The 71,940-nt window shown below is 31.2% G+C and overlaps 6 protein-coding genes across 13 annotated transcripts; 1 reads left to right on the forward strand and 5 right to left on the reverse strand.

Annotated features, from left to right (window-relative positions):
- Positions 1-9,571: 9,571 nt before the first annotated feature.
- On the reverse strand, positions 9,572-16,039 carry LOC129296078 (uncharacterized). 6 transcript variants are annotated; one of them, XM_054934699.1, is made up of 7 exons: positions 15,659-16,039; positions 14,673-14,843; positions 13,365-13,599; positions 12,885-13,107; positions 12,538-12,609; positions 10,629-10,790; positions 9,572-10,131 (listed from the first exon to the last, which is right to left on the reverse strand). In XM_054934699.1, the coding sequence occupies exons 1-6, from the start codon at positions 16,034-16,036 to the stop codon at positions 10,787-10,789; spliced, it is 1,083 nt and encodes a 360-aa protein (XP_054790674.1). In that variant the 5' UTR covers positions 16,037-16,039; the 3' UTR covers positions 9,572-10,131; positions 10,629-10,786. The 6 variants fall into 6 exon arrangements, with proteins under 6 accessions (XP_054790674.1, XP_054790662.1, XP_054790667.1 ...); XM_054934687.1 differs by having other exon boundaries at positions 10,675-10,790; positions 12,538-12,693; XM_054934692.1 differs by having other exon boundaries at positions 9,572-10,152; positions 10,675-10,790; positions 12,538-12,693.
- A 3,903-nt stretch (positions 16,040-19,942) lies between these two features.
- Positions 19,943-21,001, forward strand: LOC129293456 (uncharacterized). Its single transcript, XM_054931447.1, has one exon. The coding sequence runs from the start codon at positions 20,342-20,344 to the stop codon at positions 20,813-20,815; it is 474 nt and encodes a 157-aa protein (XP_054787422.1). The 5' UTR covers positions 19,943-20,341; the 3' UTR covers positions 20,816-21,001.
- Positions 21,002-23,939: 2,938 nt separating this feature from the next.
- LOC129306087 (sucrose transport protein-like) lies at positions 23,940-27,629 on the reverse strand. 2 transcript variants are annotated; one of them, XM_054946436.1, is made up of 4 exons: positions 26,287-27,629; positions 24,688-24,751; positions 24,381-24,424; positions 23,940-24,287 (listed from the first exon to the last, which is right to left on the reverse strand). In XM_054946436.1, the coding sequence occupies exons 1-4, from the start codon at positions 27,526-27,528 to the stop codon at positions 24,084-24,086; spliced, it is 1,554 nt and encodes a 517-aa protein (XP_054802411.1). In that variant the 5' UTR covers positions 27,529-27,629; the 3' UTR covers positions 23,940-24,083. The 2 variants fall into 2 exon arrangements, with proteins under 2 accessions (XP_054802411.1, XP_054802420.1); XM_054946445.1 differs by having other exon boundaries at positions 24,136-24,274.
- A 5,977-nt stretch (positions 27,630-33,606) lies between these two features.
- Positions 33,607-37,415, reverse strand: LOC129289514 (sucrose transport protein-like). Of its 2 annotated transcripts, XM_054926292.1 has the most exons (4): positions 36,147-37,415; positions 34,391-34,454; positions 34,116-34,159; positions 33,607-34,016 (listed from the first exon to the last, which is right to left on the reverse strand). In XM_054926292.1, the coding sequence occupies exons 1-4, from the start codon at positions 37,386-37,388 to the stop codon at positions 33,840-33,842; spliced, it is 1,527 nt and encodes a 508-aa protein (XP_054782267.1). In that variant the 5' UTR covers positions 37,389-37,415; the 3' UTR covers positions 33,607-33,839. The 2 variants fall into 2 exon arrangements, with proteins under 2 accessions (XP_054782267.1, XP_054782275.1); XM_054926300.1 differs by lacking the exon at positions 34,116-34,159.
- A 14,455-nt stretch (positions 37,416-51,870) lies between these two features.
- Positions 51,871-56,428, reverse strand: LOC129322964 (sucrose transport protein-like). Its single transcript, XM_054969440.1, has 4 exons — positions 55,111-56,428; positions 52,801-52,864; positions 52,624-52,667; positions 51,871-52,500 (listed from the first exon to the last, which is right to left on the reverse strand). Exons 1-4 carry the CDS (start codon positions 56,368-56,370, stop codon positions 52,330-52,332), a joined length of 1,539 nt encoding a protein of 512 aa, XP_054825415.1. The 5' UTR covers positions 56,371-56,428; the 3' UTR covers positions 51,871-52,329.
- A 4,514-nt stretch (positions 56,429-60,942) lies between these two features.
- LOC129322956 (sucrose transport protein-like) lies at positions 60,943-64,480 on the reverse strand. Its single transcript, XM_054969427.1, has 4 exons — positions 63,153-64,480; positions 61,908-61,971; positions 61,753-61,796; positions 60,943-61,657 (listed from the first exon to the last, which is right to left on the reverse strand). The coding sequence occupies exons 1-4, from the start codon at positions 64,419-64,421 to the stop codon at positions 61,481-61,483; spliced, it is 1,554 nt and encodes a 517-aa protein (XP_054825402.1). The 5' UTR covers positions 64,422-64,480; the 3' UTR covers positions 60,943-61,480.
- Positions 64,481-71,940: the final 7,460 nt, after the last annotated feature.

Genomic DNA, 71,940 nt, shown 5'->3' on the forward strand with positions numbered 1-71,940 from the left:
TATAAGTAGTCTAATCATTATTTTTAAAAATATATATTTAACATATTAATATATTTTTTATGTAAATATGTTATTGATATCTTATTTATCATTAAAATATTACATATTTAATAAGTTTTTAAGTTTAAATATTTTCTATTTAATTTTAAGGGTGTAAAATATTAAGAATAGAGGGTGTAAAGTTATTAAATTTATATACCTTACTCGTAATTTTTCTCAAAGTAATGCATTTGCCCATTCTCATACAATCGTTGCTCGTGGCCAAAAAAAAAATGTGACTCTTCGCTATCTAGTTTAACTAATAAGGCAGTCTGAGCGATTAAAGGCTTAGCTAGCTTAATTTGAAATCATGTATTCAAGCCTCAAGGTACACAACTGTAACACACCAAAATTTTTTTTTTAATAATTTAACTCAATCATAGTTGGGTTACAGCCACCCAATACATTTTTATATCAATAATTTTAATATAAAATATTTTATAATTGGCTTCAACTCACACACTATAACATTTCAGATAAATTTTTACCTCCCACATGTTATTAGGCTAAATTACATTTGTCCATCCTTATACTCCCAACAAATAAACTAAATCACATTTGTCCATCCTTATACTCCCAACAATTAAAATAAATAATTTAGTCAATTTTCAACACAAGCCAGTTATTTGGCCTCATAATCATGCCATTTTAACCAATCCAAAGTAAACCAAATATTAAAATTACAGTCATCCAAAGTATACCAAAAATAAAAATAGTTTGAAAGGCATGATTACATTTATATATTCATATAATTATCAATAAATAAAAAGCTCTAATATTGGCAATATAACACATTATAAATCATAAATCAAATACCCAAAAGAGACAGTGGATCTATGCCACTAAGCCTCTGGGACTCCTCCACGTGTCACTCGTGACTCTTCTCCTAAAAATTGTTAACCACATAATGAAACTCAAAAATCCCAGTAACCAAAGCCAATTTATGATAGTGTGTACAAACAGTTAAGTGTGTGCTTACTAAGTGAGAACAAAAAATAATATAATTCTAACAAAATATAAGAAATATTACAATACACACAAACAACCATCCTTATATCCCTCCATTAATCTCGAGCCGTAGCCCTCACTCAGTGCTAAATTACCCGGCCAAAGGTAGATTAGCCCGAGCCCTTACAAGCCACCTATTGAGCTCCAATAGGGATGTACCACGTGGCACATAAATACAACAACACTAGCAAGTCTCCCAACACCTCCCACAATAATCAAACAAATTCATAATAATATTGCACAATTATACAATATTACAAAATTTATAATTTTCTCAATAATCACCCAATTAACATGAAGTAACACTAATCACAAATTAAAAGCATGGTTACCTTGTGGCTTTTTCAATAAATTATTCCTTAAAATTTCTCTCTCACCACAATCTTCACCAATAATACAATCTACAAATAACATATTATTTATAAATATTAGTTTCAATTTTTGAAACTAATAAAATAATTATAATAATAAAATTAAAAATATAACATAATTCCTAATCTCAATCTTAATACAAATCTAGAGTTAATACTATTAAGTAAAATTTTTTTAACTCCTCTTTTAATTATCAATAAACATTAATAATCTAAAAATCAAATTTTAAACTAATTTCTATTATCAAAATTTTCTTTTTATTTTATAAATTCGCATCTAAAATACCCAAAAATTAAAAATTGAGTCTCTAGCTTAGAATCATAATCCTATAGCCATAATAATTCATTTCTCATTCCAAATAATCATCTAAACCTCAATAAATCAACATATATTTTCAGATCTAGTTTAGAATTTGATCCATAAGCCACAAATTCAAAGATCATCAACAAATTTATACTCTAGAATATTTATTATACTACTAACAATCTCATAAACCATATTTATTCATCCCTCTTCCAGATCCTAAATCTTCTATCACCATAAAATTAGAAACCAAAGAGGAAGGATGACTAAAAAAAAATTTTAGAACACTTACTTAGTCTTGAAAAACTTGAAATCACACCCTAAATATCCTATTAAAAACTTTTACCTTAAAAACTTAGATATTTTGCACCGGCGACTCGCGTTCTCTCTGCGTCAGCTCACACACGGGAAAAGAATTGAAGAAACGAAAGGAAACGGGTGAGTTTTTATAAAAATTCAGTGGGTCCCACACATTTTTTTTATTATTTCTTCTTTCCTCTCTCTTCTTCTTCTTTTTTTTATTATTTTATACACATCATGCATGCGGCGGCCGAAAGTCTTTTGTTCTCCTTTTCTTTTTTTTTTTTATTCATACATTTTCTCTTTTTTTCATAATAGTAATAATAATTTAATAATATTATTTTTTTAATTAATTAATTAATGAATTTTTTTTAAAAAAATTAATTTAGAATTATATCCTAAGTTAGATTTAATAATCATTTTCTACTAATTTTCTTACCTCTAAATATTTTTTAAAAATTTCTATTAACCAAAATTAATTATTAAAATTTAAATTGGGATGTTACAACAGCCGCGCAATTGAGCACGCAAAGTGTGTCTTGTCAGTGATACTCACAAAACCACCATATTAAGGGCCTACCCTACATGAGGATTCGGATTAGTTTGAAATGGGGTAACGAGCAATGAACCTAGGATATCTACACTCTCTAAGATATCGGGTGGAAAACCAAAAAAAAAAAAAAGAGTTATATTCTCTTGACTAAAAGTTTCAATTTGAACTACTCCTTCCATATCAAATTATAAGATATTTTAGACAAAATTTTACATATTAATAAATATCATTAAATACACATAAAAATCTTATTTTTTTCAAAATAAAATATAAACTTTCAAAAATATCTTTCATTTAATAACATTAAATTTACACTTAATTAGCATTAAATAGATAGAAAAAGGATAATATTGAAATAAGTCTATTTAATAAAATCTTAATCTTTTTAAAGTTTTTTATATTTTGATATGGTAAATCTCTTTAAAAAAATATCTTATAATTTGGGATTGAAGAAGTTTAAGAAGGAAAAATGATAATTAAAGACCTTCTAAGGACATTAATCTCAATTAAGAATCATAAAATTTTAAAATCTCAGTTAAGGACAATGAGAAAAAAAATGTAATTTATCTTAAAGGCCCTTGAGATTGTTTTCACAATATACATTAGCAATTTTTCTACATTGAGTAGTGAATTCCCAATTGGCGTCAATGAATCCTATCTCAAATTTGTGCATCCTAATTTGGACAAGTCACTTTTTATTAAACAATTAATTTTTAAGTGGGATTTTATTTTTTAACAATATACATTAAAAAATTTTTCAAGTCTTATTAATGAATTTTGAAATGGTGTTTTATGTTAAGCAATCGATTGCTAGACGGAATTTCATGTTTTTACAATATACGTTAGAAATTATTTTAAGTTAGGTTAATGAATTTTTAAGTAGCACTTTTTGTTAAATAATTAATTTTCAAATAGGGTTTTATGTTTTCACAATATACATTAGCAATTTTTTTAAGTTAAGTTAATGAATTTTTAAATGACATTAGTAAATCCCACCTCACATTAGTAAATCTCAAGGGTATTTAAGATAAATTATATTTCTTTTATTCTAATTAAGGACCATGATCCTTGACTAAAATTTTAAAATTTTATAATTTTTAATTGAAATTAATATCTTTAAAAGATCTTTAATTATCATTTTTCCGTTTAAGAATGCAACAGCGTTAGCTAACCTGGGCCCATTACAATCTCTTCAAGGCAAGCTCAAGATATCGATACTCTCTGGGGAAAAAAAAAAAGGTGCGGTAAGCAATGACGAAAGCAGAAGACAAAGAAAGGAGCGTTGACATGAAAGTAACCCGAACGTGGCCCAATTCACTTTTTTTTCCTCATATTTACATCATTAAAGGGAAAAATAAAAATAAAAATAAAAATAAACACCCTAATAATTAATAATAATTACAACAATGCCACTGTTATGGTGGCCCCTCTTTGTGCGACTTTCTTTCGTCCCGTTTGTTGTAATTTACTGAGGAAAACAAAAATCTAGTCCATTTATTTTAACTTATTTCATATAAAAACTACTTTTTTATAAAAAAATTATTTTATAAATTTTATTATATTCATTTTAATTTTAAAAAATAATCATAATAAAATTTTTTTTATTATTTTAAGAAATTGTTTTAAAAAATTTCTTAAAATAATTTAATGTTGTAGATGAGAGATAATATTTTAAAAACATAAAACATTCAAAGATATTATCAAATTTTAAATAATATAATAATAAAGTATTTTTATAAAAAAAATTAAAGAGGATATCATAAAATTTAAAAATAAATGACTAATAATATTTTTATTGTTAAAAAATAATGACTGCTTTTTATGAAATTTCTATAAAATAAATATCTTTTTACAAAAAATCTTAATTACTTGAAAATTATTTATTTTTAATCTTAAACAAATGGACCTTAATCTTCATATTTTTTTTATAGTTTTATTAGATTTAGCTTCTAGTCTAGTAATTATGTTTTTAATATTTTTTATCTTTATAAGAACTAAAAATATTAAAACTATAAAGATCCAAATAACAAATGTCATATAGTCTTGTTAAAATTATAGAAACTGAACACATTGAAAGAAAATTACAAGAAAAATAAAAAATTTAATAAAATTATAGAGACTAGTGATTATGTTTTTTCTAATTTATAAATGTAAACCAGTAGGAAAATAAATAAAAATGAGAAAAGAATATTTCTGCTTCTAATCTAAAGAATTTAAAAAAATTTAAAATTAGCTGAAAATATTGAAGCTTTCAAAAAGTTAACTTATCAAACCTCTCCGTTTGTGTGTGTGTATATATATATATAAATCAAATTTACCTTTTTAATAAAAATGAGTTAAAGCATATTTTAGCTTTGGAAGCATTCTGTAATTGATATGATACAATTTTATGATATCTTAATAGTCACCATTGAACCCAAAAAATCTATGGACACATCTTAACGGTTGACTTAATATTTTTTTTAATACACGTTCACGAAAACTCATGTAAGTAAAAAAATTATCCAATCATATCAAAATATATGATATTTCTACATTTAGAAGGCAGCTTATCAAAAATCATTAAGTCAAAATTATTGTTGAATGCTTAGAAAGCAAGTGGATCAGTATATTTATTTGCTTTCTTGAACACATAATTAAAAGTAATTGCCTGATCTTTTATAATAATGGTTGACTTAAAATTGAGGCAACATTACACAAATGTTAAAAGATTAAATATTACATTGCTCTTAATTTTTTTTAATTGTCTCTATAACTCTCTTAGCAATACTTTTATTGTATGACAAAAAAATTGCTATTTAACACTACTAAAAATTCATCTATTTCATTTTTAATTTGTTATACTGCCCTCACTTGATGCACTTTTCTCCTCTTCTCATTTTTTGTACTAAGACACCCACGCACGAACACACACACACACACACACAGTTACACATATACATGCCATGCACTGATGATCGTGAATTAATTCAAGTTTACCCTCTCATGACTTTACATTTATACATATCCAACCAAACGTGAGTCATGAACTTTGTGATAATTTTATTAGAAAGTAACAGCAATTCAGTTTTATTATCTTTTTTGCAAATTGGAATCATTTAATTTAATGTCACTCTAAATTAGAATACTGATTCAAAAGGAACCTTAAGTCACTGAAGGATCCATATTTATGTGGAAGATGATAAAAGAGGGAGAGAGAGCTACAACTCACTCCATCATACAAAAAGGACAAAATATAATCTTGTAAATTAAAATATCTTTTAAAATATTAAAAACATCTCAACTTTTTCTTATTTATTCAGTTAAATGACTCAACTTATTTTGGATGAATTAATTCTAAGCATAGGCCGATTACTTCCAAAAAGTTTAAATTTTATTTGGTAATTAATTTGACTGTGCTAAATGCTAATCTACACATGACAAAAAAAAAATTTAATCCAATCATTGAACAATTTAAAATTTACCTATTATTTTAATAATCATGTTAAAAAATTTTACAATTGAGAGATTAATTTCAATATTCTGTGTTTTAAGTTGCACGAATACTGATACGCATATACATCTATGCTTTAATTTTTAAAGATATAAGATACAATACATTTTCAATACGTGTATATATATTTATAAAAAATATAATTTTAATTTAGAAAATATTCAAATTAGCATATATATATATATAATCCTATATAACAATACCAAATAAAATATAATTATTAATTATATTTTTATTATATCTATACCTAATTGCTTATCACTTGGTACTAATAGGTATAGTATCAATATCTCCTCCTTCTCAATTATTATAAGGTTAAATTTCCACATTTTTTAATTAAAAAAATGTAATATTTATTCTTTTATTACATCCAAGACTTATTTTTTAAAGAAAATCTAATTTTTGACTTTGAAAGAAAATCAAAAAATAATATTAGTAATAAAAAGTTTAATATTGCAAGTTTTAATAAATTTTTATTTTTTAAATTTTTATTTTTCAAGTATCCATTAGCAATCTAGAAATATCAAAAATTTAATTTTTTTTAAATTAAACAAAATAGTATTTTAATACTTTATGGATACATATCAAAAAAATATCAATGAATATCGGTATTAGATATGATACAAATAAAGATACGTCAGGTAATTTAAAGTATCAATGCTTTATAATCTATGTTTCACACTCTTTAATTAAACTAAAAAATATAAAAAATTAGAGAGAGAGAGAAAGGGGGGGTTAAAGGGCATTTTTGTCCCCTCAACTATTCGCTCAAAAACATATGGTATACTAAACTTTTATACGATACAATTTTATTCTTCAACATTTGAAAATGATGCATTAAGCATCTTATTGTTAAAAAAGTTAAATTTAACTGTTAATTAACTTAAAAATTTCAGAAAATGACTTATAAAATTTTCTGTAAATACCCTATAAAAAGTTAATATTATTATGGAAAAATATTACTTTTGGTTCCCGTATTTTGCTTGAGTTTTGCTATAGATTTTTGTACTCTATTTTCAATGTTTCAGATTCCTACATTATTTTTCATTTGCAACATTAGTTCTTGCATTTTCAGAGAGATGTTGACATGATATAAACGGTGTTAGTAATGCTAACATGTTAATTAACATTGTTAATTTTGTACTTACATGTCTAATTTAGTATATCTAGAGAATGACTTTAGTATATTTATTTAATGAACTTAAATGTCATGTAGTGGTACTTGGATATGGTAGAGAGTCAACACGGCAACAAGTTTATAAAACTCATTTCTTTGAATCAAATTAAAGAAAATGTTTGAGAAATTGCCATGTGCTCTCCTCATTCCTCAAAGCCCCACGGTAACAGTATTATAGGCTATTGGAAATTTAATCTAACTCAATTTAATAAATAAGTATTATGATATAGTAATAGGATCAACCCTTCTCATTTGAATTCCCAAGATTCCTTGATGCTCACGCTTAAGAAGCACAAGTACTCACAAATTATAAAAGCGTTATAAAAATATGGGATGAGTTTGAGTGCAATTGCCACCATGAAATCAAGCAAGTTAACTTATACTTCCTCTGCTAATTTGATGTTTTGAGGGGAAAAAAAATTCATTTTACCCAAAAAAGAAGAAGTAATAATTCATTAATAAAGCTTATTCAAAGTGTTATTCCTTATTATTTCAATCTTTAGATATCTTTCTTTCTCTCCCTTATTAAATGAAAGTATTTTTGAAAATTTATATTTATTTTTGAAAAAATTAAAATTCCAAACCATATTTAACTGACTTCATCGGTATTTATAATTTTACCAAAAACGTGTTTTATAAAATAGCAAACTTATGATGTAATGGTTCTTCTCTTCTCCTCAGGACCTGTAACTTTGATACTCCCCACTCATAAAAACAAAGGCCTATTCGATTCAACAAACAGTGATGCCAAAACAAAAACATCAAAAAACAAGTCTTATTTCATCAGAGGTAACATCGACCAGTGAATTGCACGATGTCAAAGCAATAATTGAATAAAAACTCAAGCGATCAAAGACTTAACAGAAGATTCGAAATACATAAACATCAATATAAAATATTACACCAGGCTTTGTGTACAAATAACATGACAATACACTACCATGGACAGTTCAGAGCAATTCAAAGATGAAATCCATAAATTGACAAGTCATGTGGTGAGGTAGTACAAAATATTAAGTGATATAGAAGAAAAAAATAACATATTCTAATCCTATTTATAAATTACTTTCAGTATAAATCAATAGAATTAAGAAAAATATTAAATCTCATTAATTCTATCTAAAAATTTAATAAATTTTTAACTTTATCTCTGTCAAATATATATACTTTAAAAATAAAATACTCTAATATTTAATAATTTTTTGGCATTTATAAAGGTGAAAGGATAAAAATAAATAGAAAAATTATAAAAATATTTTATAAATAAGATCAAAATAAAAAATTTCTCTCCCTTTGTCCAATAAAGAAGACCAGGAACACGATGGGCAACAGCAAGGGATAAGACATTGCAGTGAACGAGTGAGATATGAGATAAGAGTGAGTGCTTGATCTGCTTTTGTCAGATTACGAACAAAAGAAGGAAAAGCATGACTAGTGAGAAAGATTGATGATGAGATAAGACTATTAGTTGAAATGTCAATGAAATATTCACAGTAATGTTTAGTGAATATTATTAGCCTCTGCATAATTTGCACACTTGGGTAGCTTCCACGTCTGTTCTCAAAGGCTGTGAACTGGGGACAAGTTATCACGGAGAGCAACAGGAACCAGTAGTCTTGTAAGGGTTTACGTCAAAGATAAGCCACAAGGACATTCATAACAATAATGAATGGTCATGCGTTGGCTAATGGCCGTCATGTACAGTACATATCCAATCGGTCCCATGACACAGGAATATCAAGATTTAATACATGTCAGATGCATGTATTTTTCTCTACATTACATGGAATTTGAAACTTATATATATTATGCAACTCGCTATGAATATTTACTATATATAAACCGTACACTCATTTCCTATCCATAACACCAAACCTAACACTATTGGTGGCTTGTAGATATTGCAACTGCTCAAGATTTTATTTTGAAATACTGATTGATTAAAGCAAGAAAAAGGAACATGTTTACATTTTTTTATGGAAAACATAACTACTAATTTATATACTTCTAACATGTTTTCATATTGACCCTTATATCCTTTTTTCACTTACTCCAAGTTCCTTAAGTTTATTCTAAATGCAAAATTAATCATTATATTTTTAAATATGACCAAAATGACTTAACTATTAATGAGTTGTACATAAACATTATTACTTCTTGTATTGACTCAATAAAATTATAATGAGCTGCATAAAAAAAAAAGTATAAGGCAAAAAATAAGAACTAAGCATGACATTAAATCATAAACACACAAGTGATGAAACTTCAAAAGCAGGAAGACACGACAACTAGGACAAACATATAGGAAAATTAGTAACCATTTTACTTATAGCATCTAACTCATCATAATTTTATTACCTCAACAATATAAATAATAGTTATATTGACATCAAGAGATTTAACTCCCATGAAATTCAAGGGCCTTGAAACAACTGAAAAAAATATAGAAACTAATGAGGGTAACAGTTGTATTTTCCTTCTTTTTTTTTTATATACATAAATACTCATTTTTCCCACTTGATGGAATTAGTACAAGTCTAGGTATCATAATTTGTCTTGAGGAATTCATGCCTGAAGCAAAGACGCCAAGGGATAAGAAAATAACACACAAAATCCATGGATATCCACTTTGTGTTACCAAATCCCACACCTTTTTCCCAATCAATCTGTGTCACAGTTTACAACAACTTCCTCTGACATTTTACAACGAGGAATAAGGAGCCCAGATCGTCGTGTCACTAAATGTTGATGTCTAAGACGCTGAAGCCTTCCTCTGTTGGTCTGACATAGCTTGCAATACTTTCAATTACAGAATGATGTTTAGCCACCTCGGGAAGTGCTATGTAGCGTGAACCAAGTGCTATAATGCTTATTATTTTCTCACAACTGCACAAGAAATCAATCCCACTAACGTCGTGAATTAATTGAGCAAATTGTGACATGTCTAAAGCAGACGAAAGTTTAATGTTGGGAAAACTGTGTGAGTTCTTCAAGTATTTGTTATCTTGTTAATTTTTAAAAAAAGAACATAACATCTAGGGGAACATTTTTGAGTGCCTTAATCATATGATGTTCAGCATAAAAAATATCGACATGTTTTTTGGCAGAAAAACCCCATTTTGGTCCTTGACAGACTCCGTGAATGGATCATTTCTTTCAATTTAGTCCCTTAAGCATCAAACTGCTTACTATCGTATCCAAGAATCTTACGTTTGTACAGCCTACACTTGTCACAACTTAAACTTCAAACAGCCCACTGCTAGAGTCAGCCTTGGTCTTCCTTAGTATTAATTGATATTCCCCAAAAGGATTGATTTTATAATGAAGCAAGCTAATTCATACGCAGAAAAAATAGGTGAATATAGTAGCAAGAAAGTCTATACCTGCTTGCTAATATTGCATAAATGGGGATCAGTGAGCAAAACATACTTGCTTTAGTGTTGTTACAAAAGATGAATCAGCAAGGTTGCGAAGCAAGCAGAAACATTTGCACAATTTCGATTCATATGTTCCTTGTGTCGTCAATTTTAACGTGTCTTCATTACCTACAAAAGAATAAATCTTGACTTATTTTGCAGCAAAGAATCTTGCATCTAAAGCAATTAAGCATAAGAAAGTAAATTAAAACTACAAAGGAAGCTATTTGCAAAGTAGAGGGGGAAAAAACAACCAAAGCCATCAAATGATGAAAAAATAACCAAATGTAAAAGGACATCTATCATTCTTTCTTTCTTACTTTTGGATGGTCTAAATTTCACAGCATGTGTTATAAAATTCCAATATATTTGTTTAGCCTATTTCCTTTCTTTCCAGCTCAAATCCAATCAGTTTCCTCTAGGTTGAACAGCTATGAATCAACTGAAGGCGGGAAAAGAGAAGTAGAAAGAAAACAGGGGAAAAAAAAAGAAATCTGAAATGCAAAATAATGATGAAAACCAAATTGAAGTGTTTAAGACTGGCAGATTGGTCTTCCGGGCAAGTCTATGAAGGGTAACCTGGGAGTTTCTGAGTTCAAGTGCTGGTAACGACAAGCAGAAGCGAAGATTAGAAGCTTTTAAGAGAAACTTTAGTCTATAGTATTGACCTGGCCATTCCCATAACCATGATGACAACTAAGTTACCAGGTTTTAGTCCTGCAAGTTCTGCTATATAGGCACTGACTTGAACTGCCACATATACTGGCATCAGTTGCCATTGAGTATTATCAAGGAAAAATCCAAGGGATTCGAGTGAAAATATCTAGGTAAGATTTTTGTCAGGATAAATGATAATGATTTCTAAATTTTGGTGTTTACAAGCTTAATGACCTAAAATTTATCTATTGGTGTTGACAGGAGTCACTCTGCAAAGTTTCAGCCTTGTAAAGTAGAAAAGACTATTTCTATGGAATGGGGGTTCTCATGCTATGGTGATTAGGACCAGCGATCTAATGAACAGAGAGACATCAAAGGCATGGAGTCTTCTGCAAGAATGAATTTAGTACACTGAGAGTGTATCGTGACTCGTGAGTGATAATGGGATGAACGCTGAATGCTTCTTTTTTGGTGTCCCCACATAGAGGCGACCTTTAGCTAGGTTCGATGTGTGAATGGCCCTTAGCTTGTCACACAAGAAAGAACTATATAAACCCATAATTTTTGCAGAAAGCACCACAAAGATTTATTGTTTGTACAGGTCTATTTTCTGTAAGACTCAAGTGAGTCGGCCCTCCACAAAAGATCTGTCACTTTCCGTGGCACAAACCTCAATAAAGCCTTTTTCTCATCTAATCTGCATTGTCTTGGAAGAAAAACGAGCGTCATATCACCTAACTTCAATTTTAGCTATCTGCCATCTCATTTTGTTTTTCTACATAACTTCTCCACTTTCTACTGCAGAGAGAAGAATCATTCCCTCTCTGGCCTATTATCACGATCAATACGGCATCAGCAAACCATTTTCACTGGTAGAAGGTCTTTTCTTCCTACTTCCTCCCACTCGATCTCTCCTCCTTTCTCCCTGAAGCATAACTAGCAAACAAGAACCCATCTCCCTGAAACATACTGTTTAATAAATATTTTGCTTGCTTGAAAAAATAAGTACGTACCATAGTGGCACAGTCTATGCTTTGAAGAATGGCATTTGGATCATCGAGTTTTTCTAGTGCTATGTTAATAGTTAAACGTTTGATTAATAATGGACAGCATAAGCTACTGGGTAAATTGATTAGTAGACTTCTCAACCCAGGAACTAGGAATTATGTGAGTCTTACTGTTAGAATCATAGGATCAAACACTATCTTATAGATCATACCTGTCAGGGTTCAATACATTGGAAGAGTGAGATCTATAATTATTGGTGACTTCCCTTGCCCGTTCCAAATATCTGAAAAACTTAGAGAGAGTAGTTGTATCATTATGTGTGTCTCTCTCAACCAACCACTCTTCGTGAAGCTGGATATCTACATCCCTGTCAAAAATTGCAATGAAGAAATAATACTTGAAGATTTGAGTAAAGGTGTGGCCAAAAACAAAAATAAGGTTTGAGTAAAGGCGATTTGCAAAGAAGCATTTTCAACTAGCAAAAGCTAAAAAGCTAAGAAAGTGAGGCACAATAAGCAAAGATGAGGATGAAAATGTAGAAAGAAGAAACCCCATTACCTTTTTAAGGCCAGAACTTCATAGTTTCTTCGAAGGTAATCAGCATATTTTGTAAGGGCTTCCTGGGCATATGGCCTTCCTACAGTCCTTACAGCAGCTGCATTTAACAAAGTCTCCAATGTACCATGCTTTTTAATAAGTTTTAGAGCAGTCTTCCGACCGAAATCAGGGACCACATGCTGGATACCAGGAACACCATCAACTTCATCACCAACAATGCATCCTATATAATCATGGCAGTAGCTGAATACGTTTGAAGGCATCTAATTCAATTAAATTATAATGCCGTTGAAAAATCAAAAGGGTTCAAGTAATTTTTAAAATATAGAATTTATAAATTATTGAGCCAACAGAGCTGTTGCAGTGTTTTACATTGTTGATAGATACGTTTTTTTTTTTTTTTTGTCAAAGTTGATTGACATGACTCAAATAAGATGAGAGCCGCATCATTATCATATAATATAAATTAGTAATACTCACTAAGGCTCAGATCAGACTGTGGGTCACAATTATATTGAGCTCTGTAGTGCCTCAAGGTGTAGAAGGACCACCTGTCTAACTCTGGCAAAGGCATAACAATTTGCACATCTTCAGAAATGAGCTGTTTAAAATCCTTATCAGGAGAGGCAATCACAACACGAAAACCTCTAGTGAGAACTTGTCCAACAAGTGTGGCAACCACATCATCGGCTTCATGGCCATCAACTTTTATGAACTGCACAATTTCATCAACTCATTAATAAAACAAATGTGGTAAAAATAATAAGAATATCAAATCAATGTTTCACAACAACTATTTTCATGTTCTTCCTTTGAAAAATGCTAGAGAAGGAAATAGTATTGGCTATTCATTCATACTGATCCACATCTAGAATCCAATCATCATTACATGGAACAAAATAATGAATTAGGACGGTAGAAATTGAGGGAGCAGCTGTATATTAATGAATGAGGGCAAATGCATTGAGAAGTGCGGCAAGTCAAATTAATTATTAATTATTGTTATAATTCCTCCAACAAGTTCTCTTGCCAGGCAACCCAAATCTATCTCCACAGGAGACGTAAAGGAAGGGAGATAATGGAATTTTGCGCTAATCCCTTTATCTACATCAAACCATTATCCCTCAAAACCTTCACCATTATAAATGCTCTGACACACAGTCGTCCAAACAGTCAGAAAATACACCTTGGAAAGGAATTTTATTTTAATGAGTTAATAAAACATAAGTAATCTAGTGGATTTCTAGCTGTAGATTGAAATAAATAATCATTGATAACCATTTTGGGCTATCTTGGTATTAAGAAAAAAAAAGAAGTTGCCTTGTTTGTCACCTTCTTATCAACTTATATTTCCAATTGCAAATGGAAGCTAATATAAACCTGATGACATATGTTCCAACAGACATGTAAAACAAAAATCTATGCATGAGGACAAACTCCCTTCAATGTCCTCAAAAAAATGTAGTGTGTCAACAGGAATGATGATTATTGATGAACGATAGGCAGAGTTCTGCAAGCACATCTAGCTACTTTGATACCAGAAAAATCCCTATTCTTAAATATTTACACCAAATTAGTAACATTCATTAAAAGCAAATAAATGGCTTAACTTCTTCAGGTGTTGTACAGGTATTGAACTACGCTAAGCACAACTAACCTCACAGTAAGCTTTAAAGAAGACAATGAATGAGAACCATGACAAATTATTAGAAATTAAAAATCATACAGAAGCATGTCTAATATGTACTAACGAAATAGAATGACAATGATGGAAAAAGAACCACTCACTGGCACATTGCATTTTCTAAGAACCTCAGTGATCACTTGATGGGACCTCCCAACATGTCCCCTTGAAAATCTCTGTGAAGATGATGAGTGCTGCAAGAATTTTCTCCTATGGGCTTTGTATGAAGGTAGTAGTTGTCTGCGATGCTCACTACCCTTTTCTCCATCAAAAACCTGTTTCATTGTAATAATGAATCAACAGAAGTCCAAACACAAAACAAAGAAGATATGATAGATGGATAAAAACATTCATGAAGGTCTTAAAAATAAGAGAGAGAGAATTCAACAATGAGAAGAGACTAGATGCACAACAACTGAGGAAAAGAAATTCTTTCCCAAAACAAAGAAATGGAAAGTACAGATATCGGCTCAAAGGAGTTTTCCAATGCCATTAGTCCATTACACATTCACCAGGAATACCCCTCTAAAAAGAAGTCACGACAATAATTCCCTCCAAAATAAGATGCACTGAAGAAACTAACGATTAAAAGGTATTGCACTTCATTCCCCACAAACAAACCAAGACAGCACGCTGCCAAAAGACTTTACAGTAACACTTATACTAAGAGCATAAAGATTGTCATTCCCATTGAAATCTTTTTACATCAACACTTACTTGGTCATGCTCAACAGCTCAGGTGCCAAAAAATTATTTATTCATTTCTCCCTTTCAAAAAGAACTACCTGTTGTTTAATGCACTCAAAGTACTATAAATCCATGTAGAGATGTAACCCCTCCGGTGTAAAATATGTCACTTCTTCTGATAGCAATTGTTATCACTGACTACATAATCATCGGAAACTAGCCATTATATCCTACAGAAAACCATAGTCCTTTTAAATCGGAAAATGCATGATAAAGTATTAAAATATTTCAATAAATTTCCAACAAACGCAGACGCAAACTGAGGTATCAAATGACTTTCATGGAGCAAAGGGATATATTTTAACCAAAGGGTAAGAATTTATGGAGATGGAGAGATAATTACAGCAATAACAGGGTCGCTGCGACTGACTTGAGAGAGGAAAAGGGAGACCCATCGACCAAAGGAGTATAAGCTGGGTGTGTTTCCGTCATAGCATAGAGGATTAACATCTAAAAAGAAGACCCTTTTCTTGCTATTTTTTTTATCGTGACATTCCCTTTCTGGCAGCGATTGCTCACCATGCGCTTGATAAAAAGCCCGAGTAAAAGAAGACGACTCATCAGCTACAACCGCAGCACGGACCTTCCGAGCTTCAATTTTCTGAATGGTAGCGTGTGTCACAGATTTTTGAGTTGCAGAAGATAAAGAAGGAGAAAAATTGCAAGGGACATAAAGCTGAGTATAAGCAGCAGGGGACAGAGCAATGACTAGTGTTTTCATGGTGAAAATAGGCATTGAAGAAGCAGGGCTATAGGTTGATGGTAAACTTTTAAATTGCTAATTCTCTTGCTGTGGGCTCAAAGAAGCGATATGGACCAAGGTAGACTAAGCCCACGGCCCACCGTGAGGATAAGCACCGAGCAGTACATTTGTGCCATTATTTTTTTAACCTAATTATTTTATATGCAAGTCAATAGCATTTTCATTTTTTCTAGAGCGTGTGTGCGCGCGCGCCATTATTTTTTTAATCTAATTATTTTATATGCAAGTCAATAGCATTTTAATTTTTTCTAGAGAGAGTGAGTGAGTGAGTGTGTGTGTGTGTGTTAAAAATTCTTAGATATCTATTAAATGACTTATGGGTGGACCTAGATTTGCAATATAGGAGGGAGGGTAAAAACGAGGAGGAGCTGTTACAAGATCCTACAAGATATAGAATATAGAAGGCTCGTGGGTAGGTTGAGGTAAATATGTTAAAAAATGACAAGGCCTAGCATTTCTTTTTCTTTTCAGGTTGAGCTAGTGCATGCAAAATCCTATAAAAAACCACACGGCGAATGGGCTAAGATATTTGGAAAATTATTCATAACTCAAGATATTGTTAAGTACCAACAAAATCTCACAATTAACATGTTACTGTGATTTTGATTGGGCGACTTGCAATACCCTAATAAAATTTGTCATTAGGTATCTACTAAAATTTGGAGATACTTTAATTATCTCCTAGAAGACCATCAAAATCATCTACAGAAGCATAGTATGAGGCTTTGAGTATAGTTATTTCAAAAGTAATATGAGTACTTTGATAACAGGCCAACTATAAATATTGCCACCAATCCAATCTTCCATGATGAGACAAAACATATTGAAATAGTATGCCACTTCGTGGGAGAGAAGTTCAAAAAAAATTGATCAATTCTTAACATGTTAGATCAATAGATTAAGAAGTTAATGTTTTAACCAAAATTTTAAAAAAGAAATCACCAGAGGTTCATGTAAGTTGAGAACTATAAGCTTGTATAGTTTCAGCTTCAGGGGTAGTGTAAAAAATAGTTTGAATTATTTGTTAGTTAGTGTATTATTTTATTTTTGAAAATATCATACCTTAGGATTTAGCACCATAAATAAGTACCTCCTATGTTTTTTCACGCCACATAGATTCATCATATTATAGTAAGGGATGATATAACTTTCTAATCTCTAAATTAATTTTTAATTATCAATTTAACCTTTGAATTTTGACTTAATAAAATGTAGTTTTTGTAGTTTATTGAGTTAAAAAATTATAAAAATTGAATTGTATTGAGTCAACATGCTATACAAATTAAATTGTTTTAATTAAAAAAGAAGTTACAAGGACTAACGGCATGTTTGTTTTTTGTTTTTAAAAATTGTTTTCATTTTTTAAAACAAAAAAATTTAGAAACTCATTTGATAAGTGTTTTGCAATTAATTCTTTTCATTCTGAAAACAAAAAAAAATAAATTTAAGTTATCTTTTTATTTTTTTTTATTTTCAAAATATATTACATTTAATTACAAAAAATTACAGCTATCTTGATCAATTTATTTCATAAATAACTTGTAATCATTATTGTCAGTTTATTTTTTAATTTTAATTTTTTTAAAAAAATTAAAATAACCGAGTAAATTGTCTTTTTATTTTGTTTTATAAAAAAATTTTGAAAACTAAATTACAAAAAAATTTTAAAAATAAAAAAAGAACAGAAACCAAATACTGTAAGTTTTAATCTATCCTGATTCAAAATTTCAGGAATGGATCAAGAATTGAAAGAAAGTTGAATGACTAATAAATTAATGTTCCCTCTATTAAAAAATATAAGGTATTTTTTAATAAGGTAGATGTTAAAAAATGTAAGATATTTTTAGTCTTTTGAGATGTAATTATTACTTTTTTAAAAAAAATATCCCTATTAATAATGACTTTATATTTATTGTAAGGTGTTTAATCAAGATAAATATAAAAAAATAGAGTTAATTTAAAAATAAATAACTACTTTATTAGAAGATAAAATTTAATTAAAAATATTTTATATTTTTTTAATAAAGAGAATAATAAATTTCGGCGAGAAATAAATAAAATGAAGCCAACTTGAGAATTAAAGAAGATAGATACAAACAAAAAGGTTTGAATTTTCTTGGGTTGGCGAAAAGTAGTGAAAACCCGATGGATGTGTAACAGTAACAGGTCGTGAAAACCCAAACAATACGTGTGCCGGATCAGCAATCCGACCTCAATACCCGCCATTTCAAGTTGAAACGTAGAAAGCAAGCTACCAGATCAGCAATCCGACCCCAATACCGGCCATTTCAAGTTGAAACGTAGAAAGCAAGCTAAAAGCCGCCACTTTGTCTTGCTCATTTTAGGGCGAGGCACGTTAATAAAACACGCTTAGCAAAATCCAGTTGGCATCAAACCAAACACGTAATAGTAAAAACAATTACTTGGTCGAGACTCTACGTTGACTTGGAACCCTCTTAATTGCTTCTCGCCTCTGCTCCAATTTCTGTGTATAGCGTGTCACCAACGATCACAGTCCGCTCGCACAAACGTGTCAGCTTGGAATGTGAGGGGAGAGAGAGGGAGAGAATAAATGGGGAGGGTGTGTATTAGTTGTGCAAATATATATCACTTTCAAGAGCCTCAGAGTCAACGGTGCTAATGGAAAATTAAGTCTCTCTCACATCACATCCTCCTCCCAATCCGCCGGTGACAAGCATCTTCCATAATTATCCCCTTCTTCAAATTCTCCATCCTCATCATCCCACCTTCCAATTCCTACTATATATTCCCTTTGGAAGTTGGAACATAATAGAGGACATGATTAACTTATTTGCTATTTATACACAATGTTAATTTAAACATTAAATTATTAAAAATACAGACATCGTTTTATGTATAGTCTCATTAAATATCTTAAATCAGAGCCTTTATAATAATAATTAAAATTTTAATACATAATTTTTTTTAAAAAAATAATAAATAAAATAGAGATATAGTTAAAAAATAAATATAAAATTTATTCAACATCCTATATTTTAAATTAAAAAAATTTTTTGAAACATGTCTTATATTGTGATTTAAAAGAAATATATTTTAATATTCTATATTCTCTCCCGTCCTTGTTACATGACATTTCTCTTACTATTTCATTATAATTAAAGAAAGTTAGTTAATTCATTAAATTTGTATAAGAATGAAATAAATTCACAAGTTTACTCATATTTAAATAATTTTTTTAAATTTGCATAATTGATATCATGCCAAGTGCTTTGTATTAAGAGCCATTAATTTGTTTTATAAAATGTCTTATCATAAAAATACAAGAGAGTGCAGAGTGTTTCATAAATTTTTCATATATGTTAAGAAAAGTTGTTGGATTACTTTATTTGTTGAGAAATGTTCCAACATTCTAATTATACCCTTACTATTTAAAGGAATTTTTATCATCCTGGCCCAAATTACAAGGAAGTTATTAAAATTATAGCAGTAAAAATGAAACACTCTTTTTAATTTTATTTATAAGTTATTTTTAATATATTTTATTAAAATTAAAAAAGTTTAACTTTAAATTCTCTTTGAAAATTTAAAAAGTTTTTAATTTTATCCTTACCAAATATTTTTTTTCTCTGTGACATTTAATGGTAGTGAAAGAAAAAATTTGTGATAAAAAGTTAATGATATGTTTTATAAATAAAACCCAAAAAATTATTATTTTTATACCTTATAAATAAAATTGAATGAAATATCATTTAATCTCTTGACTTTGCACCTTATAATTTGGACCCACTTTTATTTTTGACAAGCAACTTACGGAGAGCGAGTATGTCTTAAGATCTTTAATTTAACTTGAAATTGGGCAAAATCTTTGTTCTTGAACTACAAATATAGAACAGAAAGTGGTTTTAGAACTTGATCACTCTCTTGGGTCTCTCATTAGGAATAGAGTAAAGGAGAGGGATTTCATTACTTGGTGTGTGGTTTTGCCTTTTGAGAGATTTCTGGTCCTACCCATGAGAGACCAATCAAGATCTTCATGGGAATCTAAGGAGAAGAAGAGATATGATGTCATAGGACCCAAAACTATTTCCCCTGTTTTTCTGCAGAGACAAGAAAGTTTAGGTTTTTTCTGTAGCAGTTGAACTAAACCTTTCCTAAGAACACAACCACTATAGGTCCCCCACCAAACCTAACCCAGACCCATCATCATCATCTTCCTTATTTTCACAGGCTTGTTATTAATTATTTTATTTTAATTGTTATTCTCTTTGCTTGCTTTCCCAAATGGCCACAGATCAAGAGTTCAGCTTCCCCGTCATTAATGACTCTTACTCTTCTTTCTCCATTGACTCTCCTCCTCTCTGGAATCTGTCTCCTGCAACCTCCCCAAACCCTTATTATGGAGGTCTCATCAGAGAAGAAGGCCAGAGAAAGAGCTTCTCATGTATAGAGATTGGCAGGCTAGTGAGCAATGAAGAAGAACAAGAAGACGATGAAGGGAAGCAGAAGATGGATTTGTTGTGGGAAGATTTCAATGAGGAATTGTCTTCTTCAAGAGAGAAGGTTGAGTTCAGAACTGTGGCAAAGAGAAGGAATAGTAATGCTTCTTCAGGTGCTCTGATTCTTCCTTCTAAGAGTGGTATTAGTAATAATAAGGATAGGAATAATAAGCCTGGCATGGTGGTGCTTGTGAAGGTTCTGAAGAAACTGTTCTCTATTAGCAGTTCTCAGGGAAAACCCAGAAAAAGAGTAATATAGCGTAGTTCTGTAATTATTTGGAAACTGGGATTTGGGGTTGTGAATGAAATTTTCTCTCTTTTTCGGCTATGTTGATTATTGATATTGGATTCACAAGAATTAAGAGTTGAGATGTGAAGGAGGACTCTGCCATTTCTAATGTATATATGTGAAATAGTAAATATAAATTATGGAGAAATTATACTACGTTTTTCTCTTCGGCTACAAATTGGAGTGTTCTTTCTTTGAAATGAAAATCTATCCACTCTGTCATCAGATTTTTCTTCTTTCAGCTTTCTTCAGTTTCAGCCAAGTTGATGAAACTCTGTTTCATACATCAAGTGGGGTCTAATGAACCGTAGGTTGAGATTGAGGTTGAGGTTTTGTTTTTTTTTTTTTGTTTTTGGAATATTGAGTTCAAGCGAGCCAACCAAAAAGTTGAAGTCAATTGTTTTTTAAAAAAATGTCCCCCCAATGCAAATGTAAAAGCCCAGTTAGTATCGTAGCCCAAAATGAGTGGGTATAAATCACAAATAGTTAGGTTTTGTATAATGAGACTATTATTCGATTCTTTTCAATGAGACCAATAGATAGTGAGCCAGGGAGATAAACCCAGTCGCATCACAGCCTAAAGTATTATGTACTTCCTTCATTCTACATTATAAAATATTTTAAAAAAAGTTTTTTATCTTAAAATATAAAAAATTTTATATAAATTAAGATTTCATTAAATATTTTAATTATAATATCATCATTTCTCTCTCTATAATTAATTTTCATTCTTTATATTTTCAATATATTAAATGATAAGGATTTTTAAAAGTTTATATTTTTATTTTAAAAAAATAAGATTATTAAGTATATTTAATGAAGCTTATTGGCATGTGAAATTTTATCAAAAAATATCTTATAATTTGGGATAGAGGGAGTAATATATTGACCACAAAAAATTTGCTATATAATAATACTTATTCCCTCTGTTAAAAAATATAAGGCATTTTTTGAAAAGTTGGATGTTAAAAAATGTAAGATATTTGTAGTCTTTCGAGGTGTAATTTTTCAAAAGTATTCTATTGATAATGACTTTATATTTATTGTAAGATGTTTAATAAAAGTAAATATGAAAAAATAGAGTTAGTTAGAAAGTAGGTAACTAGTTTATTGAAAGGTGAGATTTAATTAAAAATAATTTATATTTTTGAACAAAAGGAGTAAATGATATGAAGGATTGGGGATGAGATTAGAATTGAGATTAGATAATACCAAACTTTTCATTTTTGGTATGGGGGTAATGAGAAATCGAGTCTCATTCCCAATTCCATCCACATGAGATTATTTAATAATCCCAATTCCCATTCTTCATATTCCTCCCTCCATCACCATCAATCCTTCAACGATCTCTGTGGGAGCAAGGGATGACAAGAGAGCAATGAGGTTGCAGAGAGGAAGGACCATTAACCACAAAATGAATTGAATGTGGGGTTATGGATCCATCATTGGCCGCGATGCAAAGAGGAATGAATGAAATATATATTCATACTTTTTAGAAGGGCATTAGAGTCTTTTGAATTTTTTCGGTCAGAGATAATCTCTTGAAATTATAATTACATATATTAAATAATTTTCATTTAAGCATTCCCATAATACACCTAACATAATTCTGGGGGGACGGGAACCAAACATGATTTTTAAAGTGTATCCTCCCACTCATAATTACATTCGCAAATCTTAATTCCTTAAAGTTCAATAGCTGGTATCAAATTGGCCAATACTATCCCTTGCTAAAAAATTTTGAGTACGTAGGTACAAAATTCCCTCTCTTTCCGATTCAATCATGCTTATGTATGCTCGAATTTGTGTTTAAATATATGTATGTGTATTTAAATCGATTGTTTTTGAAAGAGAAAACTTATGATGTATTTAGATTGATAAGAATTTGGATTTGATTTAAACCAAATCCCTTATTATTTAAATATGCAAAAATTTATTAATTTGGATTATAATTCTTTTATAATTTTAAATTCTCTTTAAACCATCATTATTTAAAATCTAATAGCTCCAAACATCTTAGTCTTTTCATGTTTTTATTATTGATATCTCTATAACTCTTATATTATAAATTAAAAAATATAATTAAACTCATTATTTATAAGTTTTCTTTTTTATTTTAAATTTCAATTCATCTCTCTTTTTTATTTAAATTTTTTTAAATTCTATCTAAATAAATAATTTTAAATATATAAATTTTAAATATAAATCTAAATCTAAATCTAACCATCCACACGTTATCTCATTGTATTTATTTTTCTCTTGGTAAAAATAGTGAACGATTTACCTTCTTTTTTTAATATAATGGGCTGAAACCCACAATAATGAATTGATCGCTTCATATGCTATGAGCCTAAAAAGGGTGCCTTTTTTTATTTTTTGGGTAAATTATGTTTGATCATGGATGCGTGTGACTAGTAGGACCCGAAAAGGCCACCAAAAATTACTTGCCTAGTCAAAATAAGAGAGTAGGGGCATGGTGGTTTTTATTATGATTAATAATGTTCTTCGAACATATAATTATTAAAATGCAATTTATACAAAATAAGTGTGAAATTTTGTAGTAAAACAAACAAAACTCCAGGAACTCTGTGACTAAAAGTCACTTCCTCTAAAATAGATGATTTGGTCAGGGAATAAAAACTTGCTGGGGCTTTGTTTTTAATTTTTGGGTTAAATGGGGGTTAAACTTTCTTCTTCTTCTTATTCTTGATTTTTTACTACTAATTCCAACCCAAAAAGAAAAAAGTATAAAAAAAAACAAAAATCTTCAACTAATTGCGCATGCATAACTAACGTGTTTGATATCCACGAGAAAATATCACCAATATTGAGGCACAAAAAAAAAAAAAAAACTTGCCTCACGATTATAAGGACCTATTTGATTTTATTTTTATTTCTGGTTTTTAAATGCTATTTTGCAATGCAATTTTTAGGATTATTTTTGAGAAAAAGAGTAAAAAATAATTAGTTTGATCAGATTTATTTCAAAACAATTTTTTACTGCTCATACTAAGGCAGTCATATTGAAGGCATGAGTACAAAATGTGTATAACTTTTCCAACAAAAATTCAAATCACATTATAAAGATCGGCCCTTTCACCAAACTTAATATCTATTAGTAAGTTGTTAATGATAATGTTGTCTGACAATAATTGACCGTAGATAAGTAAGATAGTTTCGAAATTCCAGAAGTTAAAAGTAATATGGTTTGAAAAGAAAAGAGGAAAATAAATAATAATTAATTATTTTTACTGGTGACAATCTCTGCGTCATCAGCTGTGGTTGTGGGTGTCCGCTTTGGCAACTTCAACGGAGGATACGGCAACAAAACAATTGATAAAATACCGCTAGCCGCAGCGGCCGTCGCACCCACCACGAACGCCGGCAAGTTTCCTCCGCCAAACAACGCATCCCATGGTCCACTTACCACTGATACAATCATCTGTATGCAACATTAGGTAGGAACTGAACTATAACTTAGGGGGCAAAGTAGGCATATTCATGAAAGAAACGTACAAATTTCTGAAGTCTTTACCTGTGGTATCACAATGGCAAGGTTTAGAACTCCCATCGATAATCCTTAAATATCCAAACAAAATAAAATTGTATCAAACGTAGCGAACACGATCGAGTTTTAGGAATCAAATTCAATTAATGTGAACATGAGGGAGAGAAACCTGCTGCTCCGAACATGCGTGGATTATTCAAACAGGCAAAATTCTTTGAAAAATAAAAAAATAAAGCTGATTGAAACATCTTATTCAATAATCTCATAACGAGTTAAGAATTTAAACCTCCTGATATATTTTTGTTTAAAAAAAAATCATATTCAAGATATATACCTTGGCCAGTCCCGGAGGAGCTCGAGTAAATGGCTGCTAGAGCAAAAGGAACACTGTAATTAATCTGCAGAACATCAATTAATCCGGATCACTTCACTTTAGTTTTCTTCAGCATGCTTAGAATTAGAAAGCATTTCAGGCTTGGTTATAAAAGAACCAAACAAAAAGAAATAAAGAAAGCATTTCTGGCTTTTAAACTCCTATGTTACAAATAATGATGATTAATGTTTCAAGTATCTTAAGCCGCAAAAACTCTTACTCCACATGCTTAAAGACTTATATACAGATATTTATGGGAATGCATTGACGCAATTATAATATTTTCTTCTTTATTTTTGTTTTAAATGGAACCACTAAATAAAAATCATGTGTATTATACAAAAGTGAAAATATCAAATAGCGGGGCTATGTGCCAATCATGGTTGGTTTTAAGTGAAAGCAACTTATTTCTCTTAAATAATGTCGAGATTTAAAATCTTGAAAATGAAAAAATTGTATTATCAAAGGTTTTCTCAGTTTAACAATATTTAAATCTAGTTCACTATTATAAATACTAATTAATTGTATAAAGAAGATGTACCTTATTCCTCACACTGCATGCATGACAGTTCATCAAGAAGAGGAAAAAGAGCTGAAAACATTTAAATTACAGCTTTCCTTTTTTTTTTTTTGTCCCCGCCAGGGGGACATATTCTGGAAAAAAAGTTAAGAACTAAAAATAAACATGCTTTTAGAGTCCAAATTCTAAACCAAACAGACTTTGTTATATTGTTAAGTATTATAATAATTTATATTAGAAAAAACTTAAATACTTAGACTCATATATATTTAAAGTGCTTATTTTTAATTAGATCAAAACATGTATATTTTTTTTGGCAAAAAAACAATCTTTTATTTATTATTTATTTTATAACAAACTCTTGTTAATTATTTATGTTATTAACACATTAAAGACCACTTGCCTTGATTCAATTGGAAAAAAATAATGTTAAGTATACATGCTAGGTACCTAAATATTACCCTTTATGTTATTAATATAAAAATAAAAATTATAAAAAATATTTATGAAATATAAATAATCTTATAATGCCCTAAACCTCCCATAATTATTCCATTTGATCCTTTTTATATATAAGTTTTGTTAACCTCTTTTAAAGATCACGGGAATTTTATTGGTTAAAGTTACTTAAATATTAAAGATATTTGTTTTAATTACAACTTGTCAAAATTACTTTTAACCAAACTAAAACCATAATTTAAATTGAAAGATGAGAACATTTTTTAGAATGCGTGAATGATATTTTATTAAATTTGGACGTTAAGAAGACAAGGGATAAAATGCAGAACAGTTATTAAGCTAGTTAAAATAAGAGTTAATGATTATAGTATCAAGCTACGTAGTTGTGAACAAACCATTTCATAAACATGGTCTATGGTTAAACCAGTAAAATATCAATCCATAAGTATTTTTATAAGCATTTATAGAGTTTAGAGATATATTCTAATTTTGACGAGTTGCATCCGACCTAACTAAACTTTTTCTCGATCATAAAAAATAAATAAAATGCTGAAATTAATTGAAAATCAGTAACAGCTTACTGCGAGGGGGATGCCTAGTAGCATGAAGACTGCCAAAGCGGCGCCTTTAACACCGGCGGGCAGTCGTGGAGGATCGTCGGGGCCGACGGGGAACTGTCGTGATCGGTCAGCCAACTTGGTAACAAGCACTGTCGAGGCCAAACACACAGCAAGCATGAAGTTTCCGATCCCCCATAACTTCTTCATGCCTCCAAGCCCACGCACCAGTACCTCCATGCCCAGCGACGCCACAAGCAGCACCAGAGAGTTGAGCATAAGACCCAATGCACCTGCGCGCACGCCCTTATCGTACGCCTCACCTTCCCCAACCTTTCCCCCGTACACTTCCCTTCCCATCCAATCACTGTCGAACAACAAAAAGGGGAACCAAGCAATCCAGTTAAGACACGTCACCAGGAGTAAAATCCACATCGGCCTCTTGAGCTCCCGAACAGCACCCAACAGTCGTTTGAAATACCGTAAGCTCCCTGACCCCTCACCCACCGTATCATCCCCGTCATGCCGAAACGACGGAATTGCCCTGAGCTCCTTCGCAGACGTGAGAGCGACGATTGAGAGAATGAGCAGAAGAGCCATGGAGACGAAGAAGCAGCTCTTCAGGTTCGCGCAGTACACGTCACAGGCTTTGGTTTTCGTGAACGGAAACATATGGTGGAGCTTACTGTAGGATCCGGTGGCGTATCCAAGGACATTTCCGACGGCCATGAAGAACGAGTAAAACGCGTTCGCGGTCCGCGTCTTCCGGTGGTCGCCGGCGGAGAGGTCTGCCAATAGAGCTCTGCACGGACCTTGAATCATGTTATTGGCCACGTCGAGGATCCAGAATCCGACGACGAAGACAACGACGGACCGTGGCCGCGTTTTCTTATCCAGTGAGTCCCCGAACCGGTGGCCAAGATCAGCGGCAAAACCGATCAAGAGAACGGCGATGACGACAGCGAGTACACCAACCGCGATAAACGGGCGGCGGCGGCCGAACCGGGAGGTGCAGCGGTCACTGTGGTAACCGAAAATCGGTTGAAACAACATACCGGAGATAGGACCACAGAGCCATATAAAAGCAGCCCAAGTGTGTGGAATACCGAGAAGCTGAACATAGGGAGTTAGCAAGGAGAGCTGAATAGACCATCCGAATTGAATCCCAGCCGCAATAGAGGCGGCGGCAGCAATTTTCCTCAGAGGGCTTGGCTCTGGTGGCGAGGCATGAGGTTGAACGGAAGGAGAAGAAGGCTGAGAAGCCATGGGAGATAGAAGAGAGAAACGAAAGAAGCCAATGGAGTGTAAAGCATGGTGATGGGAACGAGAGAAGGACTGAAGTTTGTGCGTCCGGTTTGGCTGCTCATCACAGTGATCAGCACTATGATGACATCTGGTTGGTGCTCATCGACATCTGAATTTTTATTTTTATATTTATTAAAATAAAAATTATAAAATAATTTTAATAAATTTTTTATTTTTAATATGGTCTAGTTTAATTTAAAAGGTTTCAATTTAATAATAAAATTTTTATAATTAATATATATTAACTTTTTAATGTACTCTGTACAAATTAAATTAATATCAATTATAAAAATACTATGAGCTTGTAAGGTCGTTTTTTTATTGAGAGAAAGAGAGAAAATAGTATGAGTGAGGTGGTCCTCTCGAACGCGAACTTTTACCTGGCTGGAAATTTTAGAACAATCATGCAAAAATATCGACAGCATGACTTGAATTAACGCTGATTTTGATCATTGTGGCCTTCTGAGTCGTACGTGAGTGATCTCTTTGGTCGATTAATTGGCCAAAATCAATTGTGTACGTCTGTTCATTCATTTTGTTCTGAGCTTGAGCAAAGGATCATATATATTTACTCTGAATAAATGGGTTTCGATTCCATTCCAATTTATTTTGGTACTGCTGAACAAATGAAATATCCAATCTTGTATCACGACCTTGCAAGATAATTTAATTTGAAAATTAATAATTTTTTTAAAAAAATAGTAATTTAATCATTAAAAATAATAATTATTTTATATAAGTAGATTAAAATTATAATAATATAAGTAGATTTATCATCATTTTATATGATCTTTTATGTAAATATGTTCTTACTTATTTTATCTTGATCATTAAAATATTATATATTTAATAAGATTTTGAGATCAAATATTTTTTTATTTAATTTATTAAATGATACAAAATATCAAAATTAATGGGCGTAAATTTTGAAATTTACATACCACACTTATAATTTTTTTTCAAAGTGAGTGGTACATTTGCACACCCTTAAGCAATAGTGGCTCCAGCACTGCTTGCAGGTATTCCCCTTCATTTCCTTTTGTTTACTAGAAGTATTTGATTCTTATAATGGTTTAATTTTAATATTTTAAAGATTTGTTAGTTTTTATGAATTGTGGCACTATGACTATTTAAACTTTAAATACTTTATGATTTTGGCATCATGGCTATGATTGGATTATCGTACCATAGCTTTGACTGAATTATGGCACCATTATTTGATCATCCATGACTGTTTATTTTGTAATTATTTATTTAATCATCCTTGTCTTTGTAATCTTTAGACTTTATGTCATATGTATGTAATTAAAATAGACTCTTATTAAAAAAAATGAATAGAAAAAAAAAAGCTCAATTTTGTAGTCTTGTTTGTTTTAATATTAAAAAAAATGGACCCAATTTCAAGTAGTCCAATATAAAATCAAAAAACTGAATTAATTAATCAAAATTTTAAAAAAAATTTCCTCCTCCACTTTACCATACAAGGGGACGGGAGTCCTTCTCCTCCCCTTGTTTTCCAAACAAGCCTTAAAAGGGGGGAGGAGATACTTCAATTTGGATCCAATTTCTTTAGGCTTGAAAAATAGACCTAACTTTTCAAAATATTTGCATGGCCAAATAGCATCTTACTAAGCACAAATCCATGATCTAAATTTACCTAATAAGAAAAGCCCCCCTTCCTTCTAAGAATGGTATTGGTAATTGTTGCATTAGGATTATGACTTTCTAAAAGTGGAAAGGTCAATGAATGAAAAAAATGAGAGCTATTGTCGAGATTTTTTGAAAGCCTTAAAAAATTATATAATCAAAAAAGATTTCTATAAAAAAGGTTCAAGAGTTGATTACCTATAGAAAAAGTGTTAAATAGCCCACAACACCCATTTAAAAGAACAATCACCTTAAGTTAATTGCGTAAAATTAATTGACCTTTTAATAATGTCTTAATTATCCTTTAATAATCACATGCAAAAAATATGAAATATTAATAAAAATGAAAACAAATTATACATTTACATTGGAGGACTAGACCTAGAAGCAAAACCTAGAGCCTATGTACCCTATAATGGGATCAAAGTTTACATAGTTCAACATATTATTATTTAAGTTTTTTTAAAATCTTTTAATTATTTTCTTTTATGAAAGGATTGATACTTTGGGTTATTTTATTATATTTATTTTTTTGAATAAAATTTTTTCCAAGGAAATACCTTTGGGTAAAAGAAAATAATTAGTATTGAAATTTGTGATGATTTAATATCACACATGGTTCATTGGTGGACACTCTAAGTGCAAATGGTGATTTAATATCATTTATGACAAATACTAAATGAACTTTCAAAGTAAATTTTCTATAAAATAATTTAGTTAAAAAATTTTCATACAAAATTTGATACCTACGATGACTTAGTATCATTTACGGTATCTTGATTGATGCTTTTAGAAATTTACAGTGACTTAATATCACTCATGGCATAACTTAAAATATGTCAAGAAAAATAATTTTTTATTTAGAAAAATAAAGAAAAGAGGATTTCAAATTCGTAATTGATGACTATAATAATTTAGTATTACTCATAGTATCTTAATTAATGTTTAAAATATTCATGATGATTTAATATCACTCGTAAAGAATTTGAATTGGATTTATTTATCTTTTAAAAAAAGTGAGAAAAAGACTCATAAGAATTAGACAATTTTTTGTAGTTATTATTAAAAAAAATCACTATGAAGACTCACGGTGATTCAGTATCACTCGTGGTCATTGAGCGATACTTTATACTTTCAATAGACTTATTGTCTCTTACGAAGGAGTCTAAAGTAAAGGAAATTGAAATAAAAGGGAAGGAAGATGAAAAGGAAAAGATAAATGTGAATGTATGCATCAAGCAAATACAATCAAATTATTCTTATTTCAATGTTACGTTAGCATATGAAAAAGTAATAATAATACACACATAAGTGGGAGGCTTTCATTCAAACAACAGTCGAAATACAATCATCCTAATGTTCTATTCCCATTTCAAAGCATATACATACAATATTTACAGTAATAATAAATATAGGAATAATAAGGCCTGGCATGGTGGTGCTTGCGAAGATTCTGAAAAAACTGTTTTCTGTTAGTAATTCTCTGGGAAAACCCAGAAAAAGAGTAATATAGTTTAGTTTTGTAGTTATTTGGAAACTGGGATTTGGGGTTGTGAATGAAATTTGCTTTCTTTTTTGGTTATGTTGATTATTGATATTGGATTCACAGGAATTGAGAGTTGAGATTTGAAGGAGGACTCTTCCGTTTATGATGTGTATATGTGAAATAGTAAATATAAATTATGGAGAAATTATACTATGTTTTTCTCTTGGGTTACAAATTGAAGTGTTCTTTCTCTGAAATGAAAATCCATCCACTCTGTGATCAGATTTTTTTTCTTTCAGCTTTCTTCATTTTCAGCCAAATTGATCAAACTCTGTTTCATTCATCAAGTGGGGTCTAATGAACCGTAGATTGAGACTGAGATTTTTTTTTTTAATAACGACTTCAAGTGGGCCAAAAACTTATTGGTAAAATGATAGAAAAATCTTTTTGAAATATGCAAATGAAAATGAAAGTTTCATAAAATGTTATGATTTTTTTTCAAATCTTTAGATACTTTTTTAACAATAATAATTTTTAGTGAAGTGACTAAAATACTCCATTTTAAAATAAAAAAGAAATATTGATAAATACTTAAACTAAAATAGTCACTAATATCTATCTTTTTAGGACCAGAGTTGTTACTTTTTTATTTTAAATTGGAGGAATTTTTATCATTTCACTGAAAAATATTAATTTTAGAGTGATCCATTGGAACTTAAGAAGAATTATAGCATTTTGCAAAACCTGATTCTCATTTATATATTTTAAAGAGATTTTTTTGATTTATTTTCCCAAAATAATTTGAATCCCAAATGTACTTTAAATTAACTGAGTCAAAAATTAATTTTTAAAAAAATGTCTCCCCCGGTGCAAATGTTTCGGCCTAATTAGTATCATGGCCCAAAATGAATGGGCATCGATCATAAATAGATGATATTTTGTATAATAAGACTATATTTTTGGGCCAAAAAAACTATATCATTAAATTTTTAATTCATTGAAGTCTAAATATTATAAATATTTGTGATTATTTTAATTAAATAATCACTACTTTTTCCTAACAATGATTAGAATGATACAAGCACTTACAAGTTTTTCTGTGTAAATTTTTTATTCACAAAAATTGTAATTTATACAGGAAAAGTTGTAATGATTGTTCCATTTTAATTATTATCAAAAAAGTAGTCATTACTTAAATTAAAATATTTACTAATGTTTACTTTTTTTGGAATCAGAGTTATTACTTTTTTATTTTAAATTGAGAGTATTTTAATTATTTCACTAAAAATTATTAATATTAGAAAGATCTATAGGGATTTGATAAGAATTGTGACACTTCACAGGATCCCATTGTCATTTCTGTATTTGATAGGGATTTTTTTTCTTACTTTCTCAAAATAATTTGAGTTCCAAGTATAATTTAAATTATGAATGCAATGGGGTTTTTTTTTTCCCACCAGTGCATATGCATAAGCCCAATTAGTATTATAGCCCATTTCGTATAAGGAAACTATATTTTTACGTCGTTTTCAAGAAGCCCAACTGAATAGTAGGCCTAACCAAATAAATCCAATCGTGTTGTAGCCCACAGTGTGGTGCAATAATACCTATATGTTGGGAAAATTACAAATAGGTCCTAATTAAGGGACTTATTTGAAAGTAAATATCATGAAGTTTTAAATACAACCAACTTGGTTGTATTTAAAACTTAATCTTTCATGTAAAATGACATAAATATCCTTGAACTCACATCCCTTTGGATAACATAGACTAGTGTTATCTGAGGGCCTGTGATTGTTGATTATTAACTAATCATCAGCCAAGATTGACCAATCAAAAAATTAATTTAAAATTTTTTTATGAATATTAGTAAGTTAATATTTATAAAGAAATCATCATCACAAATTTACAAGTACATCTTCAAGATTTAAAGTTAAAATGTCTTACATTTACTAGTTAACCTCTTACAATATTAATACTTTAATATTTAAAATTTAAATTTTGCAAATATACTAGTCAAATTTCTTAAATTTACAAGTACATCTATCAAAAAAATTAAAACTTTGATATTCATTAGTCAATCTTTTAGATTTATAAATCAACCTCATATATTTACAAATAAATTTACATAGTTTTTGTATTTGTTTTTTAAATTTTACAAATTGATTTACAAAATTCTCAGATCATCGTCCTATTTAATTTACAAGCAGGCTATGTATTTCTTTTTAACCTTATTAGGTTACAAAATTTCGAAATTTAGCTTATAGAATTAAAAGGATGTCTTATGAATTTAAAAACCTGAATTGTAAATCAATTTGAAAAATCGTTGCATAAATTCACCTGTAAATCTACTATTTTGACTTGTAAATATCAAAACATTAATTTCTTAGACATTTATTCATATTTTTAAAATGTTTGACTTGTAAGTTTGCAAATTTTGATTCGTGAATATTAAATTACTTATATTATTGTAAAAAGTTGAGCCTTTGAGTGTAAATGTAGGAAATTTGAACTGTAAATTATAAAGATTTATTTACAAACTGAAATTAAAAGAGATGAGTTCAGGGCCATTTGAGCCTTTTACAAAAAAATAGTTATTTACAATCAAGCCCTATAAAACATAGATGTATCAAATTTGAGACGTAGTTATAAATAAATTGCTAATGTCAAACCCATATCTAATTTTTCAAAAATTAATTATAAAAAAATTATATTTTTTTAATGAAAAATTAATATTATCTTTTAATTTTATATTATTTCTTTTTAAAACATCGTCTTTGGAAGACGTCTTTTGTTGTCATTGGGCCAAGAGGACGGTGACAACTTTTCTTATGATCTCTTAACTCCCAAAAAAAAAAAAATTCATGTCTATTTTATAAAACGAAATGTATATTTCAAGTAGGAGAAACGAGAATAACTCAGGTTAACAAATAGAAAAATATTTTACAAGTTGTTTAAAATAATGGTTTTTTATTTAAGCATGTGCAACGATGTTCTTAACATATTATAATCTGAGCCAATAATCTCAACACCCATTTTGTGAGAAGCATTTACTTTCTCTGCAATATGCATTTCTCGTCTTTTTCAGCCATAGTAATTTGCATAGTGCATAGAAGACGAGGGAATAGGTAATTAATTTTCAATTATTTTTTCTGGTGATCGACTCTCTCTTGGCCAACTTCACTGGCGGAGACGGCAAAAAGACAATCGATAATATGCCGCTCATCGTAGCTGCGACGGCGCCCACCACAAATCCCGGCAAGTTTCCGCCGCCGAACAATGCATCCCATGGTCCGACTGTCAATGACACTACCAACTGGGCGTAGAAAACCAGATAACATCATTAATTATAGGAGTTAATTGAAATTTTTTTACAAAATTATGAAAGAAACTTCAAAATGTCTAAACTAATTACCTGTGGTATGACAATGGCAAGGTTTAGAACTCCCAAAGATAATCCTAAACATTACAGACATAATATGAAGAACAAATACGCAATTTTTGTTGGAAAAAAACAAAACAAAACAAAACAAAACAAAGGAAAGAACACCCCCACACAGACACACAGAAATTCTCATGCAACTTTGGCTTCGAGATACGTGCATGTGATGAGATGGGGGCATATTACTTATGCGAATGAATTGAGGCTAACCAAAGTTGATAAAATAAACTTAATTATTCAATATTTACCTTGACCTGCTCCGGAGGAGCTGGAGAATATGGATGCTAGTGCGAAAGGAACACTGTAGGTAACCTGCACATCATCTATACATATCACCTGGCTTTTTTAGCTTATATAAAACAAACACACACACACACACACACACACAAGCGTTATCAGATGTAAATGTAGAGGAGAGTGATTTTCAACTATTATACTATCCATTTAAAAAAAATATAACTTTGAATCCTTAAACTTTACTCGCATTTTATTATTAGTCCTTATATTTTTTTTCAGTATTTTAGGTTCCTCCATTTTTATTTTTTTATTATTTTAAGTTCCTTCATGAATAAAGTATAGAAATAATAAAAAATAAAAATATTTAAATGTAAAATACTGAAAAAAGTGTAGAGATCAATAACAAAATGTGAGTAAAGTATCGAGATCTAAAGTTATGTTTTTCTATCAATTTATATAAACTTTCATGTCTAATGGCAATGGGTTGCTTCTTTCAAGTACCAGAGTTTAGAAGATTCTATGATAGCCTATCTTAATTAAGTGAAAGGTCTTTATTAGAGATAAAGAAATCAAATTTCCATAACTAGAAAATAAAAGATAAATCAATAATATATGAAACTTAGGATGTGTCTAATTAAATGGCTTAAATTATTTTGGTGAATTAAATTACTCTCAAACATATTTAATATAAAGAGTTTAATTGTCTTGTTCAATTTTACTTTTTTTTGTCCTACAGGTGAATTTTATTTGTAATGATGGTTGGGTTAGTTTTACTATGATTGTTGGTTTTTTAGGAGTTGATTTCAATCTCCAAATGGTTGTTTATCCTTCTTATTCACAGGAAGTTTTCTTTAAGCACCAAATAATCTTGTTTGCTCTGTATGTTTATGCCTCGTAGGCATTTTGTTCCTTGATTTGATTTTTGTTAAGCTACGATCTATTCTTTCCGGTCCTTATCCTAGTTCTAAAATGTTTCAATTTTTCACTTGTCTTAAAAAATTATTACATAAAACTTCATAAGATTTTAATTTTACCTCTAATAATTACATAAAAAAAAAGCTACACAATTTATGAGATCACTATTTTTTTTTTTGGTCCAGCTATGAGATCGCAATTAAAAGTAGGGTAAAAATAAAAAAATTATTTGGTATTTGTATTAAACTAAACACCTTATGATTTGAATTAAGGTAATAATATAGAAAATACCCAGTATGAAGGGGAAAAGGGAGTAGGTAACTCTTTGTAAGTTACTCCCTCCATTCAAAAATATAATATATTTTTTAAAAAGTTAAATATTAAAAATATAAGGTATTTTTAGTATTTTGAGGTATAATTATTATTTTTTTTTAAAGTATCCTTATTAATAATAATTTTATATTTATTATAAGATATTTAATAAGGATAAATATAAAAGGATAGAGTTAGTTAAAAAATAAATAATTATTTTATTAAAGATAAGATTTAATTAAAAATATATTATTTTTTTAAACGAAAAGAGTAGTAACTAATAGTTATATTTTGATTCCCATCCAATTATCACGTCCAACAGAGAGTGCGTTATATATATATATATATAGACTGATAAGAAAGCATAGGCTATAAAAAAAAAACAAAGAAAACATTCACGCAACTATAATATCAGTTCAAATTAATGAACAAATAAAACTTTCTTAATCAGCTTACTGAAACAAGATTTTTTTTCAAATTCTCATGGCGCTTAAAATAAAATAAAAAACAGAAATCACGTCGCACAAATTAGTAACTCACCGCCAGGGGAATTCCGAGTACAGCAAATAGCGCCAAGGCGGCGGCCTTGACACCGGCCGGCAGTGGAGGAGGTTCGTGGGAGCCGCCGGCTAACAGCCGTGAGCGCTCGGCCAACTTCGTAACCAACACCGTCGAGGCCAGGCACACAGAGAGCAAGAAATTCACTATTCCCCATAACTTCTTCAGACCTCCAACCCCACGCACCAGCACCTCCATGCCCAGCGACGCCACAAGCAGCACCAGAGAGTTGAGCATAAGACCCAATGCACCGGCGCGCACGCCCTTATCGTACGCCTCACCTTCCTCAACCTTTCCCCCGTACACATCCTTCGCCATCCAATCAGTGTCGAAAAACAAAAAGGGGAACCAAGCAATCCAGTTAAGACACGTCACCAGGAGTAAAATCCACATCGGCCTCTTGAGCTCCCGAAAATCACCCAACGGTTGTTTGAAATACCGTGAGCTCCCTGATCCCTCACGCACCGTATCATCTCCGTCATTCCCAAGTGACGGAAGTGCCCTGAGCTCCTTCGCGGACGTGAGAGCGACGATTGAGAGAATGAGCAGAAGAGCGATGGAGACGAAAAAGCAGCTCTTCAGGTTCGCGCAGTACACGTCACAGGCTTTGGTTTTCGTGGACGGAAACATATGGTGGAGCTTACTGGATGACCCGGTGGCGTATCCGAGGACATTTCCGACGGCCATGAAGAACGAGAAGAACGAATTCGCCGTCCGCGTCTTCCGGTGGTCGCCGGAGGAGAGGTCAGCCAATAGAGCTCGGCTCGGGCCTAGAATCATGTTATTGGCCACGTCGAGGATCCAAAATCCGACGACGAAGACAACGACAGATCGTGGCCGCGTTTTCTCATCCAGTGAGTCCCCGAACCAGTGGCCAAGATCAGCGGCAAAACCGATCAAGAGAACGGCGATGACGACAGCGAGTACACCAACCGCGATAAACGGGCGGCGGCGGCCGAACCGGGAAGTACAGCGGTCACTGTGGTAACCAGCAACCGGTTGAACCAACATACCGGAGATAGGACCACAGAGCCATATAAAAGCAGCCCAAGTGTGTGGAATACCGAGAAGCTGAACATAGGGAGTTAGCAAGGAGAGCTGAATAGACCATTCGAATTGAATCCCAGCTGCAATAGAGGCGACGGCGGCCATTCTCCACAGAGGGCTTGGCTCCGGCAGCGAGGCATCAGTTTGAACGGGAGGAGAAGAAGGCTGAGAAGCCATAGGAGATCGAAGAGAGAAACGAAAGAAGGCAATGGAGTGCAAGGCATGGTAAAGGGATGGAAACGAGGGGTGGACTTAAGTTTGTGAAGTCGTTATCTTGGCTTTTTGGGGGGAGAGAGAGAGGATACCGTGCGTCAGTGCGTGAGGTGGCACTCTCGAACTCTAATCATGAGCATTTAGACTCGTGATCTCTTTGGTGAATTAATTGGCCAAAATCAGCTGGTACTATTCATTCATTTTGTGCAGAGTTTGACTAAAGGATCTAATTGGCTCCATGAATAATGGGTCTCAGTTCCATTCCAATTGACTTAGGCACCACTGAGCAAGTCAAATATCCACTATTTCCTATGCATATCACAACTTGCAAGTATTTCCTTTCTTTTTTTTTTTGGTTTACCAGAAGTATTTCCTTTCACGTGACTTATTCGCGCTCAAGTTTATATTACCCGACATGTCAGTTAATTTAGTACATTGATATGACATTACTTACGATTACCCGCAATATGACGTGAGGTTATATATTCTTTCTTTCTTTTCTCTTTTTGTTCCCCGGCGGTGTTTCACTGTCTATAGCTAGAGTTGGGAATTTAAATGAGAGTCCGACCAAGTTTGATCTTTTAAAAAGTTTAAATAGTTAAACTTGATTTAAATTTTTTTTTCAGATGATTCTAATACCTGAATTTTATTTTAAAAATTATTTTTAATATATTATTTTATTTTATAAAAAATATAAAATATATTTTTTTGATATTTAAATGATGTATAGAACTCAAATATATGATATTTTAACATAAAATGACTTAAAATTAAAAAATTAATTAATATTTATTATATTTTATATGTTTTTTAAAAATAAATTTTTTTATTTGAGTATTTAGGCTTGGCCCAAATTTTTTCGGGCTAGCCTGCCTAAACATAAAAAAACTATAATTTTTTAAAGCTCAGTTTTAAATTTTTTTTGAATTGGTTTGGATTAACTCATCAAACTCAATTCGAATTATCAGTTCTATTTGTGACATCCACAACGACTAAGGCTTACTTGAACAACACCACTGCACCAAGGTGAAAGGCACCTCCGTTTGGACCTTTTTTTTTTTTTTTATGTGCCTGAAAAATGGACCTAATTTTGAACGCCATTTAGCGTCCTACTAAGCACAAATCTATGTTCGATGTCGATAAAAAATGCCCTTCTTAAGCTCTTTGTTCGATGTCGGTTCCACAAGAAATGGCCCTTTGAGAGCTGGACAGATCTTGAGCCTCGAATTGCCATATTAAAAGCTTGGGACAGCAACCAACGGGGTTGAAAGTTTGGTCTAACAAAAAAGTTGGTGTGTTATACTGTAAATCAAGATTTAAATCTCAATTATAAATCAATACTCACTTCATTTAAAAATATAAAGTATTTTTAATCAAATATTATCTTTCAATAAAATAATTATTTATTTTTAAACTAACTCTATATTTTCATATTTATTTCTATTAAACACCTTATAATAAATATAAAGTCATTATCAATAGGGGCATTTATAAAAAAATATAATAATTATATCTCGAAAGATTAAAAATGCTTTACATTTTTAAATATCCAACTTCTCAAAAAATGCCTTATATTTTTAAATAGAGGGAATAGTTACATTTAAAATTTAAATATTTTGTTTATAATTAAAACTCTTGCATTTACAATTGTTTCAGTTGATGCTTACACAACTTATTTTCTTAGAAGATTTTTTCAAGGAAGCAACCGTTGTTATTTTTTTAGATGATTTTGTCCAGGAGCTAGCTGTCATCAATTTTATCTTTTAGAATTTAATTGTTTTTCCTTAAAAAGTTAAAATAATAAAAGCACTAAATATTTAAAAAAGGTATAAAATTACTAATCATTTTCATTCATGTTTAGTTGGGGGAAGAAAGAAGTGTGATGCATAGAAAAATTGTCACAGTGAGAATAGAAAATATACAAATTTTAGTTGAAATGGAGTGACATGAATTAATTCACCTCATTCTTAACTAGCTTCTTCATCAGCTACGTGATCGGCTGATCGCTTCAATTTTGTTTTGCCCTTGCGTACTAAAGATATAAATAATTATTTAATTTATTTTAAAAATGTGTTATTTCTGGATATGTTTGCTCTCTTCCTTTGATTAATATGTGAGAAAATTTTGGACGTAGGTTAAAAAATATACTTTCTACTAAGTTCTTCCGCGCATAATTAATTGAATAAGAAAATTTTTTCTCCAAAAAAATATTTCTAAATCTGTCATTGGTTGTCCTGTATAAATTAAAATCTAAACATCAATTTATATTTTGCAATATGTTATCCTCATGTATATCAATAAATATAAATAGTTTTTTTTTAACTTCTCAACCCTGTAAATTAAAACATAATTAACTTAATCTCTTTTAGAATATGTTTGCCCATGCATCCTCCCACGAAGAAACAAATCCCGTAATGTAATAAACTATATAAAATATTTTGTCATGATAGTGTTTATAAATTACAATTATAGCTAAAAGTAAAAATGACTAAAAATTATGTATATATTAAATAATGATTTTAAATTAAGTAAGTATCCTAGTCAATATTATGATACTCCCCCTATCCTTTATATAAGCCACTTTTAATTATCTTACTGTAGTTAAGGTCATTAGAGTTGTCGGTAACATCTTGAATTTTGGGGCCTAGCAACTCAAGAATATACAAGAATTCAATAAGCTATTAACCTCAAGTAATCAAGAGTCTTGCGCCTTGGAAAGTTAGAATAATTTTTAAGGACTAACTTGTGATTTTAATGTTTCCTTGGAAAAAAGTGTAATATTTTTAGAGATTTCAAAGAAATGTTTGGAATTAAGAAATGGGGAAGCTAAAGTTTAGAAGCGTATAGGATAGGCTAAAAAGGAAATAAATAAAGTCTAACAGGGTAACATAAATATTTAAAATCAGTCTTAAAGCATAATTAATAAAGTTGCTATATTAAACAGAGATAGAGTTGTTTGATAACGTTATCTTTATGTCTTAAGTATTTTCAAGAAGGATTGCGGTTAGATCCTAAGAATTATAGTAGATCTCAAAAAGATTCAGTAAGATCACTGTTAGATCTCATGGTTGCAATAAACCCAGTAAAAAGTTATTGAGTCACAGAGTATATAATAGTTCTCTAGAAAGACAATGGTCTACGATGAGTTTAAAATATAAAGACCTCTTAAATTTTACTAACTATTATTGAGAGAGTATCCTTAAATTTTTCTTAAATAACTCAATTACTAATTAAGCTAAGAAAGGAAAGAGAATAAAAGCAAGTAAAAGTAATAGCATATTTTGAACTAAATGGTAATTATCAATGTTGAAAGATAATTATATGTACATAATATGATGAAATTATGAGAAAATACTCAGAGTTAAAAATGAATAACACTAAACATTGACCCGAAAATGTCAAGCTCAACTGGGTTCAAAATATAATTTTTGAAAGTTTGGGGTCTTAAAGTATAATTACAAAAAATTACTCAAAATTTAGGAAAAATTTAAGAAAATTATAATATGAAAGGAGAAAATATTTGGAAAAACTATACCAATTTTATTGTTTAGGATTTTCTCAAAAGAGTTGCTTTACAATTTAAATTGTATTAGGTTAAGATAATATATCAATTTTCTATATCTAGAGTTTAATTTATTAAAAGTCCAATTTGAGCCCAATTGTAAAGAGGGTGCGCCACTTTTGGATCAAATTAGGAGAAGGAAATTCATGTTTTATATAGCCACATATTAGTAAACAATATTTTGGAATTAAGGAAAAGAAGCAAGTGAAAATTGTAATTGGTGGATTTGAGAAAATATTACAATTTCATTAATATTTCCACTCAAACCCTATAATAACCATTTCGCCTTCCTCTTTTTTTGGTCAGACCAAGGAGAGAGGGGACGGAGAATTTCTAAGCTACTTCCACGGAGGATGTATAAGAGGTTTAAAGAGAGTAAAGAAAAATCAAGCAAAATCACCGTCAAAATCACATTTCTACCAAAAACTTCCTTCATAAAAGTTGTTCTACTCTTCAAGAGCAATAATCCTATAGTTTTAGATTCTTGAGAGGAGGAGTTTGGTGTAGTCAAGAAGAGTGAAAGTTGGAGAATCCAAGAAAAAATTATAACAAAATAAAGAGATAAGCACAAGCTTTATTTTGAGTTAAGTATCTTGTGATTTAATTAAGTTTTTATGAAGTTGTGCTACTGCCTTGTTTTTGTTATGAGGAGAACTTAGAATATTGATGATATTAAGATCATGGAAGTGATGTTGAAAGAGGTTTAGCCATGATAGAACAAGAATTTAGCAAGCTTTGTGAAAATTGAAAAGCTTGAATTTAAAAAGAGGTACTGTCTAATTTTCTTCAATATAAAGCCATGAGTTTAATCAAGTGTAAGTTCATTAAACATGATTTAAAACCTAATATAAAAAAAAAACATGATTTAAAACCTAGCCTTGAGCCATGTAAATATGAAGCATGAAAATAGTTTGAAAGAAGCCAACTTATTATAGGGTCTTAAATACCCATAATAGCTATCAAGGATGATTCAAGAGGAAAGAGGTTGAATTTGTCAAATATAAGTTTAAAATGAGTTCCTTATGAAAAATTAAGTGAGGAATGACGGTACAAGAATTTTTATGCCAAGGAAAGTTTTAACACCCTCAAAAATACAAACCGATTTTTCGCAAATTATTAAAACTATTATCATGGTAGAAAATTTTCTTACCATGATACATCCAAGACATAACACAAGTCTTAAAATATCCAAAAAGGTAATTAAAACCATGTGGGACAGACATAATCCTCATGGCATGATATTCAAATCAGATCATAAATCAAGAGGGACAGACATAATTCTCTTGGTTATATAAATACTTTTAATAAAAAAGATTAGAGTTTACATGTTTCACAAAGAAGATATGTCCTAAGTTGGCACAAGATACATTGTATAATCTAAAATAAGAGGCAACGTAAAAGATGGTATCTCATACACCATAGTTACACCTCTGGTGCTTTCTCGACTGGACTCGCTCCTGTAAAAATATTAACCACGGTGAATGAGACTTAAAAGTCCCAGTAACCAAAAATTAATATGTAATGATGTATGCGGTTGTAACTAATCATGTGATTGCTAAGTGGGCACACAAAACATTTAACCAAATAATATTTTTAAACAAACTGAACGAGTATTTAATTTGCATGACTGCACCTTATATCCTCCTTTCACCATGCTCGGACGCCAAATCACCCGGCCAAAGGTGAGTTGGACCAAGCGACACGCCACTCATTAGGTCCAATGAGGGCTTACCACGTGGTAATAATTAACCGAACAGAAATTTTCGTTAACACCATATATTAAAATACCCTGACAAGTCATGCATCATTCAAATATCCAAACAGAAATATATTCGAACAATAATATCTCATCATGATAAACAAAGATAAATTTTGTTAACCCACTTGATAATAATTTCAAACAAATATATACAGTATTTATTTTCAATAATTTATAATTTTTTCAAACAATAAAACAACATATAACCATTCACAAACACACCCATCACAACACATTAATAATGGTTACCTTGTGTCTTGAATAACAAGTTCCCCTTCACAACTCCTTTTTCACCACTATCTTTATCAATATAATCTACATAATTATTTCACAATACTATATATTAATTTTATATTAAAATAAATAACTCTAATTTAAAGAGTTAGAAAGTCTTAGATCTATAATCCATATTAACACTAATTTAAAATTTATGCTTCATTTAACTTCCCAAATTCTTTTCTAAAATTCTTGTACCCTAATAAACTATTTTTTTATCCTCAAATCACTTCTAGTATTACAATTTCATCCTTCTATATTCTAAAAATTTATCCAAAAATAAATTAAAAATTTTAGAATTATCCTGAAGCCTCAAATCACTTTTCTATAATATCAAAAATACCTATTCATACTTAAATAAATATTTAATAATCAGAGGTTCATCCCTACATCTCAGATTCCACATAAATTCAACCATATAGGTCTAGATTTTAACTCAAAAATTCTTAAACATGAGTTTCAACCTCAAGAAAATATTCTATAATATTTATTATATTCCTAAAAGTTTTAACCTATATTTTTAATCCATCATATCATCAGATTAACTATCCTATAGAAAAATTCTAAGCAGAATATTTACTCTATCCTACAAAATAATCATATCACTAGAAAGCTAATATTATTTAGAAAATAACTATAAAATTAATTTTGTAATTAAATAAATTTTTAAATGCTAATCTAAACAGGAAAGTTAGAACATACCTGAAGAAAAAGAAAATAATCCTCCCTTGTGAGAAAACGTCGAGCAACGTGAGAGAAAGAGAGAAAAATAATATAAAAATGAGATTGTGGTCCCAAACTTATTTTAAAAAAAACTATAGGTTTGAATTTAATTATTCAAAATTTTGGGCCATTACTTGCAATTTTCACAAATTACATCTTGGGCCCTTAATTTTCACAAATCGCAACAAAAATTTCTTCATGCTTCCTCCATAATGCACCTCCTCTTTTTATACATGAGGAGGTGCCTTTCATTCCCACATCTAACCGATGTGGGACTAAACCTCCTCCCGTTTTTTTTACTTTCTTTTTTTTCTTTTTTCTTTAACTCACACACGCACATTAATTTTTTTTTAAATCTTAAAATTATATCTTAATAAAATATATCTTATATAATTTTAAACTTAAATTTTTAATTCATAATTAAATGCCTAAACATATTATTATTTTCAAATAACCTTAAATAATATAAATTTCTATTATTATCATCATTTTTTTAAAAAAAACTTAAATTCCATAAAATTTTTTTATCTAAAAATTAGGATGTTACAAAAGTTCATATAAAAACTTGAGATAAAGAAACCAAGAATTAAATAAAGAATAAATTGCCATGTATTGACAATATGATAATTGGCTCTAACAATTGTCATACACATTTTGTGGAAAATATTTAGGGTCAATGAGTGTCATGAAAAAGAATTGGAACTTTGGTCATAGGAGATTAAATGGAAGCAAGAAAAACAAAGAAAAAATAGTAAAGTTAAAGGATAGTAAACTTACCCTTCATTGCATGCTTGGTGTTTATGCTTGTATAATGATATGTAAAATTTGTTTTCTTAATTCTATAAATCATGAATGAATGTATGAAGCTTTGTTTTTAAGTGTTCCATGGTTCATGTATAATGTATAAGCATGTAACATGTCAATAAGTTAGTTATGAAGTCATTTAATGCAAGTATATGTTATATATGAAACTTTTGCCTTGTATGCTTGAATGATATTGTTTAATACTCTCTCTATCCTAAATTATAAGACACTTTTAAATAAAATCTCACATACTAATAAACCTTATTAAATAAACCTAACAACTTTATCCTTTCAAAACAAAAAGATAAACTTTTCAAAAATACCCATCATTTAACATAATGAAAAGAGAAGTGATGGAAATTAATTATAGAAAGAGAATGAATAATCTTTAAATTAGAGTATTTAATAAAACCTTAATCTACTCAAAGTATCTTATATTTTAGGATAAAAAAAATTCTTTCAAAAGTGCCCTATAATTTAGGACGGGAAGAGTATTAGGGCTTTCTCGAATCTCAGCCCCAAGGACTAACTATGCTAGGTTACAAGCTTCCAAAGGAAGGGTTGGAGCAAGAAGTAAAGGTAAGTGAATTAGGAAGTGATTTTTTTTCCTATGGCATTACTTTCATAGAGATGAAAAATTTTGTAAATAAGTCCGTAAGCTATATAAATTTATTATGAGACTTTGGTATGTATAAATGATATGTGTGATGTATGATGGCCATTTTGGAGTCCTAAACTAGCCTTGAAATCATGATTTTGACGTGCATGATTGGGATCGTTTAGTTTAGGCTCTTTTTAGAGGAAAGTTACTATTTCAATATTTAATGTATAGTAAACCATAATGCTCATGGGAATTTTTATGAGAAAACTAGACATATAAATATTTCCAACAAGTCCTAAACCAAATCTTTTGGATATGTAAATCTTGAATTATGAATTTTTAGTTATAGCACGGGTCCTGTAAGAGAAACAGAATAGCTTTGGAAAAACAAATAAACTATGCTATTTGAAACCAAAAATAATTTGGAATGTATTTTTATCACTTAAAAGAATTTAATAGCTTTCAAGAGAAATTTAAAGCATCCTCATACTAATTTTTTAAATTTAGTTATGAATTTTTAAAGTTTAGTAAAAAATTTGGACTTGCGAAATGAGTAACAATTCAACAATTAATTTGTGAAGTTTAATTTATGGACTTCAATATTTATTTTACCTGAGCCATGTGGCTCTCAATTACAAAAGGAAAGTGTTAAAAAGATAGGATTTGACATTGTCTGAGAAAGGAGATAAAATTATCAATTTCCTATCACTAAATGCATCATATTTAAAAGATAATTTGTCTTTGTCTCTTATGAGTAGCTTTTTTTCACTTATTTTTTCTCTATTCATAAAAAAATATCAAACGGTCAAATTGAAAAAATAATTAATAATCAGTTTCTTATTAAAAAAATTTATAAGTTATAAATGGATCATCAATTACTTGTAGAAGATGATTCATATATAGGATCAATGCAAATAGTATTTATCAATTACGTGTATTTCATATTAAGAAAAATAACAACTAAGATTATTTTAATAGGTATATATGGAAGATAAGTTCAGTTTTAAAAGTTGTTATTTTAAATTGAAATTCTATTTTGTAAATTTTAAAGTTTATGCTTTATCTACAAAAAATTAAAATTTAAATAACACCTATCAATAAAAATTAGTGTAATTAATAAAGATTTGACTTATAATACATAATATTGTAATATCAAAATTCGATGCCAGTGGAAGGACTTTATTGATAAGTGATTTGTAAGTTTTTTTTTTTTTTGTAATCACTCTTTTGATTTTAGAGGCATGCCATAGCACTAGTGAGTCTCCAAAATTCAACTCACCTAAACATTCTTCTAACCAAAAACAAAATTTAAATAACACCTTGTTTTATTTCAGAATTTTTTTTATCAGCATAATATTTTATTCATGTGCATATTGAAAACATAAATAATATACTCTTATATATTGAAAAAATCATATATAAAAAAATTGTCACTCACCATATTTTGGACCCCTTACAGCCCTCATATATGATCATAGTCCCAAATTACATTATAATTATGTGCCTAAATATTTAATTAATCTCAATCAAACATAATTCCCTAAGTTAAAATCCTCACATATACACAATGTTTTAAAACCTAGACTATAAAGATCAGCTGTTCAGGTTTTTAATGTTTAACCAGTTGAATCGAAAGTTAAACCGATAACATAATAGTTAAGTAAAAAATATTTTACATGGATATAATAATATAAATATAAGAAATAAATACAAAATTAATATATATATATATATATATATGTATGTATGTATATATAATTTGAAACTTTTTTATATGCCCTTTTTTAACAAGACAAGAGTATTTGTCAATCCTCCATTAACATGTCATCAATTAGTCAACATAAGAAATAAAATGGTACAAGAGATTCATTTAGAGCCTCAACAAATATGTTAACTGAACTTGTGCTAGAGAGCTATACATACTCCCAGAAACCTAATAAGGTTGAGGAAATGCTAGAATTAGAATAGGACAACGTCCATTCCACTCCCAGATTAGCTTTCCGTTATTCTTTCTTTACAAAATTCTTACAATGGTTCTAAATTTAGTGCTCCAGTTATTTTTTTTTAAGAAAAAATTCCCATAAAAATTTATATTTTATATTATATTGAAAACACTTCAAGCTGCCCTTGTTCTATGGTCATTACAATAGAGCATTCCTTGCTTCTTTTTGTTTGGAAAATAAAAAAATCATCTGAGGAGAAGGCGAGGAATCACGACTGAAGAATGACGAAAGAAGGATGAAGAAGTTGCAGATGTAGATCTTGCAAGATGAAAGCCAACGATTGAATGTGATGGAGGAGAGGAATGGAGGGTTTGATTTTGGGGTTTGGAGGGCTCTAGCTTGTGTCCCCATTGTCCAAGACTGGGGTTCGAGAGGGATACGGGTTTTTTCGGGTTAGGAGTAGAAAAAAATGGACGCACCTTTGAACCACCCGGCTCTTCAAAAACGGCTCTAGTTTGCAGTTTAATACAGGTTCCCGATCCAAAGGCTGATTCAGGAAGGTCCAACTCCAACCTGACTCAACATTCCAAATGGCTTAAACATGAAAATCAAGTTGTTAGACTGGCTAGTCGATGGACCGTCTAGTCTAATCCAATTTTGAAAGCATTGTGTATGCATAATCTCTTCAATTAAATTTTTACTTTTTTCCTTTATAAAAATTTGTTGCTCCATTGCATCTTGCTCATATCAAAATGGCTATTGGTCGCACCATTTTTGCATTAGATATCACACCTCACTCCCCCCCCCCCACATGATCCTTTAATGTGTAATTTTTTTTAAAAAATCATTGATCATCCCACCTTCAATTTACAGTAGAACAACAGACTTTACAAATATATAAATTTATTTTATTTTATAATTTATTCTCTTATGCATTTTAAAAATATGTAGATATAAATAAATAGATAATAAAGAGGTAGATAACTTACCAATGGATTTGGATTGTACTATCTGAATCATTGAAAACTATATCAACAATTAAGAAAAATTTACTTATTTATTAATCTTAAATGGAGTATAAATTCATAGTTATTGATTTGAATTTTAATGGTTCAGATGATACAGATATTCAATGCTTGTACTAAGTACAGTCACCAAATTCAAATCCCTTACCAATATCATGTCCATTGTGTGGTACCTATGTAATGAGAAGAAAAGTCTGAAATTTGAAGCAATGAATATAATTAGTTGAAATGTTCATAAAACAAGAATATAGTTAGGTTAATTTCTTGGTTAATAAAATTATAAAGTTGATGATATTAGATGTCTATCTTCTGGAAATTTTTATTTGATTTTTCTGAAATATATAAGGAAAATTCTGGAAGCCTGTTTTTTCTTAACCAATTTTAGTAGAGCAACAAAATTTCTTGGAAGAGAGCTTCTCTCCTTCCGCATGTGCAATGATAGGGGGTTTCGAGAGGCATGGATTTTTTAAATAATTTTATTCAGCAACCCAAATACAATATAAATATAAGTAGATAGATTAATTTAAGTTGTCTTTTTATCAAAAAGAAAAAAGAAAAAGATATACCTTATATTTTTATTTTTTTTAAATTCTCCGCAAGACTCACAACTTCTTGAACAAGACACCTCAATCTGGACCCAATTTTTTTGGGCATGAAAAATGGACCCGTTTTCCACAACATTTTATGGCCTTTTAGACAGTGTCCGCCTAAACACAAATCCATGACCGAAATTTACTCAAGAAAACAAAAGCCCTTCTTAGGCTCTTCGTTCATTTTGATGCCACGAAAAAAGGTCCCCCTTTTTTTCAAAAAAAAAACCAAAGCCTGGGACTGCGTTTTAAGATAATAAAAATACTAATTATTTAAAAAATAAAATACAAATCATTTTCATCAATGAATTTCCCGCTGTGTGAAAACTTTAGTAGAAAAAAATAGATGTGGGATATAAATTTTTTTAATAGAGTGAAAAATATATATGTTATACAAAAAAGAGTGAATAATATATATATATATATATAAGTTGAAATGAAGTAAGTGATAGGAATGTCAACGACAAGCTATCCCGCACAATAATATCATCTCTTTTTTTTTTTGGTAAAAGAGGTTTTGAATTTAAATCTAATATTGACATATATATATTTTTTGGCCATAATTAATATTGATATGTTTATGTGTGTGCATGAATGTGTGTGGGTGTGTTTATGGGAAAGAGTTAGGTTAGGGATAGTTTTGTTTTTTTTTGTTTTTTTTTTTAAAGTTAGTAACTGGAATTAATTCATGTCATACTTATCTAACCTCTGTGATCACTTCAATTCAGTAACTTCCATGTGCCTTACTTTTGAACTTCCTATGGAACTTTTTAATGACAATACAAGCCTATCACAAAATTGTAACCTTTCTTCTCTGTTGGCCAAAAGACAATTTGAACCTTAAAGAGTGAAGGTAACCATTTTCCCGCAATACTACTCAGAGCTGACAAGTTGTCTTGAAAATCCAAACCTATCTCAATCTCACAGCTTGCTTTCTCCAATCAGAAGCAGATTCTTTTTTCCAAAACAGTACAATAAATTTTTAAATTAATGCCAACATGTCCATGCACCCATAACATAACTGGCCATATAAAAGAAGAATTTGCAACCAACAAGAGATATGTTTAGAAAAAAATGGATAATATTTGTTGGCATGATAAAATAATATTTATATTTTTGTTGGAAGATATGCTTATTTTTAATACCGACCACATTTTAAATAAGATTGTTTAAAAAACACCTATGATTAATAAAAAAATAATTTACATTAATGTATAATCTTTTGCAATCTATCACCATCCATCCACATGCCTTCTTTTCAGCCAACAATGTCCACATGCCCATTGTAATCAGAAGCATTCTCTCACTTTCTCATCCACCATTTTGCATATTTCTCACCCTATCTTAAAAAATAAAAAAATTGTAAACCCTCTTCCTATCTTTTTACCTGCTGTTTAATTAAAATTTCAACTCACAAATTTCGAGATGCAATTATAATTAATATATTATATCTCTTTCAATTTTCTAATATTTCACTTTTTTTTATTATATCATGAGGAAAGCTTTTGATGTCCATTCATATCTCTTTTCATTCTCGTCACCTTATAGGTACCCCTAATTTATTTAATTTATATTCTAAGAATTAAAGTTTGTGAAGAGGAGGCATCTATTGAAAAATTAGTAATTAATGTTTTAAACCTCTTCGAATAACAGATAAATAGTAACAACAAATTTTCCTCAAAAGTGACAATTATAATGAAACGGAGTAGTATCTTTCTAAAATTATTGTGACTCCCAGAAAAAAAATAAATAGCCAAGCTTAAATATTGAAGAATTATTCTTTTAATTTTCAATTAATATTTCCAAAATATTCGCATCCCCTCCTAATAAGGTTGTTAAATTCATAAATTTAAGTAAATTCATGACATAAACATAAATTTAAATTATAAATTTGTAAGAGTTTACCTTTATCAATAAACAGTCAATTATATGATTAAATAATTAAAATATGCTTATAATTTGATTTAAATATTTCAAATATAAATCCATCTACATTGATAGATTATCATCCAAAACATAAAAATTTCAAAATATGGCAACTTATTTTGGGTATTTTTGTTTTTTTATTAATGTTAATTTTGTTTTTTTAAAGTTTTTTTCTTCTTTAAACCAGGTCTCATCATTTATATGAATCGAGTTCTATGTAATATATACCTAACTTGCTTAAATTGATAAAAAATCGACAAGCATAATAAGTTTAACTAAGTTTGCATATAATTCAAGACTATAAATTAGTTGACATAATTTTATAAGTTAGAAATGTAAAATTTGTAAGCTTTTAAGTTTAACTAAATATATATCTAGTTTGAATTCATAAGTGAGTTGACAAGATTTTATGAACTAGAAATGTAAATACGTTAAACTTATAGAGTCAACTTGAAAGTTTAGCAATTACATCTCCTAAAGTCATATCACCTTAACTTGGTCTACCTTCTATTACTTATAGTGCAAGCATATAATTCTTTCACTCTTAAGTTTGTTGAAGATTGAGAGAAGTTAGTTCATTTTGATTATATCTTGCTATTTCATTCTCAAGTTTCTAGCCTACTACTTGAGTTTCCTGCTTAGTGATTCATTTTTTGGAGAATCACTTTTGACTTTTTGCCCAATGATTCATTACTTTGAAAGTCACTCTTGAGTTCCTTATCAATGATCCATTCTTCCAAAAATTACTCTTGATTTTTTTAAAGATTGAGGGAAGTTAATTCATTCTGGCCATACCTTGCTTCTTCTGATTTTTCTACCTAGTGATTCACATTTGAGAATAACTTCTACATTTGCATTCATTAGATATTTTTAGAATAATTTTTAGTTATTATTATGTTCACATGTGTGTGTTGTAAGCTCTTTAGGTCAATAAAGCACATCACTTTTTTCCAGTTTCCTTTCCTTCTCTCCTTAGTTCTTCCAAATAGCGATAACACCTTAACTTGTAACTAAAATAGCAACGCAAGGCGGTAATTAAGCAGATTGCACAAGTTATTGGGATATTATTAATAAACAATAACTTAAATAATTCTCAACACAAGAAGTTCAATTATATGATTATATTTCTGATCACTTTTAGTAAGAAAACATGGAAAAGAAAATATTGAAAAGAGAACAAGCAAGACTCGCTTAATAAATAATAATTTGCATAACGTGTGGAATATGACATGAGAGAGAGAAAAAAGAGGAACTGTTTTATTAGTAGCAACAATAAAAATGGAAAGCAGAAAAGGTGGGGGTGAACCGGGTCCAAGTCATGACCGGTTCGGTTCATACAAACCATCCCACACCCCCACCCTTGCACATTATTTTAAGTGGCTCACTCACCCACTCTCTATCACTACTTGAATAAGTCACCCCAAAATGGAACCAAATTTTTCATTTAATTTTTTATGATATGGTCTTATGGGGTCCTTCTAATTACACACATTCATGACCAAACTTTACAACAAAAATGAACATTCTCAACAAAGAAAGCTCATTTGTTCACTTTCCTGCTAGCTGCCACAAAAATGGCAATTCTTATAAAGTCGGACAGAACATGAGCCTTAAATTTACGTACTTACGTAAGTACATTTATATATATTAAAAAGCTGGGACCCCAATTTAAGAGAAAATTTGCTAATTATTTTCATTAATGAAGTCCTCCTCCGACGGCAGGCTTGAAGTCCGGCGGTGGCGATGGCAACAAGATCATTGATAATATGCCACTGGCTGCGGCCGCCACCGCCCCCGCCACAAACGCCGGTAAGTTGCCGCCACCAAAGAGCGCATCCCAAGGTCCATTAACAACGGATACAAACATCTATATTAAAAAAAAAAAAAAAAACAGAGAGATTATCATTATTGTCGTGTAAAAACTTGAAATTGGGGGAAATGAATAGTATTTAATTTGTTTAAAGGAATAAACTGTGAATCAATTAATTACCTGTGGGATGACAATGGCAAGGTTGAGAACTGCTAAAGATAACCCTGAAAATATGAAGCAAATAAAAAGAATCAATAAACAGTGTGAATTTCAGTTCAAGTGAATGAAGTGAGATCCCTGAATCATTATTGAAGTCAATCTCAGAATCAATCAATATTAAACTGGTTTAATATTTACCTTGGCCTGCCCCTGAGGTGGTGGAGAAAATGGATGCTAGTGCAAAAGGAATACTGTAAGTAATCTGCACCCAAAAAAGCACAGACAGACAAACACTTTAGTAACTTCCACGTGCTTAGAGAAAACCTTTGAACTTCCTGGACGTGTAATTTTGTAATAGTAACATAGGTGTTTTCAGATTAGCTCAAAAGGTAAAAGATGGTTCAATTCTGATTTTTTTATCAATAAAAAAATTTAAAAATACTTCCTTCATTAATAAATATAAAATATTTTTAATTAAATTTTATATAAAATATTTTTAATTAAATCTTACTTTCAATAAAAAAGTTATTTATTTTTAAATTAATCCTATCTTTTCATATTTATCACTATTAAACGCCTTATAATAAATATAAAATTATTATCAATAGAGGCATTTTAAAAAAAAGTAATGACTATATCTCAAAAGATTAAAAATATCTTATATTTTTGAACGAATGAAGTAATAAATTTGAATTTTCATGAGATATTATTCAATGTTCATAAACTTCATTTATTATTTGTAACCAGTCCCAAAATCAGATATAGTAAGGGAGTAGTGTTGTCATGGGCAATTAATTTAAAACTCTATTGAATCTCATGTGAATATGGAGATTTTTCATCATTACCGACTTGCCTGGAAAATCAGTTCAAATCCAAACCTACTTCAATGTCACAACTTGTCTTCTTGTGTTTTTTTTTTTTAAAGTTCAATCCAATTAAAATCATGCTCTCTTTTGTTTTGTTTTTCTTTTTTGCCTCGAATTAATGCCACGCTTTGGACTTTATGCCTATCAGGGGAAAAAAAATTGGCCTCAAAAATTCAGATTCTTTTACGGCTAAAATCCAACAGACTTTTGTGGAATGCAGAAAATTCATGCCTAACTCTTATTCCACTACCTGTAAATGTTCTTCCACCCACACAATTGGCATATAAAACACTAACAACTTGCATAACATCTTTTGGAATCACCATCCAACTTGTTAGTTCGTTTAGGCATCAAAATAATTTTTTGTTGTTGTATTAGTTTGAAATTCAAAAGAAAATATAATAATTTGGAAAATAAATAACATATAATATAGAAATGAAATTAAAATTGAATTCATGTGAAAAAAATTATAATACAATAATAATATGATAAATACAGCTACTCTCGTGGTTTTTATGCCTAACGGAAATTGCTTTCATGTGCATGTAAAACGCATCACTCTTGGCATCAGTCATCCACAGTTTCAAACTTACTAAATAGGATTTTATTTGGGGAAATTGAAAAAAGGACTTGTTAAACAAATTAATTGGAGAAAAGGAGTTAACTTGCAAAATCTTGCAGAATATGGAAAAAAAAAAATGCAGAATCATGAAAGATAAAATGCATAGTTTGAAGAAAATTTGCAGATTTTAAATCTTGCCCCTTTCTCCAATTAATCTGCCTATTTGTTCCTTTTCCGCAATTTCCCTTTTATTTTTTTGTTTATTTTAATTACATAGGTTTTGGCCCCTAAAATTGTAGAACTTTAGACAAGCTATCTTATAATTTTGGGGAAAATTATATATAAATTCCACACAATGAAATTAGTTGCTTACAAGTCTTGTCACATGTAAATACTAAAGTTTGACTTGTAATTGTAAAAATTTTACTTATAAATGGATTAATAGTAATGAGAAGTAGTGTTATAATAACTAGACTGAACCATCATATTCAATCGGTTGAATTAGAAACCAATTATAAGTTTATTTCAATTGTAGTCGAGAACCACACAATCAAAGAACCAATTGAACTGGTTAAGATAGGCAGAACCAGCAGGTAGACGAGTTGAACAAGTCTTATTACTTTTTCTAATTTTTTTTAAATTTTTATTTTTTAAAATTTTAATTCATATTAATAAACAATAATTTATATATATGTTTATACCTGATAAGCATTAATGAATGAAAAATATAAGCAAATATGCAAAGAATATGTATATATATGTATATATTTTAAAATTATAAATTATAAATTACGAGTTAAGTGTATAAATTTTTTATTAAAATATTGAACTATTAATGGATTTTTTTTTTCATTTTATGTTATTTTGATTGAGATTTTAATGTTCAATTTTATTATTATATTTGATTATTTTTTTATTTTAAGTATATATTATTTAAAATATATGAATTTGTTCAAGATATATTGCAGTTCGAATGGGGAACTCATACGTCTACCAGTTCAATAATTCATCCAATTTTCTTAACATTAATCATAAGAACTCTGAAGTTAATTTTAAAAATAAAATTGATAAGTGACTTACCGCCAGGGGAATTCCGAGCAAGGCAAAGAGAGACAAGGCGGCGCCGTTAACTCCGGCGGTAGGCGGCAGAGGATCGTTGGATCCGGGGGCGTACCGCCGTGAGTGCTCGGCCAACTTGGTGATCAACACGGTGGAGGCCAAGCAGGCGGCGAGCAATATGTTCACAATTCCCCACAGCCTCTTCACGCCCCCAACCGCACGCGCCATCACCTCCACGCCCAACGACACCGCACCAAGCACCACCGAGTTCAACATAAGCCCCAACGACCCCGCGTGCACCCCCTTATCGTACGCCTTGCCTTCCCCAACCTTTCCCCCGTACACCTCCTTCGCCATCCAATCAGTGTCGAACATCAAGAACGGGAACCAAGCAATCCAGTTCAGACACGTCACCCCGAGTAAAATCCACATGGGCCTCTTGAGCTCATGGAATGACCCCAGCATTTGCCCGAAGCATGGTAAGCCTCCTGATCCCTCAGCCACTGAATCATCCCCCTCGTTCCCGCCTTTTTGCGACTGGAGTGGCTTCTCCTTCACGTAAAACATGGCGATGGCTGTGAGGAACGTGAGAAGAGCGATGGATATGAAGAAGCAGCTCTTTAGGTTGGCGCAGTATTCGTTGCAGGCTTTGGTTTTGGTGAACGCGAAGCTCTTGTACAGCTTGCCGTCGGCTCCGGCGGCGTATCCCAGCACGTTTCCGACGGCCATGAAGAACGAGAAGAATCCGTTCGCCGTGCGTGTCTTTCGGTGGTCCCCGGCGGTGAGGTCGGCTAATAGAGCTCGGCACGGGCCTTGGAGCATGTTGTTGGCGACGTCGAGGATCCAGAATCCGAAGACGAAGACAGCGATGGAACGTGGTCTTGTTTTCTTCTCGAGGGAGTCGCCTATCATGTGGCCAAGATCAGCGGAGTAACCGATCAAGAAAACGGCGACAGCCACAGCTAGTGCTCCGGCTGCGATGAAAGGGCGACGGCGGCCGAAGCGGGAGGTGCAGCGGTCGCTGTGGTAACCGACAATTGGTTGAACCAATAAGCCGGAGACTGGACCGCAGAGCCAAATAAAGGAGGCCCAAAAGTGGGGGGTACCGAGGAGCTGGACGTAGGGAGTTAGCAAGGAAAGCTGAAGAGCCCATCCAAAATTGATTCCCGCGGCAATGGAAGCGACGACGATGATTTTCCGAAGAGGGCTGGATTCAGGAGGAGAGGAAGCTGGTTCAACATTGAGAGAAGGAGGTTTGGTGTTGTTTTGCTTAGTAGCCATGATTGATCACAGAAACAGAATAACTGAATATAGCGTGGCTATTGGTTTAATGAAGCAAGAGGGAGGAAATCAGTGAATTTATAACGAGGAGGAAGGAATGGGTTTGCATGCAACTGTAATGAGAACCAGAATCAAGTGTGGACCGGTGGGCGAGGGAGGAATAGTTGGTAAGTTCCTACTTATCTCTAAAGGAGATACTCACAATTTAATTTTACTGAGCAATTTAACATATAATCAACAGCATCACATTTTGCTGACACTATTTACTGAAGTGAGGTAGAGTTTTTATATTTTATATTTTAGATTATATATAGATTCGCATGAAAAATATTGAATATACCTTGTCCTATATAGCATTTGACTTTCACTTTTTTTTTTTTTTTTTTATGTTAGAAACTCCAACTCTCATTCCAGCTATTCAGGGGCTGCTCTGGCTCGTTCTGTTTATAGTATGCCTTTATAGCTTCATCCTATGAACAAAAAACAAAATTTCTATGGATCTTTCTCTTCTTCAACACGAACTTCCATGAAATACGGTGCAGAGAGGGGCCGGTGGCACTAAGGCTGTATTCACTTGGTTGACATGGATGAATCGGGGTTGAGTTGTGCCCTTGTTTTTGGGTTAAATAACGTGCCATCCTCTTCTGAGAGTAGGTCATCTTATTCTGTGCACTTTCGTCTCTGACTTTCATGATTGAAATTTTGATTTGAATTAGTTGAGTTGAGGAGTTGCTTGTGTTGGAAGTTCAGTTTCAAATCTCCTCGGTTCGCTACATGATTACTTTCTCATGAGTCATGACTATATATCTTGAGCAATTAATGCTATTCAGACAGAATATAGCACCTTGCTGTAATTTTTGGTTATTTACCAAGTGTTGCAATTCTGAATCATGATCTTTTCTCTGTATTCTGCATGATGATGTTAGCGGAAATTTTGGTATCTTCGGGTTGTTCTGAGCTTCTAGTTTTCATAACAAGAGCGTAGTATAATCTGTGCAGCCTCGGGTGTGCTGTCCAGAATAGACTTCCAACTCCTGAAGTTGTGTTGCATCGCATTGTTTTAATTGTGCATAGAAAAGTAAGATTAAGATATATGGTTTTTCCCCCCCCCCCCAGTTTGGGTGGGTTTTAAGCTAAGGTTATGCTGTTTGGTTCAGGTTAGCGCAAAATTTTATGTCTGAAGAAAGATATAGCACTGATTATAATTCTACCTTTAGTGTGTTAAAGTTTAAAATGAAAATTTTGGAGTATATATAAGCAGGACTGCTGTAAATTCAGTTTCGATAGTTATTTTTCATGCCATAATATCTGTTTGTATGTTACGTTGAGCTCGTGTTGAGAGATACTTACAGGCATATGTTTCTGCCAAATGTTCTTCTTTTTTTTCCCCTTAGCCTGTGCCAAATATTTTGTGTATTAGTTCTGAAATTCTGCACTTGTGTTACTAAAATTGTTCAGATATGATATTCCTAGATACATGCGGTCCGTTATTTCAAATTATGGTTATCTTTTAGTTTCATAAATACAGTAGAATATAAGATCGACTTCCTCTTTGTATCGACCTGTGCCAACTCTCTACCTAAACACACTGAAATACAGTAAAATGTTTCCTTCATTTAATCAGTGAATAGTTTTTAAGTACTGTTCAAGATGAACAGTATAAAATTTTATAAACTTTATATTTACTATTTTGTATTTACTATTGATTGATATGTATTGATTTAAATTTATTTGGGTTGAGGAGTTTGTGTTGGAAGTTCAGCTTCGAATCTTCTCTGCTTGCTCCATTGACTCCTTGCTCATGACTGTAAATCAAGTGTTGGCACTTGAGAATTTGAGTCATGATCTCTTTTCTGTATGCTGGTTGATGCCGATGTTGGCCGAAATTTTGTTATATTAATTTATTTGAGTTTCGAGTTTTCATAAAAGGAGTTTACTGAAACCTATAAAACCTCAGGCATGCTCTGCAAAATGGACTTCCATCTTCTAGAGTTCGGTTTCTGTGCCCAGTATTTTTAATCGTAGAAAAGCACTGGGCCATTCAGATTTTAATCTAGATGATCCAGATTTTTTTAATTTTAATTTTAATTTTATAAAAATAAAATTAATAATTTTTTGATAAATATATTCATCATTAATTTAGACAGTACTAATTCAATTTGAGACTTCAATTTAATATTATAATTTTTATAAACTGATTATCTAGATGTACTCTGGATAAGACAGATTTAATATTAAATTTTTTAATAAGTTTTTATTTTAATAAATATAAAATAAAAATAGAAACTTTAAATCTAGGCCTTGCATATAAAAATTTAATATTGAATTTGGACTGTTCAGAGTACATCTAGATAATTAATTTATAAAAATTACAACATTAAATTGAACCATTTAAATTTAATCAGTATTGTCTAGATTGATGATGAATATATCCAGATTGATAATAAATATATTTATCAAAAAATTTATAAATTTTATTTTTATAAAATTAAAATTAAAATTAAAATTAAAAAAATCTGGACCATCCAAATTAAAATCTGGATGGCCAAGATGCTTTTCTATGATGAGCACTAGACTCTCATATTTTATACTTACTCCGTTAAAAAATGTAAAATATTTTTAATTAAATCTTACTCTCAATAAAGTAATTATCTACTTTCAAACTAACCTTTTTTTTTATATTTACTCATATTAAATATTTTATAATAAATATGAAGTCATTATTAATAGGAATACTTTTGATAAAAAAATAATAATTATACTTTAAAAGATTAAAAATATTTTATATTTTTTAATATTTAATTTTTTAAAAAATATTTTATATTTTTAAATTGAGAGAAAAAAATATATGGTTTCTGGGTGAGCTTGCACTCAGATTATGGCTCTTTGTGAAGTGAAATTGACGTCATGAATTGATTCTGTTTTCGGTGCGTTAAAGTGAAATTGCAGGGTTTATGCTGTGTATCCAGTATTGATGGTTCTTTTTTCATGCCAAAATGTCCACTTTTTTTTTTTTTAATGTTACGTTATGTCGGTTTTGATGGGTACTTGTCACTTGTCAGCATAAATTTTTGCCAAATGTTCTGTCAACGTGTCTTTGGTGTGAGATTCTGCACTTACATTCTGTTATCAATGCACAGTGTTCTCGTGAAGTGTGCGTCATCCTGATGGGTCTAAATCCGCCCCAAGTGCTTTCAGAAAATGTTGCCACTGCTCTTGCTTTGATTCAGGTTAGTGCAAAATTTTATGTTTGAAGACAGACATCAATCTTAACTCTTGATTGTGCTTGATATTGCTAAATATCCGTTTAAATATCAGTTAAGTATAATAAATTAATAAAATAATTAATTAAATAATAAATTTTAATCATAATTAATTATATTATAATACAATTTGTTTGGATATTATTTTTTTAAAATTAATTTTAATAAAATTAAAAATATTTAAATAATTTATTTAGAATTAATTTTAACTATAGTTATATAAATTATCATAATCTTTTAATTTTATTAAATTTTGTATCCTTTTTATAATTTTTTTGGACTTTTTTTGTAATCTTTTTCATATTTGTTAAATAATTTCAACACTGAGGCTGGGAGCTTTGAGAAAAAATTAATTTTTTTGGCAAAAATTGATTTTCCAAACAAATGGGTGTTTGGATAGTTTAAGCAAAAATTAATTTTTTGTTTTAAATAATCGATTAAAATGTTATTCAAACAGGCAATAAATCTTACGCAAAAATATAAGAGTACTTTACCTCGAGAAGTTGGTTTTTTAACGAGTTCTCATTTTTTTAAAAAAGAATTACCCACTTTTATGGTACGGCTTAGGAGAGATTTCAATCATGACTGATAAAATTTGGTTGATAAACGATCGATGCATTTGCTGCTTCGTTACGGATCCTAAATGCCTCCCCTCTTTACCACCCTTGTCGTTGTGCTTGAGCTTTTTTTTTTTTTTTTGGTACATAAACTTGATTTTGTTGGCACAATTAACAATGGTTCCTTATATTACCAAAAAAAAAAAAACACCCAATGGTGCTTTTCACATAGTCCAATATTATCTATGGGCTTGATTTCATTTGAGCAGGCCACTTCAGTTGACTTTGTTTCCAAATTCCAAAAAAAAAAATCCAAACACAAAAAAAAAAAAAAAACAACTCATGGTCATGGATACGAATGATAAAAAAATTAAATTTTTATAAGTTTTTGTACTGTCATGATTACTATGTAGAGATTTTTTTTTAAAAGGTCGAATTCAAGCACTGCAATTATCAAAGCCATGTTAATTCTGGACTGCTGATTTTGCATAAATCTTCAAAACTTAATTTTCTTAATTTCTCTTATGTATATCTCAATATTTGTCTCCTCTCCTAAAAAGGCATGCCTCACGTAAGCCAAAACAAAATGAACATGTAATGTAGTGCAGTAGTGTTGATTTTAGACCATATCAATCACGTAGTGATGAAAGGGAAAAAGCAAACAGAGATTGTCGCGAGCAAGAGAACAAAGAAAAGGAAAAACGTATTAGAGAATAGAATGCACACAAGTTGGTTCAGATAATGGAAGATGATGAGAGAAAATACTGTTTTATTAGGAGCCCGCAACAAAGATGGAAGGCAGAAAAGTGGGAAGCACCGGTTCACTAGTCTTGTTCGGCTCGGCTCGGCTCGGCTCACCTAAACCAGCCTGCCCCCACACCTGCAGTCCTTCACTGTACATTATTCATCCTTTCGTTTCAAGCCCTTTGCCTTTTTTGCTTTCCTCTCAGTCTCCCTAATCCCTATTTCAAGTACAAAGCGCCCCCAAAATGGACCCAATGCCTCAAAAATAAACAAGGCTCTTTTGGGAGTCCTCCTAATTACACATATTTTTCTTCACCAAACTTTACAATAAAAATGAAATCCTGACTCTTTAGAGTCATCCTTCACTGTGCTGCCACAAACATGGCAGTTTTAAATTCAAGCTTTTGTTGGACTTGGACACAGCATGAGAGGCTTCATCATGTTTAAGACCTAGGACCCCACAATCTACAAAGAAAAAGAAAAGCAAAAACAAAACCCCGAAAAAGGAAAAAGAAAAAAGAAAAAAAAAGTAATTAATTGTTCTCTCTAATGGAAGCCTCCAGCTGTGCTCATCGTCTTTGCCAGGTCCGGTGGCGGAGACGGCAACAAGACTATTGATAGTATACCGCTGGTTGCGGCAGAGATAGCACCCACAACAAACGCCGGCAGGTTTCCACCACCAAACGCCTGGTCCCATGGCCCACTCACCACAGACACAAACATCTGCTTGATACAAATAATAACGACAATTAGTAAACAAATTTGGATGATGAATTTGGCAAATAGAACAATTTCTGAAAGATTATCTCACAAATTACCTGAGGGATGACAATTGCCAGATTCAGAACTCCCAAAGATAACCCTAAAAATTGAAATGAAATGGGTTAGTTAACGCGATGAAGTAATCATTGTGAATTCTTAAGTGGGTGGTGGACTGGTGGTAGTGGATTAAAAGAATGATTCATTATTTTACCTTGGCCTGCGCCTGAAGTGCTGGAGAATATGGATGCTAGTGCAAAAGGGATACTGTAAGTAATCTGCACAACAAGTATGATTACAATTAGAGTGGATAATTCAAGTCGAACTCGACAGGCTAGCCCGAATTCCTCCGAAAAAAATTACGGCTAGGTTTAAAAAATATAATTTTTTTTATATTCAGGTCTATTCAGACTATTCGGGCCAAGCCGATCAAGTTCGGACTTGACCCCAATACTCGAATAACAATATTTTATTTTTACAAAATATATTAAATATGATAAATATTAATTAATTAATTAAGTATTAAGTTATTTTATACTAAAATACTATATATTTGAGTGTTATACATCATTTAAGTATCAAAAAATATATTTTATATTTTTTATAAAATAAAATAATTAATTTTAAAGTGAAAAAATTAATTAAAAATGATTTTAAAATATAAATTTGTATATTTGAACCGCCTGAAGTCTGAAGAAATTCAAGCCAACCTTGGCTATTCGAACTTCTCAAAAAGTCGGGCTTGTTCAAGTTTGAATTTATTCAAATTGAACTTATTCGGCCTGAGTCTGAATAGGCCCAACTTGCCCAAATTCCCAACTCCATCACAATTTCTTCAGCATCTTCCACATGCTTCGATAAAAGCTTTCGAACTTTTATTACTGTTCTCCTGTAGCTTCTGAGGGAATATTGTGCTGTCTTTACACAATTCTTTAATAGTATGCCTAATAGGCCTGTCTATCAAAATATTATAATAATGCCTGATTTTTCTCGTGATATTATTTTTTATAATTAACATTTGGCAGCGACATCAATCCACACCAACCCCAGCTATTAATTCTAAGAAAACTCTGCAAGAAAAAACCAAGAATTTTTTGTGGCATGCAGAAATTTACGCCAACATCCAACTCAGATGCTCTCCCTTTTTTGTTTTTACCATAGAATCCCGCCGATAGGGCCCCGGAAAAATACAAAACAAGAATTTGCAAAAATCTTTTTGTATCACACACCCACATGCCCTCTCTCGTTAATGCAAGAGAGAAAAATTGCAAACTTCAAAGTTCTGAATCACATGTCAAACTTACCATTTTTGTACAGTGAATTAATTGTTAAACTCCCTTTTCAGCCTTTTTTTTTAAATTGAAGAAAAATATTCAATATTAATTATTAAATTTTTATTTAAACACGAAAAAATAGCGGGAGACACAGAAAAACAAATTAAGGTTAACCAGTGACTCACCGCCAGTGGAATTCCGAGCACCGCGAAGAGAGTTAACGCTCCGGCCTTAATTCCGGTGGAAGGTGGCAGAGGATCGGTAGACCCCGGGGCGAACTGCCGCGAGTGCTTGGCCAACTTGGTGATCAGCACCGTCATGGCCAAACATATGGCGAGAATGAAGTTAACGATGCCCCACAACCTCTTCACACCCCCAACCCCACGCGCCAACACCTCCAAGCCCAAGGACACCACGCCCAGCACCACCGAGTTGATCATTAGACCCAATGCACCCGCGCGCACGCCCTTATCGTACGCCTTACCTTCCCCCACCGTTCCTCCGTACACCTCCCTTCCCATCCAATCAGTGTCGAACAACAGGAAAGGGAACCAAGCAATCCAGTTGAGACACGTCACCAGGAGTAAAATCCACATCGGCCTCTTGAGCTCACGGAACGCCCCGAACATTTGACCGAAGCACTGGAAGCCTCCTGATCCCTCGCCCACCGAACCATTTTCACCCTCGTTCCCGCCAGTTTTTTTCTCAAGGGCCTTTTCCTTCACGTAGGTGAGAGCGGCGGTTGCGAGAACGAGCAGAAGAGCGATGGAGAGGAAGAAGCAGCTCTTCAGGTTCGCGCAGTACACATCGCAGGCCTTCGTTTTCGTGAACGGAAACATGTGGTAGAGCTTACTGAACGATCCGGCGGCGTATCCGAGGACGTTCCCGACGGCCATGAAGAACGAGAAGAAAGAGTTCGCCGTCCGCATCTTCCGGTGGTCGCCGGCGGAGAGGTCTGCCAATAGAGCTCGGCACGGGCCTTGAAGCATGTTATTGGCCACGTCGAGGATCCAGAATCCGACGACGAAGATCGCGATGGCTCGCGGACGCGTTTTCTTCTCCGGCGAGTCGCCGAACATGTGTCCCATGTCAGCGGCGTAACCGATCAAGAAAACAGCGATGGCGACCGCCAGTGCACCAGCAGCGATGAACGGGCGGCGGCGGCCGAAGCGGGAGGTGCAGCGGTCACTGTGGTATCCGACGATGGGTTGAACTACCATCCCAGAGATGGGACCACAGAGCCAGATAAAAGCAGCCCAGGTATGGGGAATACCGAGAAGCTGTACATAAGGAGTCAACAAGGAGAGCTGAAGAGCCCATCCGAATTGAACACCGGCAGCAATGGAAGCGACGACGACGATTTTCCGAAAAGGACTAGACTCCGGCGGAGAGGCAGCAGGCTCAACCTGCAGAGAAGAAGGCTTATTAACCAAATCGGCTTGCTTAGTAGCCATGAGAGAGAGAGAGAGAACGAAAACAAGTGAAGTGATGAGCGTTGTTTGATTCAATGCATTTCGGAGGAGAAAGCTGGGGAATTTATAGAGAAGGCTAATGAAGAGCGTTTGCATGAAATGTAATTAAAGCAATTGTGGGGGCCCAGAGGTGGCCCAGACTAGTCTATGTGCCATTAATTGAGGGGCACAGCACTGATTATAAGACTAACTGTTCTCTTAATTTTGACTCCATTATTCACTGGATAATCTTTTTATTATTACGTATACCAGGTATAGACTTTATAACAAACATACTAGTACAATGAGGCATGAAGAGTAATATTTTTTTGATAGCAAAAACTGATATTTTTAAAAATATTGATATAAAATCCTTGACATCTATTTATATGAATACTATAACTTGCAGTCTATAAAATTTAGTTCCCGTTTGGACAGCATTTTCAGAATTTTAAATGTACTTTTAGGTCAACTTTTTAGACAAACGTTAGAAGCAAAATGAATGAGCTTTTTTTTTTTTTTTAAAAAAAAGAGAGAGAACACACACACAGAGTTAAAATGAAAAAACAGGCAGGTTTTTATTTTTAAATTAAAATGTGCTTCAACTGGGTGTAGAGATAGAATGGCACAGCACACAACACAACATACAAGGGCAGATCTTACTTTTCGTGGACTCACTGTTAAGAGTGAAACCTACTTTTCTATATCTATTTCTCTCTTCATTTTAGATTAAATGTATTTGATGAGTCAGACCAGACTCAGTAGAATGGATAAGTCTCCTAATTAATATTATTTTTTTAAAAAAATTAATGATAAGTCATTTATTGTGAGATTTGACTTTCACACATTCATGACAAAAACTCCAATATCGGTATTAGCCTCTCACCGATTGCTGTGCGTTGTTGTTTGTTGTGTTTGTGATGTGATTGTGATGAAGTCTTTGAAGCCTTACAAGAACAAAACTTGAATGGATTTTTTCTCTTCTTGAACGACACAAACTTCCATGAAAATACAGAGCCATGGAGGGGCCACTAGTTCTCAGCTAGCTAGGCTGTATTCCCTTAATTGTCACCCATCCAATTTAATTCAATCCAATTCAAATACATTTATTGCCTTTAATTTCATTTTTGTTTTAATTGGATAAAAATTATAAAATAAAATCACAAATAGTAAATACTAGTTCAGTTAGTTGAACCAACGTTTTTTGAATCGGATAAGCTTCAGATAAGGCGTGTGTAGTTTGGGTTTGAGTGCAAGAAAAGGGAACATGACGAAGAGGCTTCGTGTCAAAGGATGTTGGAAAATTAAAACTGTCCATTAATTGATCAATGACTCTGATTTACTCTCAGTATCATACAAAATCTTAATCTCTTAATTTAACTCATACAAATAATTATTCTTTGACTTTAATTTTCAAATTCCATTACTCTTCAATTTCATTCTCCTTCGCCATTTTCGCACTTATTATATACTCTATCGCTTCACTATTATAAACCACTTTTTTTAAGTATAATATTAAAAAATATAAAATATTTTGAATCTTTTAAAATGTAATTAATAAAGTTTTTTTAAAAGTATCATTAATTTGATGGTATAATTAATAATGTTTTTGAATTGAGATATGGGTAAACATAAAATTGAGTGTTCATAGTTGAACAATAAATACCAGACGTACCAGAGACGCTGGGTCTCAATAGATAACAAAAGAGTCCCGAGCTCCTTTATCATAATTCACTCGGGTGTAAAAAGATATAAAACTTTGGTAGAATAGGTGTATAATTTTTATTGAAACGTAAAAAGATTACAAACTAAAAACTAAAAACTAAAAAAGGGCTAACGAATGTAAAATTTACGAGTATTTGATGGAGTGTTGACTAGTTTTTTTTATATTTTTTTCTATTTATAGTGTCAGAGTAGTGGTAACCCTTTCCCTCGAAACCTAACGTGTTTTGGCAAAGAACCAGGGGTCCCGCGAAACTCATGGCACGGTTTTTATTCCATGCTCTCTATTTTGATAACCAGCCCGTTTCATTAAAATACTTGGGTGTAGATTTTAGCATTACTTAAGATAGTGTCTTCATGCCAACAGTCTAATATTTATAGCTGACGAGATTTCAACATGTTTACTTATTGTGACTTTTATTTAATTTTGGGGCCAGCTCCTTTAGTTTATATTGGACCTGATACTTCAACTACTCAATCCAACTAATCTTGTGACCTATTTGAGTGACGTTTCATATTTGATTCACACATTGAGTGTATAATTTTAAAGATAATTAAATAATTTATTAAAAAGTATAATTTAATTATACATGTCTTATAATATTGAACTGAGAGAGTAGTTGATCTTGTAATAGATAAAAACAAGGTCAACTTTTTTTTCCCCAGAAAATATAGAATTTAGAGTTAATCTTTCAGTCAAATCTACGTTTGGTTTATTAGCTTTAAGAAAATGAATGCTACTTAATCTGATCCGTTCTCAGCATTAGACTACATTACTAGAATGTGCTTAAACTGTCAAGTATGAACTGAGTTTGCTTGCAATTTGTGCATGACTCGGACTTATTAACTAATCAGTACACTCAATATTAGCTATATATGTGTGTGTGTATGTATATGCATGTATGTATTACACCACTTGTTCAAGGAATCTACAAAGATAATGTATTTGGATAAATAATTATTTATAAAGAAAACACTTGTTTAGCAATGCATTAATTGATGTCTGTGATCCACGTCAGAATGTTTGTTTTTAGACAAAGGGGGTGTGGGAAAAGAAAGCATTGTTAATCCTAAATAATATATAAATATTCCAAAGCAGGAATTTGACATGTAGCATTATATCCATACCAATTAACGGGCTCTAAAGTGTAATTATTCCATTTTTTATTTCCTATTTTTAGACGACATAGAAGGGGAAAAAGTAGTGTTCTCATATTTTATGCGGGAAAATTTTTAAATTAACTTTAATTTTATTACTTTATTCTCAACTAAACTTTATTTTATTCGTTTATCTCTGTTTTTGAATTACAATCTTTAGTTTTACTATTGCAAAACTTTCACGTTCTTCGATAAAAATATTTATGGGGCGCCTTGTTAGCCCAGGAGTGTGGATATCACAGTTGATTCAATAAAAATATATCTATATAACAAAAATTAAATTAAAAAACAAAGTCATCAACATATGAAAAATATTGTGAGTATATTTAAGATCTGTGTAAATGAATGAGCCTGCTCTAATTCTATGAGAAATTAAGAAATTGATATAAGAAAAATATAAATAAAGCTCTCATCATTTATCTAAGTGATTGGAGGTTCTCAAAACCTTACATATATATATATATATATATTAATTTAGTTGATAATGATCTATCTTTTACCCTCAATATTGCACAAGAAATAATCTCTGCTGTTGACAAGATTTAATCCTTGTATTTACTAAAAAAACCACCGAGAGACTTGATTTAATTGGTAGAAATGCAATAGTGTTAAACATGGAGTTTTGAATTTAAATCCTAAAAATACAATATTAAATATTCAGTGGAAGAGTCTTTGTGCCTCCTTTTGTGACCTTGTGCACTTATCTGAATTAGTTTAAACTCTTGATGAGTTGTTCTTTTAAAATGAGGTAAGTTTAGAATAATGGATGTTCTAGACACAAAAAAGAAAAAGGAAAAAGGTAAAAATAAAAAGTAAATTGAATTTTTTGATAAATAAAATAAAAAGGGAAAAAAAACGGGGGGTGTGAGGAAAAGAGGAAGAAAGAAAGAGAGGGAGAAGGGAGGGGAACTAACGCGTTGACTACGGTGGGCCCCAGCGACCGACACACTTGAGGAAGGCGGAGAAAATGGCAATCGCGACGACGACGTCTCGACGTCATTTGGTCATCTTCTTCTGCCCATCTCAGTCTAACCACGCAACCGACGCCAAAAACTGTCGACCAACAGAAAACGCGGATCCGTTTAACTTTAGTTCATTTTATTTTTCCACACATATTTCCGTTTTCCCTGCCGTTTTATTTATAATATTGTCCTTTCATAGAAAAATCATGCTTCTTTTCATGCACATGATTTAGATTGCCTTGCCTGCATGTTTAAACATGTACTTTTATGTTTTTTTTAATACCTATTTCTTTCATATACAAATTAAGAAAATAATTAAATATCTTAAATTGTATGCAGTAGAATTTGATATTACTAAATTGAGCTTATATACTCTCTTAAGTATTAATGAAGGATAAACTAAAAATAATAATATTTTTTAAAAAAATTTAAAAAATTAATTTTTTAATCCTTCAAACTTTGAACTTACCTGTAACTCAGTCATTCAATCATAACTCGCTATAACTCAATCTTTCAACTATGACTCGCTATGATTCAATCTTTTAATTTTTATCTCACTTATAACTCGATCTTTATTTTTTAATTTTTTTAAAATTTCCTTATCAAATAAAAGAAATAAAAAATATTTATATTTTGCTTTAAAATACCCTCCATTTGCTCTTTGATATGGGATCTAAACTAACATAAAAAAATAGAGCTAACAAAAGTTGACGAATTGAATTAAAAGTGAGTCAAAAGTTAAGAGATTGAATTATAGGCGAGTTATAATTGAGAGATTAAGTTATAATGAGTCATTGTTGAGGGGATTAAGTTACAAGCAAGCTAAAAGTTAAAAAATTAAAAAATTAATTTTTTCAAAAATCTATCTATAGTAAATTTGATGCTCTGTTGCACTTTAAAACAAAAAAAAAAAAAATCCAGGAAGTAACATAGTTACTTAACTTGACCAATACAAGCCCTATCAGGCCAATCCAAATGAAGGATCCTACAAAGGTCATCAAGTGGATGCTGGATTGCATGGAATCCAAGAAGCTAAGTCAGCAATTGTGTGAACATGCTGCGCAGGTACCTCCCAATCCTATCCACGCAAGCTCTGAATCTCCATCACAAGATCATAATCGTGATGTTCATGATTAGATGCATGAAGGAGAAGATTTAAAGCTTCCCTAGAGTCCCATTCAAGCATAACTCTCTAAAACCCAGATGTTCTTTGTGACTTGTTTTCTCTCTCCTATCCAATTTATAAATACAACTCAATATATTATATTAGAATTTAAAAAAACTTAAAATTCATTATCTTTATTAACAAATTTAATAAATTTTTAACTTTACCTTTACCTCTATTAATAAGTATGGGTTATTGTTTATAACAAAAAATCAATTACCTGTTTTATAAATAGGACCGGTGAGAGTACATAAATTTTTTTTTTTTTACATATTTTTCTGTAAATTGAGTACTATAACACATAATGGTGAAGCCGGGATCCTAGGACAAGAGGCGAAATCATTTACATATTCATGATTTAAAAAAATAATAACAAAAATTATTTAATAATTACATACCTTATAAATTATTTTTATGTGATTTCATGCTTTGAAATCGTTGAACAATCAACTCATTGTCAATGCTTTTAATTTTTTTTTAATATTAGTCACGAGATAATCATTCATCCATAAATTCTTTATTGCGCAATTAATTTTTCACAAACTTCATAGCAGAAAAAGCTCTTTTAACTGTTGCTGTGGCAATAGGTAACACAATTGTTAATTTCAAAAGAAGATAAACTAATAGATAAATAATATGTTTTCTAGTTTCAATTAATTTTTTCGCAAGACTATTGATTCCTTTTAATGATGCAATTTCAGCATTATTTCACATATCAATGATGTAAGTTTTAAGTTGATTGTTAAGCATTCACTAAATCAGTCGAAGAAAACTCACATGAATAAAACCTAACAAATTCAATTAAATTTTCCATATCAAAAGTAGGGAACAAATTAACTGAATCCAAACAAGACGTACAAGTCAGCAATCGAGTATTTGTTTCAGTGAATCAATCATAACGTTAGGACCAATTTAGCAATGCAATTTCAGTATGCAAGACAAGGTGCCCTTCAATTTTTCCCCCAAATTTGATTTGGGATTTCAAATGATGTGAGCCAAATTATTTTTTTTATTTTCTTAAAGGTTTAATAAATATTAATTTTTTATAAAATAATATTATTATATGGGTATGTTGAAATTGTGGACTAAAATTTATTGGGTTTTGAGTTAAAAAAATTAATTTTGAATTTGAGTTAAAAGGCGATATGAAATGAGTTTAAAATGAAAAATATAAACAAGAGAGGTGCAAAATATTTAAAAAAAGGGGGTGAAAAATATAAATACCTATACTCCATATACGTAATTTTCCTATTTGAAGGGGGCATATTGTCACAACCTATATTCAGATATAAAAAAACCCATAAGGTTGTAAATTTTTTGAAAACTTTCAGGACAACGAAGAGAATTTCAGAGCTTTCAGGAAGGATCCAGTATGTTCTAGAATATTTTAGAAGCATCTAAAATAATCTAGAATTATCTAAAAAAAATCTAGAAGTTTTTAGAAGGTTCTAAAAATTTATGGAGGAATGTGAAGATATTTAACATATTCTAGGATATTTTAAGATGTTTTAAAATATTTCACACATATCTTAAAGATTAGTTTCTAGAAATATCTTTATAAATGTCTAGATATTTGTTGTAGATATTTTTATGAAACATTCTAGAGGATGAATGTAAATTGTAAGATTAGATTGATCTCCACCGTCCATTAAGGAGGTGGAAATTTTTTAGAGAAAGGAGAAAGCCTATAAATATTTCCACAACCCCTCATTTGTAAACAACAAGGAAAGTAATCAAAGTTCTAAGCTCTCAAGTTCTTTCATCTAAGCTCTCTTCTCTCTTCTATTCGAGTTTTCAAATTCCTTTACCTATATTCTGAGGGTTTGGTTGACTTAGCAAAGATCAAGAGGTTGATCACACTAAGGCCAGCACGGTTCAAGGAGTGAGGAGCTCTAAGGCCGTGATAATGTGGTATCAAAGTCAAGGTTATAGGGAGTCACAGTTCGAATTCATACTCATAAGCAAGGATGCTTGGGGTAACTAAGGAGACTCTTGCTCACGTAGAAGAGAGGAGAGGGGAATCTCAACTTCCATACCATGGTGGAAAGAGGGCATGGGGGACTAGTAAGGTACATACTGTGAACCTTACTATTTTATCGATTAAAATCAATGCCTTAGAGAGAACCATGGAAGAGATGGTTGGTAAGGTTGAAAAGATTAAGGGTGATATAGGTATGTTAGAGAATCATACTCTTAGCGAACTTGAAGGGGTAAAGAGTTGTGATGAAGGTCTAAGCCAGACTCGAGTTTACTCATTTAGTAGGCCCCCACCTCTGACGGGGACATCACAAATTGATTGGGAGAGTTGTTATGTCTCACATTAAAAAAACTCGAGGAGGGTTTTGGTTATATAAGCGGGTGCATTACACACTTCATTAAGCCAGCTTGTGGGAGAGAAGGCAATGATACTTTGACCACTCGTGGATGGAATGGTGTGGTCCCCCTGGATAGAAGGGGAGAGAGGTATGCAAGGCACTCCGATGAGCTAGCTTTTTGGAAAAAGAGTAATAATCCC

This window comes from Prosopis cineraria, unplaced genomic scaffold, assembly GCF_029017545.1.
Source record: "Prosopis cineraria cultivar Desert tree isolate PC_DT_omini unplaced genomic scaffold, ASM2901754v1 PC1, whole genome shotgun sequence".
In the NCBI taxonomy this organism is placed as follows: domain Eukaryota; kingdom Viridiplantae; phylum Streptophyta; class Magnoliopsida; order Fabales; family Fabaceae; genus Prosopis; species Prosopis cineraria.

Excerpts from the sequence above, each read along its gene's own strand:
- LOC129296078 (XM_054934687.1), bottom strand. The coding sequence starts at position 16,036 with ATGAAAACACTAGTCATTGCTCTGTCCCCTGCTGCTTATACTCAGCTT. Across the intron at positions 13,600-14,672 it reads TTAGAAAATGCAATGTGCCA|TTCATAAAAGTTGATGGCCA; the intron begins GTGAGTGGTTCT and ends GAAATTGTGCAG. Across the intron at positions 12,694-12,884 it reads GAAGTTCTGGCCTTAAAAAG|GGATGTAGATATCCAGCTTC; the intron begins GTAATGGGGTTT and ends AATTTTTGACAG.
- LOC129293456 (XM_054931447.1), top strand. The coding sequence starts at position 20,342 with ATGGCCACAGATCAAGAGTTCAGCTTCCCCGTCATTAATGACTCTTAC.
- LOC129306087 (XM_054946436.1), bottom strand. The coding sequence starts at position 27,528 with ATGGCTTCTCAGCCTTCTTCTCCTTCCGTTCAACCTCATGCCTCGCCA. Across the intron at positions 24,425-24,687 it reads CTCCTCCGGGACTGGCCAAG|GATTATCGATGGGAGTTCTA; the intron begins GTATATATCTTG and ends TGGATATTTAAG. Across the intron at positions 24,288-24,380 it reads TTGCCATTGTGATACCACAG|ATGATTGTATCAGTGGTAAG; the intron begins GTAAAGACTTCA and ends TGTTGCATACAG.
- LOC129289514 (XM_054926292.1), bottom strand. The coding sequence starts at position 37,388 with ATGGCTTCTCAGCCTTCTTCTCCTCCCGTTCAAACTGATGCCTCGCTG. Across the intron at positions 34,160-34,390 it reads CTCCTCCGGAGCAGGTCAAG|GATTATCTTTGGGAGTTCTA; the intron begins GTAAATATTGAA and ends TGTAATGTTTAG. Across the intron at positions 34,017-34,115 it reads TTGCCATTGTCATACCACAG|TTGGTAGTGTCATTGACAGT; the intron begins GTAATTAGTTTA and ends TTCTACGCCCAG.
- LOC129322964 (XM_054969440.1), bottom strand. The coding sequence starts at position 56,370 with ATGGCTACTAAGCAAAACAACACCAAACCTCCTTCTCTCAATGTTGAA. Across the intron at positions 52,668-52,800 it reads CACCTCAGGGGCAGGCCAAG|GGTTATCTTTAGCAGTTCTC; the intron begins GTAAATATTAAA and ends TCATATTTTCAG. Across the intron at positions 52,501-52,623 it reads TTGCCATTGTCATCCCACAG|ATGTTTGTATCCGTTGTTAA; the intron begins GTAATTAATTGA and ends TTTTTAATATAG.
- LOC129322956 (XM_054969427.1), bottom strand. The coding sequence starts at position 64,421 with ATGGCTACTAAGCAAGCCGATTTGGTTAATAAGCCTTCTTCTCTGCAG. Across the intron at positions 61,972-63,152 it reads TGCTCGGAATTCCACTGGCG|ATTACTTACAGTATCCCTTT; the intron begins GTGAGTCACTGG and ends CTTGTTGTGCAG. Across the intron at positions 61,797-61,907 it reads CACTTCAGGCGCAGGCCAAG|GGTTATCTTTGGGAGTTCTG; the intron begins GTAAAATAATGA and ends TTCAATTTTTAG.